This window comes from Phoxinus phoxinus (assembly GCF_949152265.1).
Source record: "Phoxinus phoxinus genome assembly, chromosome: 9".
NCBI lineage: Eukaryota > Metazoa > Chordata > Actinopteri > Cypriniformes > Leuciscidae > Phoxinus > Phoxinus phoxinus.
Genome location: NC_136884.1, coordinates 22,354,552 through 22,419,175, shown reverse-complemented (window position 1 = coordinate 22,419,175; position 64,624 = coordinate 22,354,552). Strand labels below are relative to the sequence as shown.

General features: G+C 38.1%; 1 protein-coding gene across 2 annotated transcripts; it reads right to left on the bottom strand.

Annotated features, from left to right (window-relative positions):
• Nucleotides 1-10,373: 10,373 nt before the first annotated feature.
• LOC307003618 (uncharacterized protein) lies at nt 10,374-34,699 on the bottom strand. 2 transcript variants are annotated; one of them, XM_079622294.1, is made up of 3 exons: nt 34,579-34,699; nt 28,780-28,927; nt 10,374-13,553 (listed from the first exon to the last, which is right to left on the bottom strand). In XM_079622294.1, exons 2-3 carry the CDS (start codon nt 28,862-28,864, stop codon nt 12,292-12,294), a joined length of 1,347 nt encoding a protein of 448 aa, XP_079478420.1. In that variant the 5' UTR covers nt 28,865-28,927; nt 34,579-34,699; the 3' UTR covers nt 10,374-12,291. The 2 variants fall into 2 exon arrangements, with proteins under 2 accessions (XP_079478420.1, XP_079478419.1); XM_079622293.1 differs by lacking the exon at nt 34,579-34,699 and adding an exon at nt 30,339-30,410.
• Between the last annotated feature and the right edge of the window lie 29,925 nt (nt 34,700-64,624).

Below are 64,624 nucleotides of genomic sequence, written 5' to 3'. Positions count from 1 at the left end.
ACATATTAAACTGCAAATTAACATTTATGCCCTAATATATATTATAAAAGACGATATGTTACAGACGAAATATGAAAGACAACATTTAGTTTTGGATAGATTATAGCGTTTTTACTGCCACATCAAAACCTAATTTACAAGGTGCAAACAAAATCTTAAAAGGTCAATATAAGCCTTCTCTTTAAATTATTTTTGTATTTTATTAGTGACAAATTTGGGGCGAGGATAGCCTACATATTCCAAAACTTTCTGAAAATACGAATGAGAATTAACTGCACAATTACAAGAAATGTTTACCTTGGATATTATACTATTTGCAAGCATATTTCCATTGGCATGTTTCCAACTCTGACCCAATTCTGTAGTAATATATAAATATATATATATATATATATATATATATATATATATATATGTATGTATATATATGTGTGTGTGTGTTGTCTTTGCATTCTTTCTTGTGGCTCAGTGACACCTGAATGAAAGGCTCATTAGTATGCAGCATTAGCAGGTCTTTGTCTTCTCAGGTGTGAATTAGGACATTATTCATGACCTTGTTGGATCATTTACGCCCACCTGCATATTGCCTTTCCAAACAAAAAGTGTCTTACAAAATTTAAATCAATCTATTGTTTAATGCGAACGATTAGCCCGGATGATTTTCAGATCATTTTGAAGTAAACACTCTAGCCGACAACTTCCATTAGTCAAAAGTATTGTGGGAATATGTGAAGTTGGTCGTTTGTGGTTTTATATCAGAAAATTTAAGTTTGAGTTTTTTGAATAACCACGCATGAATAATATTCTCTCAAAAATGCAAACATGTACATACATGTTGCTCACATATTATGATAGCCATGTTCGTGCTAAATATAGTGTAATTACACCTTTGCCATTACACCTTTGCCATTAATATGTTTATAAGCAACTGAAAAAAATACAAATATCAGGTCATGTCAAAACATCTCAAGGACCCCAAAAACACCTTAGACCCCAGAGGGTTAAGGACCAATCACAGAGGGCCAGCATGGGTCGGCGTCATTGCATACGATGCAGAAAGAGCACCCCATGGAAGTGCCAGGAGTGTGATGTGGGCCTATTCTTGCAACTTGAAAGGAACTGCTTTAGAGAGCACCACATTTGAATGACTTGAGTGAAGGATCAAAAATAACTTTTTTTTATGAATATTATTGATAGTGCAAAAGGGATGGGAAAAAAATATGGCAAAGCATTAATAAACTAACTGGCAAACAGAATAAACAAGATAAATTAACCGAACTTAAAATGAATAATGTTGTGGTTAAAGATCCACTCACCCTAGCGTCTGAGTTAAACTCATTTTTAATAAATTCTGTCCAAGAAATATCTCAATTATTCATCACACCTGAATGTGTCTCTTCTCCAGTAAACTGCTCACAGCTTATATTTATGATAGAAGAAATTACGGAACCAGATGTGGCATCCATCATTGATGAGTTAAATAATTCAAAAGCTAAGGATCAGTTTGGATTGGACACACATTTTTTAAAACTGCATAAAGAGTCTTTAGTATGCCTTATTACACATATGATTAATTTATCAATCAAACAATCTGTTTTTCCACCAGACTGGAAGATGGCCACAATTACACCAACTTTTAAATCAGGGAATAGATTAGATATAAATAATTATAGACCAATTAGTATCTTGCCAGTTATATCAAAAGTTATTGAAAAATGGATAGCAAACCAATTAATAAAGCATCTAAATATATGCGTCTCCCTTTTGCATCCAATGCAATTTGGTTTTCGTACTCATCATTCAACTGAAACCGCTGTTAATGTGTTTATGGAAAGGGTCAAACATTCATAAGACACTCATCCTGTTGTTGGTGCTGTTTTCCTAGATCTGAAAAGGGCATTTGATTCTGTCAATCATCTGATGCTCCTGTCTAGATTAACACATTTCAATTTTTCCGAACAAGCCATCAGCTGGATGAACTCGTACTTAGCCAAAAGAATACACTGAACACACATTTTATGATGGATATATTATCAGGAACCCCCAAGCTCCCAAAAAATGGGGTAGTGTAAGGCACGCTATATTGGTCCAATGGGGGTTTCCAATAGCACAGGGAAGGTTTCTTGCGCAATCCGTCTTTCCAGCATCTCAAAGTAATTTGGGTTAAATGCAATACATTTCTCATATGTATTTACTCGTTATTTCATCTGACTCCATAAATGAAAGGTTTTGATAATATCTATGCATCACTAAAAGTGAGCGAATGTTTGATAATTACTTTTAGACTATTAAATGAACAAGGTCAAAATCAGTTTGAATAATCAAATGTAACAATTTATTAAATCAGGTATCAGGTCAATTGTATAATCAATTCAAAGATAATCAATATAAAACATGAATAAAAAGAAGAGATGCGAACCCAACCTGAATAAATACATGAGGCTGGAAGTCTCGGTCACTCCCAGCCATCACGGGCCAGTCTAGATACAGAAAGCGCCCCGATCCCTCCACTGCATTCCATTAAATAGCCAAAACCTCTTTCATATGTTAACAATGGGAATTTACATTCGGAGTTGACACCTTTTGGGGGTAGGAGACCATTTGCCCAGAGACAACCTTCCTTTGTGTGCCAGTTTCTCTAAACTTCTCAAAACCTGATTTCTTTTTGTTTAACTAAGTTGGAAATGAGACATTTGTACCACTCACTCTGAGACATTTTAAATGATACTAAACATAATAATCATTCATATTAAACCACATATATATTCTTGTGTGAGTCTTTAGGCGTGAGAGGGAGTGAGACTGTATGGGGGAGGTCAGATGTTAATTTCCAGCAAGGTCCTTTGTTTCGTAGACCAGTCTATCTCTCCAACCAGTTTCTCCAGCCTTACAGTAGCATATTCTTTCCCCCCTAAAATAAAAAGTCATGCCATAGAGGGTTAAAATGTTTGGGGTCAAACAAACTAAAGTGCCAGTTATAAGCAGCAAAATTACAAAGAAAGGTTTTTCAAGCTGAAAAGCTCACTCAACATTGTGGATGACCTGGCTATAAAAGAGGAAACAAAGAAGGCAGACATTCTTTCGAAAGTCAGGCCATTACTTGACCGCGTGAGGCAAGGCTGCCTCAACCTCCCAAAGACAGAGAAGGTCTGCATTGATGAGCAAATCATCCCTTTCACAGGCAAGCCAAACCCTACTGGCCTAAAGGTCTTTGTCCTTGCTTCTCCAAATGGTCTGATGCTGGATTTTGAAGTGTACCATGGGAAGAATACATTCAATGGCCAAAGACTTGGAGTTGAACAAGCAGCAGTCCTACGCATGGTTGAGTCTGTTCCCACTGGAAGTCACATATTCTTCGACCGATACTTCACAACAATAAATCTCATGGATGCATTGCTGGCAAAGGGCCTTCCAGCAACAGGTACCATAATGAAGAACCGGTGTGTCATCAGCGTAGCAGTGGTAGGAAAAGCCATGTTTCTGAATCACAGATCCTAGTGATGTCATGTAGATTGAGAAGAGAAGTGGTCCAAGAACTGAGCCCTGAGGCCTCCACGACACCCTAAAGGACCTACCTGAGAGGTAAGACTTGAACCACAGGAGTGCAGTTCCCGAGATGCCCTTCATCTTTAAGATTGACAGGAGGATCTGGTGGTTAACTGTGTCAAAGGCAGCAGACAGATCCAGCAGGATGAGAACTGAGGACTTGGAAGCTGCCCTTGCCAATCTCAGAGCTTCAATTACTGAGAGCAGAGCAGTCTCAGTTGAGTGTCCGCTTTTGAAGCCAGACTGATTGTTGTCCAAGAGGTTGTTCTGCGTAAGAAAGGAGGAGATCTGGTTGAAAACAACTTGTTCAAGTGTTTTTGCGACGAATGGAAGAAGGGATACCGGTCTGTAATTCTCCAGATGTGCTGGATTTAGAGTGGGTTTCTTAAGCAGTGGGGTTACCCGAGCCTGCTTGAATGCTGTGGGAAATGTACCAGTGTGAAGAGATGTGTTTATGATGTGTGTGAGTGTGGGTATAACAGAGGAAGAAATAGCTTGAAGTAGGTTAGTGGGAATAGGATCTATAGCAATAGCAATATATTGTCTATTGTCTTATCTGAATGAGTAGTCAAGGTGATTTTCACATAGTTTTGGAGCAAATATTCTAGGCTACGTGATACAATTTTTAAAAGTCTTGTGAAGAAATAATCAGTTTGGGTTTCATGACCTCATTTCAGTGACTTTTTTTTGTCATTTTCACAAACCACGCATAAATGTTATTATCTCAAAACTACAAACTTTTACATACATGCTGCTGACATATTATTGTAGCAGAGTTTGTGCTGAATGCAGTGTAATAAGACTTTAGCCATGAAAATGTCACAAGTAACAGAAATAAGCACAAATGTCAGAGCATGTCAGAACACCTCCAGGACCCAGAAAACACCTCAGACTTAAACACAGGCTCTACTCTTCACCAAAACACAGACAGATACCCTTTTAAACTCAAGCATAATAGAACATTAACTTGATTCGTTTAGTAAATTTGACTGTTTTACAATACATCGCTGTATTTCAATTCACAATGCATTTGACTGTTTTACAGTAAACCACTGGCAGCAGGGTTGCCATAGTTTACAGACTTGATTCTTAATATGTGTCCTTACCTGGATGATCCACAACTGTTTTCTTGTTTTGTGAATTTTGTGCATGAGTAATTTGGACAAATTGAATGTTAAATGATCATACATACATTTATTTCCTTCTCATTTTTGTGAGAACAATGGAAAGCTTTCTAAAACCATTCATCGAAGAGTGCAGATCTTTAGAATCTGCATGTGTTGTGTGGTACAAACAACACTGTAACAAAAGCTTATGAATGTTCCAAAGTTGCTGCAATTCTATGCACAGTTGACTCTGTTGCAAGGGCTCCAGTGTAAAATATCAACCAGTTCAATGGGGCACATGGCTGTAATTTCTGTACTCATTCTGGAGAGAGAGAGAGTGGAAAAGGGTGATGGGTTTAGCAGTTTCTACCAACTCTCAGTACCCATTCCTAGTCTGAGAACACACGAGGGCATGATCCATGATGCAGAACTGGCCTCGGTAAATAATCCAGTCAATGGTGTTAAAGGACCAAGTCTTTTGACCACATTACAGTGTTTTGACATGGCAGAAAGTTTTGATTCAGACTACCTACATAGTGTCCTTCTTGGAGTATTTGAGTATCTTGGAGCAAAAGACTATTTAAATATTAACCCTGCATGTCCTGCTCGTCTCTGAATGGCGCAGACATGCGGTTTCATTTACCTCACACACACACACACTGAAGCACGCATGACGCTCGTGCTGTTTTCAGTCTCTGCTACCTCACGATATGAGGACTTGATGAAATTCATCTCCAGAGCCGCTTTGAGAGTCTTCATGAAAATTTTCCGTTTCGTTTGAGAAAAACTATCGTCATATCAGATACACACACAGACACAGAAACTTAAAAGGTATTCACGGCAACCCGTCAAAATAAAAGTTTATTTTAACTTGAAGAAATTGACAGAAATAATTATATTAGGCTACTGCATGATGTACAGTAATAATCTGTGCTTAGAAGGTTGCTTATTTTTCCCTTGATCTTTTTATAAGCAATATATGTTTAAACAGCATGTAGCCTTCAATGCTTTATTATTTACTTATTATTACCATCATACATAATAAAGTCATTGAATTGAGTTTAATATTTTTTTCAAATAGTTAAAGGGATACTTCACCTCTGGAAAGATGTGTGTATTTAAAATGGGTCATTTATGTAGAAGAAATGAGAAATTATTTTTGAATTTGGAGCCTTCTAGACTGAGAAGAGCCAGAAAATTTATTTTTGGCTTATGGGGATGAAAGACAACAACTCCCAGAATGCACTTGCTTCGCTGCCCTAGGAGGCCACGCCTATGCCCGGTATTTTGATGTCGCCCAAAATGTCCAGGATTCGGTTTTGCGTTCTACAGTCGCCATTCATTATGTTTTCTGTGGCGAGCAGGACGAGACTGACGGCCGCGGGAGAACGACGCGAGGCCGGTGGCGTGATTACTGATGAGCCTGGTATCTCTCACGAAGGGGGCGGGAATTTTCTTAGCAATGCTAAAACGCACATCAACCGATCACTTGTTTAGCGTTCATGTAAACACTACATTCAGATTCACCAATCGGAATGAATTCAGTTAGATTGAAACAAAAGCTGTGCATGTAAACAATGAATGGCGACTGCAGAAAGCAAAAGCCGAATCCCAGACATTTTGGACGATCTCGACGGCTGGACATGTCCGGGAAAAAAGAAGATTGTAACCCCTACTACTCAGCTTTCTCCACAGAATAAGAACCTGTTAGCTTAGCTTCCAAATAAAAGATGGCTGACACTATTTGTACATTCTGTGAGTGAGATCCCTCCCTCTATGGGCGGGTTGAAAACATGCGGAACAGCACCTTCTACTGGCTGTAGTTTTAAGCCTCTGGCCAAAAAAATCCTCATATGACATAATATGGCGATTTTTGCGTCAAATGAAGATTTTTTCTAGACTAAAAATACATAAATCTCATCTCAGGGTGATATGAGGCAGGGGGGAGCATGCACGGTAATTCGGAAATAATACTGGCTTTCTACTGTTACAAAGCTTAATGCTAAATCCTGAAGTATCCCTTTAAATAAAATAGAAAAATAGTTCCAACAGATTTTGCTGTGGTACCGAAATCGGTACAGAGAACCGTAGAATTGTAATGGTATCGGTACGTACCGCCTACTGGAATTTTAGTATCATGACATCCCCGCTCGTTCCCGTTATCTCAGGTAACCGAGACATTGTTCAATAAACCACTCTTTAATAAAAAAAAATTCCACTGCTGTCCCGAAAACATTCCAAACCGTTACTTCAAAACTAAAGTATCATTTTTGTTTCCCTAGTGCTATGGGGTTATTTTCACTGTACAGTAGCCTACCCAGTAGTAGTAGTACTTTATTTTTTCCCCATAGGCATGTTCTTTTGCCAGCGAGTTTCTTAACATGGGCATGTAGTAAACTTTTTCCTTCTTCTAAGCAAAGACCAGGAGACGTTGGAATCACATTCAAGCAGAAGTTATTATTTATTGAGCGTATCTGCAGGTCGTCCAAACAGTCTGAACTGTAACAGTATACATTGCAATTGATATACATTTAGGAGGAGGGACTTCTGGGGGTGGAGACAAATTCAAACGAAGCATACAAAAGGGAGGAGTTGATTCTATCAAGCGAAACCCGGTTTGGCAGGTTGTCTGGCTTGCTCCAGAGAAACAGCCAATCACAGGGTCCCCGCGGATCCTTAAAAAGTATTAAAAGGTCTTAAATTCGATATTTAAAATTTAAGGCCTTAAAAAGTCTTAAAGTCTTATTTTTACTTACGAAAAGTCTTATTTTTACCTATGAAAGGTCTTAAATTTTAGATGACACTTTGACGACGTATCTAATTAGCATACGTATTGTTTTTATTATTCTATCTTTGTGGATTTGCTTGTTCACGTGACAATTCGCGTCATTTACGGCAGCGTATTAGCCTGCGTCTGTCTCCTGCATGCGAGAGGAGAGAACGAGTAAATGTCAGTTAAATAGTAAGTTCATTCTTTGTGCTTAGGATTCTCTATGAACTATGATGATATTGTAATCATTGTTTTAACTAGAGCTTTGCCTCTCATGCTTGCTTTCACTGCGTGATGTGTCAGTGCAGTTATAGGTATGTCCCCAAATGAGTTTTTGTCTTATATTTATATCATATGTTGTTATATTAGAATATCACGAGCAAGAGTGCCGTTTTCCTGTGCACAATTGCAAATGTGCTGTTTATTTTATACAACAGTTAAATTAACAATAAAGTTAACATTGTGTGTTACTTTTTATATTGTCAATATTGTTTGTTTCCCCCTTTATTTCGCCGACGAGAATTTCATAATGAAACTATAGTCCAACAGACAGCGATTATTTTTTAAAAACTGAAATCCACGTTTTGAACGAATCATTTGATTCACTGAATGAATCGGCCGTTTGAACAAATCGGTTGAATAAAACTCCAACAACTCGCTTATTAAGACAGTGACTTACTGCCACCTACTGGCGGGTTTAGTTGCATATTTAAAGTACCCTTTAATTAAAATGTTAAAATTATAAATAATTTCATATTTAAATATTGAATAGCTTTATTTATGCAATTGCAAATTAAGTGTAAATATAGTAATGCCAGTTCGGATGCCGCTTCTGTCACCTCTGCACTGCAAGGATGGTTTTTAATTTAATTATTTAATTTGACAGTGGTACTGTCTTATTCTAATATAATTTAATTTGAATGTTAGAATTTGACATAAAAGGTGATGCATACCTCTAAATAATGTTTAGAAATAATTTCCATATTTAGGTGAAAATGCCCCTGGAAATCAATTTAAGGTGACAAATATTGCCCCTTAAAATTTTTTTTTATTTCAGTCACTACTGTGAACTGACCACTGCATAGATAGAATATGTTAAATATTAATATCTTTGTGAGTCTGCTGATCCAGTATTGCTAATCCAATCAGCATAATACTTCAACGTCTGAGCCAGGGGCTTCAAAAGCCATTTGCAGGACAAAGGGCAAATGGGCTTGGGCTCCGATGGGCTTGGGCAAACGGACATGTCTTTTTGTTCTGCAAAAAGACATTTGCAGAACAAAAGGTGAGAGTCTCATTGATCTGACTCATTTAACTTACAATGGTAAGAAAACAGGTCTTGCAGGAATCTCTTGCTGGAAACTCAATAATAATCATTGCAAGAATCTCTTGCTGGAAACAATCATTTATACATCAAATGCTAAAATATTCTTCATCGTGACATATGTAAGGTAAAGTATATCTGAAATAAATTCTTAAAATTTGTTATTATTCAGGCATTTCTAAAATACAAAAAAAATAACACAAATACACATGGGAATACAACACTAAACAAAAACAGCTAATATGTATAATAATAAAAACATTACATCTTCCTTTATACCTTCCTCTTATTTTTGGAAAGAAATTAAATAAATTATTAGCCTACTTTTATTCAGCAAGGATGCATTAAAAGGTCCCAAGACATAGGGTTATTTTATCATTTTATAATGTTTCCTGGGTTGTCCTTATGTAATTTTACTAATCTAGTACATGCCTCTTGATTTAAGAATTTTTAGATATTTGGACTGGAAACAAGACTAAAATACTAAGTAAGAAAAGCATTTTTTGCAGTGTACTAACATTATAAGATATTAAGTCTTGTTTTCTGAAAAAAAAAGAAAAAAAGCGCAATTATCTGCCAATGGGGTAAGAAAAATAATCTTAATAAAGATTATTCTTCTTACCCCATTGGCAGATAATTGCGCCTTTTTTTTAAAGCAAAAACGAAAATTTTATTTATTTATTTCCTTGTTTTACTGGAAACAAGACTAAGTACTAAGATACTAAGTAAGAAAAGCATTTTTTGCAGTGTATGTTTTTTAGATCAAAAATAGTCATAATTTAGAAATAAAAGGCATTTTTCCTAGCCTGATTTTAGCCTCTGATTTGAACGCTCTGTTTGAAGGGGCGTGTCTGTGTGAGACCTCAGTGTAACCAGCCACTGCTGTGATTGGCTGACATGCTTGCATATTAAATAGCTAGTATTACATTGTAAAACTCTCTCGAATAATTTTACTACAGCTATTATACGTTTTTACTATTACAGCTATCGAGATTAACGAATCGTCAGAAGTTTTTAAAGTATTTAGATCTATTCCCATCACATAAAATTTTGCCGTGGTGAGCATTGAGCAAGCAGATGACAGTCTGTTGTTGATCGCGAGAATGAAGATCTTATCATTGCAACGCAGTTTCTGCACTCTCACTAATGCTTTCACCAATGCAAACACGATGATGTAAATACAGTAAGAGCTTCATGTGCAGTGTAACGTGCGTGTCATTGATTTCATAACGAATTTGGCAAGTGTCAAGATAAACTCAAGCTGGGTGGAAAGATTGTTCTTTGATCGCTTTCTGTATATAATTTATTCACAATTTAAATAAGATTATTTTCATCCTACTAAAAGAAACGATGTCAAGTTGATATTTAATTTTAGTCACTGGCTTGACTTACTGATGCATAAACAGTATTGAACGATTTTGAGAGAAAGATTACCTGTCTGAACTTGAACAATTACACATCAGAAAGTGTTGTTTGGTAACGTTAGCTCGATCGATTTATTTTCAGACGTTTATCGAGGCCAGCTCTGTATTGACCCAAGTTGAGGAAACAGTCGTCGGCGAAATGTTTGCTGCAGACATGCAAAACTTTGATGAATCACTGCGTAAGAGACACTCAGAATCAAATTATAAAAAGAGAAATATTTATTATTGCAAGAATAGGAGCAGTCTAATACACAGTTGTTACCCTGTGCAGAAGAGTGACACACCCCCAGACAGACTGAACCAGCTTTTTATCCTAGCTCTTCCAAGGGCTTCTTCCCCCCAGTAGTTTTCCATAGACAAGGAAGCCATAACATTAGTTTAGATTCGTCACTAGTTGGCCCACTAAGCCCCCTTTCACCAAATGGCCTTCTGACATCTGAGTAAATTTATTTTATTAGGATAAACCCCTTGAGATGCATCATCTCGTTTTCAAGGGGGTCCTAATCTAGTCTAATCGTCTAGGTCAGAGGTCCTTGTTCGTCTGTTCTCTGGAGTGTCTCCCCCTTCTGCCTCCCCAGGTACATAAACAGAATCTTCTCTCACTACAAGTGAGAGACACACGTGACATTCTTTGAATCCTCTATATTTTATTAGAGATCAATGAATATCATAAAATTGCCACCACAATGCGCACGTGAGCACCATCAGCGTTTCTCACAGGTTCGCGTTTAAAGTCTGTTTAGAGAGAACTGTGTCGTCTTAGCGGCCCCTAATTTAATAAATTATCCTTTCGACGGAAGTAAATCAATCAAAACTAGCTTTAGCTGGAAAATAACATTATTCAAGAACCGATATAAAGCCAAAACAATCTGTTACCTTAAATGATACGTTTATCTCTGTAAAGCAGCTTTAAAACAATCTACATTGTTAAAAGCGCTATATAAATGAAGATGACTTGACACTGCTGCTGTTGTAGGCCTATCAGTGTTTAGATCAGTGCAGCAGTCAATAAACGGGACAAGGGAGGTCACGTACGGGACAAATCAATTAGGCCCAATATATAGGGATGTCCCGGCTAATACGGAACAGTTGGACACCCCACTCACCTGCCACTTTATTAAATACACCTTGCTATTACCCGGTTGGATCCCTTTTGCCTTCAGAACTGCCTAAATTCATTTCAAGGTGCTGAAAATATTCCTCAGAGATTTTGGACATTATGGCATCATGCAGCTGTTGCAGATTTGTCGGCTGCACATCCATCATGATAATCTCCCGTTCCACCCCAAAACACTATGGTCATAAAGGGATCGACACATTCAACAACAATACTCCGGTAGGCTGTGGCGATTAAAAGATGCTTTAGTACTAAGGTGCCCAAAATATGCCAAGAAAATATCCCCCATACCATTACCAGCACCCTGAACCATTGATACAAAATAGGTCCTTGCTTTCATGTTGATAAACGCCAAATTCTGACCCTATCATCTGAATGTCACAGTAGAAATTACTCGTTTGACCAGAAATCATTTGTCCAATCTTCAATTGTCCAATTTTGGTGAGTCCATTTGTTGCCCAAGTTTGTTGTTCTTAGTTGATAGGAGAGGCACACTGTGCGGTCTTTTGTTGCAATTAACCACTCGTTTCAACCAAGGTCTGCAGAATGCTTCAAACCTTGAAACAGAAGGGCAAAGTTACAATTGCCTTTCTATCAGCTCCAACCAGTCTTGCCTTTCTCCTGACATCAACTAGGCATTTTAGCCCACAGATCTGCCGCTAACTGGATATTTTGTCTTTTTCTGAGCACTCTCTGTAAATCCTAGAGATAGTTGTACATGAAAATCCCAGTAGATCAGAAGTTTCTGAAATACTCAGACCAGGCGGTCTAGGACCAACAACCATACCACGTTCAAAGTCACTTAAATCAACTTTCTTTCTCATTTTGATGCTTAGTTTGAACTTCATCTTGACCATATATACATGCCACGTGAATGATTGATTACATATGTGTTAACAAATAGTAACAGGTGAACCTGATAAAGTGGCCAGAGAGTATGTAAAGGTCATGTGAACAGTCTCACGATAAAAAATATTGAGAAGAAAATCTGATTTGGCCCACATTCATCTACGGCTTGAACGTAGCCTCAATTTCACACAGATACACATGTTCTGGTGCCATTTTAAATTGCTAAACCATTTGAAACTCTTTCCACACAAAGAACACAAATACGGTCTCAAATCTTTGTGACTTTTCAGGTGTATCTGTAAGTGTAATGGCAAAATAAATTTTTTATTACACTGATCACAATCCAATTTCTTTCCTCCAGAGGGAATTTGGAAATGACGTTTCATGTCTCTTTGATTTGTGAAACTTTTCTCACGCTGAAGACATGTGAAAGGCCTCTTTCCATTGTGAAATCTCATGTGAGTTTTAAGCTTTCCTTTATTTTTAAAACTCTTTCCACAGTGATTGCACATGAAAGGCTTCTCTCCAGAGTGAGTTATTACATGATTCTTAAGGCGATTCATGTCTGCGAAACTACTTCCGCACTGATGATTTTTAAAATAGTTCTCTCTTGAGTGAATCATCATGTGCTTATTAAGGTTTTGTCTTCCTACAAAACTTTTCCCACACTGAACACATGTGAACGGCTTCTCTCCAGTGTGACTTCTCATGTGGTCCTCAAGGGTCTCTTTACGTGCAAAACTCTTTTCACACCTACAACATTTGAATGGCTTTTCTCCAGTGTGAATTCGCATGTGATACCTAAGGCCTAGTTCCCGTGTGAAGCTCTTCCCGCAGAGTCTGCAAGTATAAGGCTTCTCTCCGGTGTGAATTCTCATGTGCTTTTTAAGGTTTCCATTTTGAGTGAAACTCTTTCCACACTGTTGGCAGGTGAATGAGATCTCTCTAGTGTGAATCCTCATGTGAACTTTAAGGTTTCCCTTTTCACTAAAACTCTTTCCACACTGTTGGCAGTTGAAAAGGTTGTCTCCAGTGTGAATTCTCAAGTGGTTTGTAAAGTTTCCTTTTTGACTGAAACTCTTTCCACATTTTTGGCAGGTGTAAGGCTTCTCTCCAGTGTGAATTCTCATGTGAACATTAAGGTTTCCTTTTTCATTGAAACTCTTTTTACAATGTTTGCAGGTGAAAGGTTTCTCTCCAGTGTGAATTCTCATGTGGACTCTAAGGTTTCCACGTTGATCAAAACTCTTTCCGCACTGTTGGCAGGTGAAATTATTTTTAATTCCTGTCTTTTTAGCTCTTTTCCGTAAGGTCTTTTCAATCCGTGTAGATATTTTTCCAGTCATGAAATCATGTTTCTCAAAATTATCTTTCTCTTCCGTTTCCTTGGAACTCTCCTCTTTCAGCGCCATCAGGTCTAAGATGAAAAAAGACAAATACAAGTTGACACCAGTTTAATGGCACAAAACAAAAGACATCAAAATATTTAGCATCAAAACCAACAACATGTAAGGCCTCATTATGCTTCTGCGTCAACTCCACGGTGTAGCTACGCCATCAATCCTACAGCGTTGTGGCCGTTTTATGGTTCTGCGTCGGGTTGCGTTGCATCGCGGTGCATTTCACAAATCTCTATCACATTTTGCAAATCTCTTTTCTAGTTTGTTGTGATTCCGTGCACCGGTTCCGCTTTTTCATTTCCGACAATGGCGAGCGAAAGAGAGTGAGTGTTGTTGCAGCTGGAGCTAATCGACGTTGAACAAATTATTTTATTGTAAATGTTTAATCGCAGAAGACAAAGACGACGTCGTTGAAACAAACAGTGCAGTGGTCACTTTAAAAAAGGCGGTATAGCGGGAGGGGGAAATTATGTTTAATCTGACCAACCACAGCCCTTGCGGTCTGCGTCGCCTCGACACGTATTTTTTGGAATCTGCGTTGAAACAGGCTTCAGGGCTATATAGCCCATCTTATCCAGGGTTTTCGTTGGTCTTCGGTGGTGAAGGACAAACACGGTCCTCACACACAGTACAAAGTACCCTACCCATGTAAACTGCAAGCCCAGTACTCACAATAAATCCAAAATAAATGCATAGTAACATTTTGTAAGATTACCTTATCCTATTTATAAAAAAAATATTCATTGTCAATACAAGATAATAAAAAGTGCTTAGAACTATTTTATATGTAAAAAGTCAGAGTCAATGATTTGCAAGTTAGGAATAAAGTGCAAATGACTTTGCACACTACATCCTTATGCATCGTTTTCTGCCAGAACTTTTACGTGCTTTCCCAAATAACTGAAGTGACGTCCAGGTTAGCAGTAGCATGAGCCGTCAGGCAAGTGTTATTTAAATAAACTCCTGATGTACTTACTAACTTTCCAATGCCTCGTTTTATGAGTATAGAACCTATTTTTACTACTGTAGGAAGTTTGGTACCATTCTGAGCATTATTATTGGGGTAATTTACGATACAAATTTGGATCTGTTAGCGCCTGCACTAAGCCATTCGGCTGATATCTCTAAATAAGCTCTAACTTTAATAATGTTCGACCAAGGGAAAAAAGGCTTCCGATGGGGTGTTTGACTCGATGTCATGGTGCAAAGGACCCTAGGTTGATTTTACTCCAAACCATCCCTTGAAGTAGAAAATACTCACCAATAATGTTGACTTACGAATTTTCTCATGGTTTATGTAAACAAAAATAAAAAAACATTAAGGCCTGGTTTCATAGACATGACTTGGGGCATTTTCACAAGTACAGATCATTTGTTTTATTCCAAAATAGGGACTTAATTAGGACTGGGCAATAAAACGATAACGATAATTATCGCAATATAATTTTTGCTCGATAAAACGATAAAGAGTTCGATAATGTTTATGCGCCAAAAGCGGAACGAAACTCATTTGAACCGCGCACCACACGGACCGCTCGGCTCAAAGTCCAAACGGCAGCGCAGCGCGAGCTCACTAGAGCAGACGCGTTTACTCTGAACGCTCTCTGTCACGAGATCCAGTGAGAAGCGCTTGAATTCAGCAAAGAACACAAACGTCTCAGTGATTTAAACCAGTTTAAAGGCAGATGAAACCGCGCTGACGAACAGGAGAAACACTGCGCGCAACGATACAGTCTGAAGCTTTTCCGGCGACACATTCCCATCATTTACCACGGATTTACTGTAACGTTAGCCTAGTAATATTAACTGCACCATGAAATGTGGGATGTACATATTGAATTGTATTATGTTATTAGTAAGGAATAATTGACGACAGGCCGTTGAATTATTAGAAAAATAATGCACACCCGAGGTGGTAATGCGGTCACGACGCGAAGCGGAGTCGAAAAACTCGACCGCAGAAGCCAAACACCCAGGTACAACTGTCTATAGGTCATGCGTTTGCGCGATGTACAAAATATAAGAGGGACAGTGCAAGGTGGAACGAATGCACTGATGCAGTTACACAATATATCTGCAAAGAAATGGTGTCTTTCAACACGGTTGAAAAATCGTTCAAAGAACTCATAACCACACTGGACAGCCAGTATGAATTGCCAGGACGTGGATATTTCTCCAAAACAGCTGTCCCACACGCCTACAACCGTGTCCGAAGTGAACTGCAAGAGGCGATTTCATCAGTCGAGCATTTTTCACTCACGACAGATATGTGGTCCAGCGCAAAAATGACACCTTACATGTCACTGACTTTCCATTTTATTGACTCAGAATGGGAACTGGTGTCAAAATGCCTGCAGACAAGTTTTCTACCTGAGGACCACACTGCCGCTAACTTGGCAGATGCATTGCAGGAGGCTTTGAATGACTGGGGATTAGAGTCAAGTCAAGTCAAGTCATCTTTATTTATATAGCGCTTTTTACAATACAGATTGTATCAAAGCAGCTTCACAGTGATAACATGAAAATAATACAAAAAAAAACAATTTCATCATCATCCACCTTTAAGGCAGATCTATAATATTGTTGAATATTAAATGTCCCCAACTAAGCAAGCCAGAAGGTAAGGCAACAGCGGCAAGGAACCAAAACTCCATCAGGTGACAGAATGGAGAAAAAAAACCTTGGGAGAACCCAGGCTCAGTCGGGGGCCAGTTCTCCTCTGGCCAATGAGTGAACAGTGTATGAAGTTCAGAATGAATCAGAGTATTTGTCCAGTTCCGGTTGGTTGAAGTCGGAGTGGAGAGGAGGAGAGACTGGTTGACACTTCAGGTCAGCGGCGTCGTCGTGTCCTGGCGCTGGTCCTTCATCAGATCTGGATACGGCCTGGTTCCGGTGGACAGCAGTAAACCTCGGGATAGACAGAGAGACTAATATTAGCGTAGACGCCATCCTTATTATGATGTACCAAGTACATCAGGATTTACGGGAAGTGTTCCCGGTCCCGGCTGTTCTAAACTATGCAGCCTAATTATATAAGTCTATAATGTGTTATGTGTATGCTAGGCCGAAGAGATGTGTTTTTAGTCTAGATTTGAACTGACAGAGTGTGTCTGCTTCCCGGACAATGGTAGGAAGACTGTTCCAAAGTTTTGGTGCTAAGTAGGAAAAGGATCTACCGCCAGCAGTCGATTTTGATATTCTAGGTATTATTAACTGGCCGGAATTTTGAGATCGCAGTAGACGTGAAGGACTATAATAAGTTAAGAGCTCGCTCAAGTACTGCGGAGCTAAACCATTTAGTGCTTTGTAAGTGATCAGCAATATTTTAAAATTTATACGATGTTTAATAGGCAGCCAATGCAGTGTTGACAGAACAGGGCTAATATGGTCATACTTCCTGGTTCTAGTAAGAACTCGAGCTGCTGCGTTTTGAACTAGCTGTAGTTTGTTTATTAAGCGTGCAGGGCAACCACCCAGTAGAGCATTACAATAATCTAGCCTTGAGGTCATAAACGCATGAACTAATTGTTCTGCATTATTCATTGAGAGCATATGACGTAATTTAGATATATTTTTAAGATGGAAGAAAGCGGTTTTACAGATACTAGACACATGACTTTCAAATGAAAGATTGGTATCAAAGAGCACACCCAGGTTCCTAACCGACGACGAAGACTTAACAGAGCAGCCATCAAGTGTTAGACAGTACTCTAGGTTATTACGTGTGGAAGTTTTTTGTCCAATAATTAGAATCTCTGTTTTTTCTGAATTTAGTAGTAGGAAATTACTAGTCATCCAATTTTTTATATCAGCTATGCATTCCGTTAATTTTGTGAATTGGTAGGTTTCGTTAGGTTTTGAAGAAATATACAGCTGAGTATCGTCGGCATAACAGTGAAAGCTAATTCCATGTTTCCTAATGATATCTCCTAATGGTAGCATATACAGAGTGAACAGCAGCGGTCCTAGTACTGAGCCTTGTGGTACGCCATACTGAACTTGTGATTGATAAGACATCTCTTCATTTACTGCTACAAACTGATAACGGTCAGATAAGTATGATTTAAATCATGCTAGTGCAATTCCACTAATGCCAACATAATGTTCGAGTCTATTTAAAAGGATGTTGTGGTCAATGGTGTCAAATGCAGCACTAAGATCCAGTAATACTAATAGAGAGATACAACCACGATCGGATGATAAGAGCAAATCATTTGTGACTCTAACGAGAGCTGTCTCGGTACTATGGTACGGTCTAAATCCGGACTGAAAATCCTCGCAGATATCATTTCTTTCAAGAAAGGAACACAGTTGTGAGGATACTGCTTTTTCTAATATCTTTGACAGAAATGGCAGATTAGAGATCGGCCTGTAATTGACTAGTTTTGTAGGATCAAGTTGCTGTTTTTTAACAAGCGGTTTAATCATAGCTAGCTTAAAGGTTTTTGGTACGTATCCTAGAGACAAAGATGAATTAATGATATTAAGAAGAGGATCTATGACATCTGGAAGCATCTCTTTCAGCAGCTTAGTCGGTATAGGGTCTAACATGCACGTTGTGGATTTAGATGATTTGACGAGTTTGCAAAATTCTTCCTCTCCTATAGCAATGAATGAATCAAATTTTCCCTCAGGGAGACTACAATGCACTTCCTGATGCGATACTGTATTAGACGGTTGCATAGTTATAATTTTGTCCCTGATATTATCGATCTTATAAGTGAAGAAGTTCATAAAGTCATTACTGCTGTGTTTCTTGGAAGCTTCTGGGCTTGAAGCTTTCTTTTTCGTTAGTTTAGCCACTGTTTCAAATAAATACCTAGGATTATGTTTATTTTCTTCTAATAGGGTTGAAAAATAAGCAGATCTAGCAGCTTTTAAAGCCTCTCTGTAAGCAATCGAGCTCTCCTTCCATGAAATCCGAAACACCTCTAGTTTTGTTTTCTTCCAGTTGCGCTCCATTTTTCTGGCTGCTCTCTTAAGGGCCTGAGTGTGCTCGTTGTGCCACGGCGTTGGACTATGTTCTTTAATCTTCTTTAAGCGCAGCGGAGCAACTGTGTCTAAAGTGCTGGAAAAGAGAGAGTTAAAAGTTTCTGTTGCAATATCAAGTTCTTCTAAGCTATCCGGGATGCTGAGATGATGAAACTGATTAGGAAGATTATTGATAAAGCAATCTTTAGTGGCAGAAGTAATCGGTCTAACATATTTATAACACGGAGTCGGCTTTGCAGCCTTGGCTAAATGTAATTTACACGAGACTAGATAATGATCTGAGATGTCATCGCTCTGCTGCAGTATTTCAACGGCATCAACATCTATTCCATGTGATAGTATTAGATCTAGAGTATGATTACGACAATGAGTCGGTCCTGACACGTGTTGTCTAACTCCAATTGAGTTTATAATGTCTTTAAATGCCAATCCCAATGCATCTTTTTCATTATCTATGTGTATATTAAAGTCCCCAACAATTAGTACTTTATCTGCAGCCAATACTAATTCTGATAGAAAGTCCGCAAATTCTTTGATAAAGTCTGTATGGTGCCCTGGTGGCCTGTATACAGTAGCCAGCAGAATTTTCAAACGTGATTTATCGTTTACACTATATATTTTTACATTAAGCACCAACACTTCAAAAGAATTATATTTACAACTAGATTTCTTAGTGGTTTTGAAAATATTACTATAAATTACAGCAACACCTCCTCCTTTGCGTTTCAGACGAGGTTCATGTTTATAACCGTAATCTTGTGGGGTTGACTCATTTAAAGCAATGTAATCGTTTGGTTTTAGCCAGGTTTCTGTTAAACACAGCACATCTAGGTTATAATCTGAAATCATATCATTAACTATTAGCGCTTTTGAAGTAAGAGATCGAATATTCAGCAACCCAAGCTTTATCATTTGCTCATTTGTATTATATCTATTTTTTATTTGTTGAAGATCAATTAAATTTTTAACCTTAGATGGGTTTGAACGTATTTTTGATTTCCAAGTTCGGGGAACAGACACAGTCTCTATATGATGATATCTAGGTGAAAGAGGCTCTATGTGATGGGATTTATCTGACCTTGGTGACGTGAGGCCGCTAGCAGACGGTCGGTTAAGCCAGTCTGTCTGCTTCCTGACCTGAGGCCCAGATTGTCATGTTTTATCTCTAAGACTATGAGCCAAATTACTAGAGAGAAGAGCAGCACCATCCCAGGAGGGATGAATACCATCTCTTTTCAACAGGTCAGGTTTGCCCCAAAAACTTTTCCAATTGTCTATGAATTCTATATTATTTCGTGGACACCACCCAGACAGCCAGCCATTGAGTGAACACAATCTACTAACTATCTCATCACTCCGGCGAACAGGAAGGGGGCCAGAGCAAATTACAGTGCTTGACATCGTACTTGCAAGTTCACACACCTCTTTAATATTAATTTTGGTGATCTCCGACTGGCGGAGTCGAACATCATTAGTGCCGACGTGAATAATAATCTTAGAGAATTTACGTTTAGCATTAGCCAGCACTTTCAAATTTGCTTTGATGTCAGGCGCTCTGGCTCCCGGCAAACATGTGACTATGGTGGCTGGTGTCTCTATTTTCACGTTCCGTGTAATAGAATCGCCAATAACTAGGGCACAATCAGAATAATTCTCAGTGGGTGTTTCACTGAGCGGGGCAAATCGATTTGTTATCGGAACGGAAAAGTGGTTTTTTGATCCGCGACTAGAGCGATCCCTCACTGTCACCCATCTGCCCTGCTGCATGGGCTCTACTTCAGCCGGAACCGACTCATGTAAAGAGTTCACTAGGCTAGGCGCATCCAAAATAGTATCTAAAGCTCTAGCACTCTTCTTACTATTCTCGATTAAAGTTTGGATGCGTGTCTCTAGTTCTGAAATCTTCTCCGTCAGCCTGACTGTCTCCTTGCATTTATCACATATAAATCCTATATTGCCGACAGAGAAGGCTATGGTAAACATGTGACATGAAGTGCAGGTGACAATAACAGGAGAAGACATTACTCACCGTGTTTGTTGACTGATTCTTACTCACCTGGGCTTTTATGAACTCAAAGGCGCGGGCGCGCGAGAGAAAAATAAATAACTTAAAATAAAAAACTAGAGGAAGACAAAGTGTCTTGTCTCACGACTGACAGTGGTGCCAACATAAAGGCAGCCGTTCGCAAGTTAGGCTGGCCCTGGTTAAGTTGCTTTGGGCACAACCTGAACCTAGCTGTGTCCAACACCATTGAGAAGACGGAGAAAGCCCGCACAGACCGTGCCCTAGCAGTTTGTCGCACAATAAACGGCATGTTCTCTCACAGCTGGAGAAGGAGAAGGGAGTTGCAAAAAGCCCAAGCTGATCTTGGTCTCCCAGAGCATTCGCTGGTGACGGTACGTTTATTAGCCTAGGCCTATTAAGTCTTCTATAATATAAAACGACTATAAGACAAAAGCATCAAGTGTTAATAAAACAAAATAGAATAAAAAAGATGATAATAGATAAAGTAAATTTATTATAATAAAACCATACAATTATAAAACACTAAAAGCTAGTTTACTTAAAAGATAATCAGCAGCTCTTCTCAGATCCATCGGAAGGCTGTTCCAGCGGATTAGAGCGTAGGCAAGCGGAATCCCCAAACGTTTTTTTTTTCTGCTCTGAGGAAACGCTTCAATAGAAATTTCGATTTTTTTTCTCGTTCTTTAGACACATTTTAAATTATTAAAGATCATTCATAATAAATACTAAAATTAAATGTTTAATGCCTTTTTTTCTTAGATGTATAATATTTTTAATACCACATCCTATGCATTTTTACAACTTATTGATAATATAATAATAAAAAAATTCTCCCACAAGGACTGTGCAACCCGTTGGGGCTCGAAGCAAAAGATGATTGAGAGGATGCTAGAGCAGAGGACGGCCATCAATCGAGTTCTTGCTGATGACCGTAAAGCCAATCTCAACATTACGTGGCAAGACGAGGATGTGTTGCACTCGGTCCCCCATTAACCCAGAGCAGGATCCTCTCGTCTGGTGGAAGAATAACCAAAATAGGCTCCCTCTGTTGGCAAAAGTAGCCAAAAAATATCTTTGTGTGTGCGCAACAAGCTGCGCGTCCGAGAGGATGTTCAGCACAATGGGCAACATAGTCACTCCCACAAGATCCCTTCTGAAACCAGATATGGTGAACATGTTGGGTTTCCTAGCGAAGAACATGTAGGCTATGCAAGCACTGTTACAAACAGCCAATTTATAGTTTCCATTTTCTTTGTTTTAATTGTAAAAAGCCTTGTTGACTTTAGTTTTTATTTGGTTCCAAAGTGTTTACAGCTTTTTTATTTCAACTTTTTGTAATTCATTTGTTAATTTATTTTACAAGCATGATGCCGTGCCTCCAAGCTTTTTATTATTATTATTATTATTGTATTCGTTAATTAACATTCTGTTTCTTATCTATTTGGTTCCAGTTTGCGCTGATTTCATATTTGTATAAACGTTGTGTAAGTTAGCCCATATTTGTTATTTTATATAGCCTATAGCATCGTGTATTCTTATTCGTTTTGTTAACCCCCTGGGGTCGGCAATCACGCCGGCGTGATCTGCTCGCTTTTTTTCTTAGTGCAAAAGAGATTCAAAATACTTTGTTGGTTTTGATCTTACATTTAAGTGTTTTACATCATTCGATCCAGTTAAGTTTCTATTTTTTTTGTGTATACTCACAATAAAAACAAAGTGTTGTGTCTTTCGCCAAATAAAGAAAAATAAACATGATGCGAGTTCTGCCTTCTCTCTGTCAGGGAAGTCCATTCTGAAACGCGTCCGAAAATGAACTGTAACTCAGCGAATACTTGTCACTCAGGAACGAGACATTTGTCTTTATGACGCTAGAATTCTCTTCTTTTAAATGAAGTAATTTATATTAAAAAACACATATTCTTAGTTTATGTAATCCGTTTGAAACCAAGGAGAGGCGCAGTTTTGAGCTGAGGCGGCCACGCCCCCCGGCGCTATTCACATGCTAATAGTTGAGGTGATCTATACGCATCGCACACGCCCTCCGATCAATCCCATGATGAAAACACACGCAGTTTCTCGTCAGATTCACGGATAGTTCATCGCGTTTTGAGGATGGCACGCTTCTCCGGTAAAGTCGACCTCCAGATGATTATGGACAGCGAGGAAGAATTCACCTTTTCCTCAGAGAAACGGTTGCATCTCAGACGGAGAACGGCTGCATTTTCAAGAGCGAATTGATCCCACAGAGGATACAAGTTCGAGTAAGTTGTTTAGTGTTTATATAATTCTTTTCTGATTATATAGAACTCATGTGAATTTTCAGACTATATTTTGCTTAGTTTTGGTTAGCTTTTGACATCTTACAGGAAAGATTGCCTTACAATATCCCTAACATTCGTATATGGTCGTGTTTCAATGTGATATTACTCTCTAAACATATTTGTATTATATTTCACTCCGTTTTGATTAGCTTATGACACTGATTATCATGCTAAAAATACTGACTTTTGCGAATATCTGCTTAGGTGTAAATATGATTTTGTGCAAATATATTTCAGCCTCCAGTAAAATGTGATACTGTCTAAATACTAGACATTATATTTTTATATAAATGTTCGGTTTTGGTTAGCCTATGACACACGCTAAAATATTGCCACAGATGATTGTGAATACAGGTGTAAATGTTTGAAATGCTCTAAATGCGTGCGCAGATAATGGCCATCAACAGCTCGCGATCTATGGCCCATAAATAGATATTTCTCCGTCCTATGGGCCATCAACAGATATATAGACTACATGCATTGTGCGTCCATACCCATTAATCGCCCATCTTTGGATAATGTATGCTAACACAGTTGTTTTTATTTTTTTAGGAATGTGTTTGCATCACACTCTGCCCGGGAAACTGGACCGCAAGTGACCTCTGTTTACTCACATTCGCCCATGAGTCTGTTTGTAACAGTATACACTACCTTTCTTTCTTTTTTTTAAAGGATGTGTTAAGTTATATTGTTAGGAAAGATTTCTATTTTGAATAAATGCTTTTCTTTTTAATCAGTGAATCCTGAAAAAAATATCACAGGTTATAAAAAAATATTAAGCAGCACAACGGTTTCCAACATTGATAATACCTGATTATCAAATCATGATATTAGAATGATTTCTGAAGGATCATGTGACACTGAAGACTGGAGTAAGGATGCTGAAAATTCAGCTTTGATCAAAGAAATAAATTATATTTTAAAGTATATTAAAATAGAAAATCATTATTTTAAATTGTAATAATATTTCACAATATTACTGTTGTTTCTGTATTTTTTATCAAGTAAATGCAGCCATCTTCCAAAAATATTAAAAATGGTAATGTGTCCAAACGTTTGACTGGTACTATGTTTATATATGTACGGTAGCACTGTGGTCTTGTGAGGCACAACATTTAGTTCCTCCACATAAAGGAATTACAATAAAAACAGATTAAAAAACAAAACCTTTGAATGTCCTCTCATTCTCAGATTCTCCTCTCTGCCTCACAGCACTTGATGGGGGCATTAGCCATGGATGGGGGAGTGTCTATTGTCTCCCCTCCTTCATATTCATGGCCATCAACACCCCTACGCATAAAGCAGTACTGGCACAAAAACTGACTTGCAAAGTTTAAATCATTATATTGTTGTTTTGTGAAAGAGTGATCAGAATGATTTTCACATCATTTTGTAGTAAACATTCTAGCCTACAAGAATGGTAACTCAAAAGTCTTGTGCCAAACTATTCAGTATGAGTTATATGAGCTCATTGCAGTGACACATTTTTTCCCAAAACTTACTAACCACGCATAATATTTTTTTTCTATAAAATGCAAACATGTAACTTCCATTTTGCTCACATATTATTGTAGCAGAGTTTGTGCTGCAATACAGCATAATTATGTGTTGGCCAAAGGTATGTTGTAAGTAGCTGAAATAAGCACAAATGTCAGGGCATGTCAAAACCTCTCAAGGGCCCCAAAAACCCCTCAGACCCCAGGGGGTTAATAAACGTTCTGTTTAATATAAGCGTTTGCCATTGTACTTTTTTGTTGTGTTTTTCATTAAGAATAATACCGAACCCACCATTCAAGCCATTCGCAAAGACCCACCCCTTTAGTTACTGTTGCTATGTCAGAAGCTGCTCTCACGCCACACACTGTGGCTGATAATCCGAAGGTTATTTGAGGAGACAGACATTTGTAGTGGTGTCCGAAACCTGGACGTTATTGAGTGCACTTATTCAATCCCACATTGCACTGCATTAACGAGTGTGCAGCTTGTACGCTCAACAGCTGCCCGAATTCGCTCACTCGTTTTCATTCATTCCTTCAAGTGAACAGTAATAGTGGACTAACAGACAATAGGCCTAATTTAGTGAATGAGGTTTAGTGGGCGATTTCGGATTCAACCACCCAAGCAGTGAAAAATACAGACACTGACAACGCGCTGACAGACAGAACCAAGCAGGCAATATTTAATTTGACCAAATTTGAAAGTTGAGACTTTGTTTCAAAGAAAATTAAACAATAAATAGGCCTACCGTTTTGTGGCTCTTTAATGTGTCGTGACAGACTGCCTCAGTTAAAGCTGCTCGTGAACCAATCATCTCTTCCTTAGTTCATTTATAGCATCAAATTAACAAAATTTAGGCTATATAATAAATCAGACAAATAAATCAGAAGGAATGTTGTTTTAACCGCGGAAAGACGTCACTTACACCGTTTTTCAAGTTCAAATCCACTAACGTTAATCTACTAACTCCCCTGACTGCTTTGTCAGACAAAAATGGTGGATCGCATGTCAATCAAACTCCCTGCGAAGTGAAAGTGCACACGCACTGCTGCGGTCATGTGGAAAAAATATCTAGCAGAACGCGCCGGCGCATTCGTCGGCCTCAGGGTTAAAGAAAACGTATCCTATATAGTTTCATATTAATGTTTAAATATTAGCCTATAATATCTATATTTTTTATTTCATCTATGTTTGTTATGAAAACTAAGCATGAGTAATATATGCTACATCATAAGATGCGCAATATGTCAGGAGAGTGGGTCAGACATGATTTTGACTACTTCATTAAGTTTTGTTTAGAAAGACCTTCTTTAACGTGAATTTCGTTTTGTAAAAATTGTATCTTAATTCTAATAAATGTTTTATGAACCAATTGCCTGTATTAAATAAATAAAAAGTAAACCATCAATGTCGGGTGTGGAATGTACGGAGCCCGGGAAGTCACCTGTGGGAGAAAACAAAACAATCCGTGGCGACGGTTTTGCAATCCGTCCGCTCAGTTTATAAACCGCACTCACGAATTCTCAAACTGTTCCCTCTGTTTAACAAATCATGACCACGGATTAATAAACCGTACCCACGAGTTCCTAATCCGCGCTCTCAGATTTGTAAACCGTGCCTTCAGTTTTTACAATCTGTACCCACAAATTCACAAACCGTGCGCACGCTTTCGCAATCTGCTCCCACGGGTTTGTAAACTGTACGCACGGATTTGTGGCTCCTCCCCCAGTCTGTGCCGGCAGATTCAACCAGGCCCTCTGTTACGGTGCGGGATACGTAGCCTACTCATTGCATTGTGTTTATAATATTTATTTTAAAAAATGGATAATTTCCTGAATTTTCTAATAAACAACAGAGAGTTGGGTGACGCGACTGTGTCAGCATTTCGAGAGTATAAAGTAACAAGCAATTTTGGGGGGAATAACCTCAGTAGCTATAATATAATAATCAAAAAACACTTCACATAAAAAAGAAATATAATACACACACATTTCCAAAACTGTAAAAGGTTAGGTTATTTAAAAATTAAAAAAATAAACATATCGGTCGACCTCTAGATAGAACAGTAATTAGAACAATAACTTGAGCATGTATGAGTGCATATTTGTCATTTAAACTTGACTTAAACTAAACTGGTGCTTAAGGCGAGACACGGCAGGCAAAAACATCGTTTGTTTTTCACTGGTCAATTTTGAGATTTTGGGCTATTTGTCTTCAATAACATGTTTTCTTTCAGACTTGTGGTGAAAAAAAGTCCAAAATACACATTTAGGTCTTTATTTTACTACACTTTGTCTATTTGCATCTGTAGATTTCTCTGAAATTCAACAAAAGTTGCCGTTCTAAATCAACGCGCTGCTCCGCGATCTCTGTGTTCTTCCTTTAATCACGCACATGTCTGGAAAGCTCTCTCTCTTCTGTACAATGCTGTCGGATCCAAATATGGTCATTTCCTTTTAATCAGTAACCAATCGTGAAAGTACAATGGGCATTTAACCCTAAAAGCGAAATCTCATTGGCTGATGTCAATTTCTGACAACCTGATTCGTTCAGATGCATCGCGTGACGCGCTCTGACACTCAGATGTGTGTTTTTGACTGTTTTTCTGCTCAGTTGAAGGCCATAAATGCTGTGTTTATAAGTTTTGATGTGATTTAGGTCATTTGTATTGTTGTTGCTAATGATTTGATAAGATATTGTGTCAGTAAATAGTTGTTTCCACTAAAAAAGTATGATTTTTTACATTACAAATCTTTAAATGCCTTTTTCTCAAAATGACTTTTCTCTCATACTCCAAGTCCGAAATCTCCTCTTCAGTAGCATCTATACACACCAAACTTTCCAGTCTTGTACCTAGTTATATTATGAAGACAATTACAGAGGGATTTGTAAATATATTATTCCTAGCCTGATTTATATAACATTTTATTCCAAAAAACATGGCGAAAATACATTTAAGGCTATTGACAGTATTTTCTGTTTTACAGGATAACAAAAGTAGATATCCATAAATCCCTCTGTAATTTTTTTCCCATCTAATATGTGAACACAATGAAAAAATAATTTTGAACCTGGCTTTATCCAATTCTGAGATTTCGTTTTTTAAAATATAGGCAAATTAGCACATATTTAATTAGATAATGCCTAATTTGCATATTTAAACAATAAATTACAGAAAACTTGTAATACATTTTTTTCTCATCTTAATGTAGGTAATCAACTGGGAAATTTTCATGGTGATATCTGCTAGTTACAAATATTTCCCTATTCACCTGTAGTGTCTCGCCTTAAGATATTGTTGGTAATTCAGCGTTTCTGTAAAAAAAAAAAAATCTAGTAATAGATAATAGTAATTATTATTAACAGATAATATTACTACTACTAATTGTACTACCAATAACAATATACAGCACACTAAGGATTGATAAGCTGCTGGGTTCATGAATATTAAATCACTTTGTCAGCATTCGCTCAAACTGATTCGCTGAAATCAAAACTGGGATGATCGTCAGCCAATGAGATTGCCGTTTGTGCATTAGTTCCCCCCCACTACTGAAAGAAACCTGAATATCTTCTGCTTGTACTTAAAAGCTGAATAATCTCAAATTAACTTATTTTGACAGGAAAATCCAACAAAGAATATAATTTACATGTAGCGCACTGATTCTGTGTGGTATGCTCTCTCTTTGCGTATGTGCGAGAGAAACCGCGCTCTCAGCACAGCAAGTCATGCGCCTTCACACTAGACTGTACGTCAAATACCATAATGCGCATCCATTGAGTTGAATTAAAATAGTCCAGATCGCTTGACGGAGTGAAACTCTTTGTTTATTGCTTGTAATGTTTCTTTGTTCCTCTTTATTATTTACATGCATGTCATTTTTGCTTGCATGTTTTGAAGCTATACTATTAGCTGAAAATTCTTACACAATTTGAATACAACTTTTAATTAAATTATTTTAAAAAGTAGGCCTATTAATAATTAGACAATTAAATTGTCACAAATTAAATACAAATTGTTTTGTTTTTTACAAATAAACTTAAGATTTAAAGTCAGTAACCTAATGAATAATAAAAAATATGTAGATCAAGAATCGTTTTGGAATCAGATCATGACTCACTGAATCGAATCGTGAGGTTACTAAAGATTCACGTAATGTCACAGTCAGAAAAGAAGAAATCCTGTATAGAAAAAAAGATGCATCAATAATCATTTTATAAATCGCACCTTTCTGAATCGTTATCGAATCCTGAGGTGCCAAGAGAGTCCCACCCCTACTGCCCAAGAGCGACCCACTACACGTCAAATAAGACTGCTTTAAATAGGACATTCTTTGAAAAATATCATTAATTTCTGTAGACATCGACATTTTAAATGACTGAGTTGGGTTTGAGAATGAAACCAACCTATTTGTTCCTCAGTATCTTCTTGTTTCAAACTGAATACTTCTTCAATCTTCATTTCTTCACTCTCCTCTTTAATGAACGCCATCTTGTGTCACGTGGATCTCAGTTGCTTCACCGGGAGGTTTTCTGTGTGTTTGGACACTCTGTCCTGTTTAAGATAATAGAATAATGAGAATGATTAACAAAGATAAATAAATCCAAACTAAATCTCAGCTCTAGTTCAATGCGCTGGTAAGGGAGTGTCAGAGTGAGAGTTAAAGTTACGGTAGGCAATTCTTTCAATAAACACATTTGTTATCCTGGTTGAAACTCTTTTCACATCCTAATAGCAATCAATAAACTCTGGATTTAATTAAAGCACAGTGGAGTCTTTTCTGATGAGGGCAAATTTTGCATCTCATTTGCAACACCAGATGATGACAAACCATCACTGACTGTGGAAACTTTACACTGGACTTCAAGCAACGTGGATTCTGTGCCTCTCCTCTTCCTCCAGACTCTGGGACCGCGATTTCCAAATGAGATGCAAAATTTGCTCTCATCAGAAAAGAGGACTTTGATCCACTGTGCTTTATTAAATCCAGAGTCAACGCAGCCGTCTACCAGGACATTTTCAGAGCACTTCATGCGTCCTTCATTTGGCCCATACTGCCAAAATAACCAAAACCTGGTTCAACGACCATGGTATTACTGTGCAACTATGTGTGATTTCATGTAATATTCAAATTTTCTGGGATTTTGATTTCACGGGGTTCATAAGCTGTAAACCATAATCATCAAAATTATAACAAATAAAGGCTTGAAATATCTCACTTTGCATGTAATGAGTCATATATTAGTTTCACCTGTTAAGTTGAATTCTTGAAATAAATAAACTTTTTGATGATGTTCTAATTTTATGACCAGCACCTGTTTTAAATCATGAAATATTCACCAGAATAAAGTCACAATTTTTCTTCTTTTTATCGTTTCTTTTTCTTTTTTTCTTTTTCTTTGTAAACTGTGGTTGATGGGTTTAGATAATGGGGGCAAAACTCAGTAACTAAAGGGCCAAAGCGTCAATCAATTTATAATAGTACTAACGTTATCTATAATTAATAAAAAATAATTGCCGGTGTCTCTATTTAATTCGTATTTGCTGATGTTCTTCTGTTTTCCTCAACGATGGTCAATCATTAAAGCACGGTTTTGCTTTTCGGTATTTCAAAGTGAACGAGCAGTTTGTGACCCGGATGTGCGAAATAAAAAGCTAAAATTTTTGAAGACAGAAAAGGCCATTTCCACGACGAAACACTTTATACACATTAAATTATTATTTACATATTAAATTATATTGCATTGAGGACGTTTCCACATTTATTAACCAAGAAAACGAGACGCATCTTTTCCATTACTTTTGTGGATAAACTTTACTCACAAAAATAAGAATAATAAATGTTAGATACAGCATTATAATGCCACGTTGAATAATAATCCATTAATTCTACAGCGCTTGCAAACCCTATAAACTTAAATGAACTGTTTTATTATCACCTTAAACACTTAAAAAGCTTACAAACCTTTCTCCAGTCGAATCAGCTCAGACACCAAAGTGCGCCGCAGGCTTATGACGTGTTATTCTCCTTCTGTGCATTTACTGGCGAGTTGCAACCCGACTAAAAAGGAGCACAGCGCCACCTAATGCGCTGGAGGATGACACAGAGGAAGATTTTCTGTTTCAAACCATCGTTTCTTGACCTGTGAATTTTACAACGAATTTAAAAAAGACATCTTAGAATTTTGGACAATTAAGTATTGTTGCCAACTATGTTACAGGGATTGATGAAACTGATTCCTAGTTTATAGAGAGTTGGAGGCCTATAACTTTAGTCAATAATGGTTCTAAATTATTCTCACATATCTTTGCAAATCGACTAAAGTTAGTCATTTTTAAATGAAATCATAGATGATTGTCAATCTGGCTTCATATGTGAATGATAATTGCAATAGTTCTGTTAAACTACATTTTGGGACAACTCCTAGATTCAATGTAGGTGTCAAAAAAGGAGATCCATTATCTCCTCTGTTATTTCTATTGGCAATGCAAGTAATGTACTTTCATATTAAAATCAATCGGTTTCAAGGTATTCAGTAGGTCAATAATGTAATTAAATGTTACCAATTAGAAGATGCATTTTTTGTGTAATATTTCATTTAAAAAAAAAATGTCATAATTTTTTAGTAGGCTAGCCTACAGTTTTTAGTAGTTTTTAGTAAAAACATATTTTTTTATTATTTTTATTATTTGCATTAATGTTTTATGTTTTATTATTTCTTTAATTAAAGAAAGACCCGGTAACTTGTATTATGTGGCATATTCCAATAGACTAGATAATGCCCTTCCACTTTTTGTCTTAGCCAGATTAGTTACATCCAGTGCTGTGCCACAAGCCGTTTTGCAATTGGCAACAACTGTGAGAAGAATGAGGTGGAGAAATGGCAAATTACACTCGCTGTTTACTAGAGCTTCCCACGATTACCGTGATACTCTTATCGCGAGTCAGCCGTCACACACAACAGTAAAAAGGAGAAGAGCTTTAAATTATATATTTTGAGGATATATTTTGAGTTACATCTGCAACTTTAAGCGTGAGTATTCTCATCTCATGCTAAATACAACTAGCGAATCGGTTTCTGAATATTTTTCTCCTTTTCTGACTAGTTCATGCCGGTCTTTGTATTATTTATCTATTTTGTTAAACGTATATTATTTTACGTATATAGTTTTTCCTCTTATGCCTAAAGTGCTTGTTTGTGCAATGTACATGGGTGTTTCTGCAACTACGGGCACTTTTAAGTCCCAGAAGTGAAATTTTAGATTTATGTTCAAATTTGTCATTTGATGCTTCATAAATATAAACATAGTATCAATACACACCTTGACATACAAAATAATGAATAAATAATATTATTTAATGTAAAATTATGAAGCATTTATAGGTCCAAACACCATTTTTGCTCATGTCCCACACCCATGGTTTCAATGTTGAGATACTTAAAATTAGCTCTTTCTGTTGCAATATAACATTATTTCAAATGAATTAGTTTTATATACATACGACTTTACACCATCTTAAAGTTATTTTTTGGTTTACTGATTGTTTATATGATTTTTTTTCCCATCTAAATAAACCTGTCCCACACTTTTGAGTCTTTACCGCAACACTGAAAAAGACTCTTAATATGACATTTGTTCAAAACCAAACAAATTTAGTTTCTATGGAAGCATGAATTATCATGTGAGCACATGTCTGACAGATTGGTCCACCTCCATTTGGTCACTCACAAGATCCAGAAAAAATAAGATAAAGATCATAATTTCTTCTTAAAGGTTGTATCAGCAATTTCAGGCCCAAAAATAAATGATCACATTCATCTAATCTTTCCTAACGATCCGCTAGCTGCCAGCCCCATAAGCAGGACGTCAAAAAAACAACAACATGTGTCTCTGTAGGCAGCCTAGGCTCTGAGATCTGCACACAAAAACAATTGGTTTCACCAACCACTCAAAACCAAAATAAATAGTGTTCCAACCAATCACCGACAGGGGCTGCACTGTAAAAATGACAACTCAAAATTGTTCACCTTACTAAGATTTTTGCATTCACTGACAATAAAATTGCAAGTTGGAACTTGAACTATCTGTTGTAAGCCACTTGATCTCACTTTCAGATGTTTCTGAGTAAAAGTTCATCTTACTTTATAAATTGAGTTGATTTTATTTTGAAGTTGTAGTTGACACCCAGTTAGAGTGAAGTCAAGTTATCTGCGCATGGTCATTTGAAATTTGTTTTTTGGTATGATCCAATCATCAGACTCTCTCTCACACGCACACTTCAGAGTCAGATCAAAGTGCTACTGCAAGGTTTGTTGATACTTCAAAACAAAATTTTTATGCAGCATATAAAACATGCAGTGGCAGTTATTTTATCAGTTCACTGCAAGCAGCACAATGAGTAAGAGGTTTAGTGCAGCAGAAACCCTTGATATGCTACTGGAATCCAGTGGGGAGGAAGGAGGCCTGCCAGACTGTGGTTTGGAGTCATCAGGTGATCAAGGATCTGAAACGGATAGTCAGACAGAGTTTGACCAGGATTATTGCCACATTTACACATAGCCGGGTATTTAGAGAAACGAATATTTCTCCCCCTCCGTTTTCAATAATAACATCGTGCACACAACCCGCATAAATACGCCGTCGAGCGCCTTTATAACTATGCTAAACCTATGGGCGGCAGTGTAGCGAGAAGGATAAAGCCATGCAAGCCAATCAGAATCCTCAGAATCGACAAGAGAGAACCTAAAACCCCGTTTCTCCCAGTTGACACGACAACATATAACCGGCGTTTTCAGAAATCTCCACTTTGGCCGGAGTTTTTAGAAATGATCGTTTTCTGGGATAAAAACGGCGTTTTCGTGTAAATGACAGGCCAAAACGCAGAGAAATATCTGCGTTTTCCCATCGTGTAAACGGGGCCTATGAGGACAACGATGGAGAAGACTCTGAGGAAGAGGATCCTGGTGAAGTAACTTATACATCTAAAAATGGGGAAATCGTCTGGACAGCTACTGCACCTACCCAGACACCAGGGAGAGCACCTGCAGAGCACGTGATGAAGATGACCCCTGGGCCAACCAGATATGCCTGTTCGCGTGTGGAGAACATCAGGTCAGCTTTTGAGCTTTTTTTCCCTAAGGAAACTCAAAAGACACTGATTGACATGACAAATTTAGAGGGGAAAAGAGTGTATGGGGAGTCATGGAAAGAGGTGGACTGGGTGGACTTACAGGCCTACATTGGTCTGCTATTGCTGGCCAGTGTTTGTCGTTCTCACGAGGCCACAAGGAGCTTGTGGAATGCAGACAACAGGCAGAGCCATTTTTCGAGCTACAATGTCTCTGGGTGCATTTGAAGTCATAACAAAAGTCATCCGGTTTGACAACCGAGACACAAGACCTGACCGTTGGAGAGACGACAAACTGGCTGCGATACGAAATATCTGGGACAAATGGGTAGAAAATCTGCCTAAAATGTACAACCCAGGCCAAGAAGTTACAGTAGATGAATGCCTGGTACCTTTCAGAGGATGCTGTAGTTTCAAGCAGTACATGCCAAGCAAACCAGCCAGATATGGTATCAAAATCTGGGCAGCCTGTGATGCTAACACCAGTTATGCATATAATATGCAAATCTATACTGACAAGCCAGTGGCAAGCTAATGGGCAGCGAGAAAAAAAACTGGCAAAGCACATTGTCCTCGATATGTCCGCGGGTCTCCAAGGGCACTCCATCACCCTTGGCCCTGAAGAGGAAACTGGGCATGCTGGGAACGGTCAGGAAGAACGAGCCTGAGCTTCCATCTGCACTGGTGAAGACAAGGGGCAGAGAGAAATTCTCTTCAGTGTTTGCGTTTACCAGTACACACACACTTGTGTCTTACTGTCCCAAAAAAACCCCAAAAATGTGCTCTTGATGAGCACAGTTCACAAGGAAGCCACAGTCAGCACCAGTGAAGCGAGGAAGCCAGATGTAATCCTGGATTACAATAAGACGAAAGGTGGAGTGGACAGCCTTGACCAGGTCTATACAGTTTTTTTTTTTTTTGCATTGTTTACTAATTTTCCTATGACAAATTGGTTTATAATTTGTAACAAATGTATGAATTGCTAAGTGAATAAATGTAAATGTACTTTTTCAGTATAGTGTTTTTTTTCTTTTTCTTTTTTCTGTGTGTATTATTCAAGATGGTCGCTGCTTACACTTGTAAGCGGTAATCCAACCGTTGGCCCATGGTTGTGTTCTCCAATATGCTGGATGTGTCGGCCCTGAACGCCTTCGTCCTGTGGTCGGAAATCAATCCTGCCTGGAATGCAGGAAAGACCTTCAGAAGGCGGATCTTTCTGGAAGAGCTTGGAAAGGTTCTGGTGTCCCCACAGATTGAGAGACGAAAGAGCGTTCCCCGTGGAGCAGCCCTCTCTGAGGATGCTAAATCAGATCAGACAACCCTCCTCAGAAAACATCCCTGGCACATCCACAGCAACTCCCCCAACAAAGAGAAAAAGGTGCCATGTCTGTACTTCCAACAGAAAAAACGCACTGTATGTGGAAAATGCAGAGAATATATCTGCAAAGAACATTCGGTTAAAATTATCTGCTGCCACAAGTGCATGTAAATAATGTAAATAACTATTATTATTTGTTCTTACCTGTTTGTTTGTTCTTACCTGTTTATTCTTAGCTAACACTTATTTAGTTATTGTTATGTATATTCTTACCAGTTTGGTACTAATTAGTTATTGAAATTTTATGTTTTTTGTTTAAAATAAATTATAAATTATCTACTACTTTGTATTTTCCTTATAGAATGGTTATATTTATCTAAGCATATTTTGGCATCTTTGTATAGTCTCACCTAACACAGATATATATTTTTTTAAATCACAATTTTAACTTGTGATAGTCAAAAACTTAAGAGGTCAAATTAATTTTATACAGTTGTTCATAGAGTTCAGCTTATTTACGCCCCCCTTAGCTCTCTGGCTCAAACACATTGGTTCCTGTTCCTAAGCATTTATTTATTGAACGGTTTCTTCTTCTGAATATAAAATTATATATTTAATTTGGATTCCCCTTAATTATATTAACCTATGAAAATGTTGTCCCTCTGCATGACTGCAAGCTTCTATGTTTTATTCACATTTACCATGACTTTTGTTTAGTCAGTTTATTTATTTCACATTTATCACAAGATACACATGTAGGTATTCCATCAAAGAGGCAGCAAGTCCTGCCCCCCGCTGAAGAAATGGAGTGGATCATCCTGGACACTTTACTGGATACCACCAGCGTGGACAGTTTATACGATGACATTACAGACCTAGATTATGTCCCAACCCCTACGATGACACAGACTGAAGTGGAATTCGGAGACCCAGGGGAACAAGTTCAAGAGCCAGAGCCCCAGCCAGAGCAACAGCCAGGGCCACAGCCTGATGTGGAATCACATCGACCACCAATGAGAGAGCCATGTGGTGCCAAATGTCGAAGAAGGTGTACAGACTAGAGTGCGGATCGGGCCGAATTTTTCAGTCCGAGCCCGGCCCGCGTCCGACAGAGCAGTAACCGAACCCGACCCGAGCCCGACAGGCATAAAGATATTTATGTTCGAGCCCGACCCGAGACCGGCAGTTAAAATCCCATTTTTTTCTCATACTAATGACGCATGTACGTTTGTTTGTGTGGAAAGCCGCTTTTATTAAGCAACTGTAGGAAGGCAATCGGAAATGTCAACAGGACAAGCGCATCAGCGCGCGGAGCAACAAGCGCTCTTAACACCTGGCGCGCGCACATTATGCACGTGTTTCGTTGTCACGGCTACATAAACAAATGTCCGCACACAGGAAGACGGATGTTATGGTAATATTTTACATGTATTTTAATCACAAAAACGAACGTTTGCATCAAGTGAAAGCATCAGGCACATCAGCTACCTACATAATAAGCTGTTTTAAATTTTAAATGTTCAATGCCTTATCGCGCTGATGTGACCGAGCCCGACCCGAACCCGAACATCATTTCTAAATATCTGTCCGAACCCGGCCCGGCCCGTCGGGTACCGGCGGGTCCCGTCGGGCTCGGGTCGGGTATCCATCCTCTAGTACAGACCATATTTCAGAGGAAAGACGGAGGGAGATATGGAGTCAATACTGGGAGATGACCTACACAGAAAGACGATCATGGATGTTTTACTCAGTTACCCCAATCACAACCAAAAGAACAACAACCGGCCCAGAAAGTCGCAGTGGCCACTCATTCATCTACCGTCTGCAAAACCAGAAAGGAGAGCCAAGACAGGTCTGCAAAATGTTTTTCCTGTCATCATTGGGCTACCACCCTAAAAATGACAGTCTAGTCATTTCCATGATGGGGAAGTCGAACACCAGGGGCCTCATTTATAAAACTGTGCATAGGATCCTTACTAAAAGTGTACGTGCGCCCGAAAGCCAAAAATGGCGTACGCAAAAAAATATTCAGACTTATAAAACCGTGCGTACGCCAGAACCTGCGCAGAATTCACTTTATAAATCCCACTCAGCGGAAGATTGTGCGCACATGCGTCTCCTCCCCGAAATAACCATATATGGAGCTTACAACGCCTAGTTTTACTATGCATATCCTCATCTGCATATCATTTGCATATGATTATTCAGCCACGTGATAACATGTTTAACGGTACAAGACATTAGGAAAATATGAAATACGGATGTGCCGTCACATTACATTAATACAAATAATTTACCGGTAGTAGCCTATCCTTGCCTTGTTTTTGAATAAATAAATCAAATAGTGTACAATGCATTTCAGAGAAAGTCTCTCAATCTTTTCCACTGGCCAAATAGTATTTTTAATATTTCCTAAAAAAGTTATAGGCTTGGTGAGTGAAATTATATTTGTAGCTATTATCTTTCTGTATATGTATAATTTTATTTAGATTTTCTGTCTAAAAGTGATCAAAAAGACATTTAACTCCAGCTCACCATCGGTGTCGCCAAACTGCTCTGTCTCCAAAATGTACGTACGCATGGGTCAGAGTTTGCGTGGAGGTGCGCATATTTTCACGTCAAGTTTTTCTTTATAAATCCCACCTTTTGCGCAGGAACTGGCGTACGCATGTTTTCAGCCCCGTTTTGTGCGTACGCAAGCTTTATAAATGAGGCCCCTGGCCACTGGTTTCATCCAAGGACCAGAGAGGAAGGCAGGCTGCAGTCAACAAGATGGACGTGTAGACCCTTGATGACCACATTGAGTCCTTTCATCCTTGTGTGAGCCATTACAGACGGGAGCATGCCCCAAATCAATGGTACCTGCCAAGTGACATCACAATAAAGATGATGCATTCAGACTACCTGGTAGAGTTGGGGTACTCGAACTCGGACTCGAGTCCGGTCTCGAGTCCAATTTTGAATGGACTCGGACTTGTCACGCACTCGAATGAATTTGTACTCGGACTTGACACGGACTCGGGACATTTTAGACTCGGAAAAATGTCCGAGTCCAGTCGAGTCCGGGCACTGGATGACACAAAACTAAATTTTGTGAATTTTTTTTATTCAAAAACGAAACGAAACAACGTTGTTTCAGCGTTGAGCATTGTAGCCAATCACAGTTAAGTGCATAAACACAGTGGCAAATCAGAGGCGTTTTAGAGTCCGCATGCGAATAATTCGCTCAAAATGTATGTTTAGAATCAGCACGAGCTTTATCCTTTCGCAAATCCCCTCATAAACAACAAAGTCTCTCTAGACGCAATATAAATAAGATATTCACTGTGCAGTGCGGACAACTTCAGTCAGTGTTTATGACGAGAGTTTTAGGGAGAGTGCCGAACGCGGTAAGTGATGGCTTAAAGGGAGCGCTGTTGACAATCTAAATAGTTTTGTTTTTCATACTTCTAGAGCATTGGTTCCCAACCTGGGGTCCGCGCCCCCCTCAGGGGGGCGCCAGAGTTCACAGGGGGGGCGCGGGAGCGGATGCTTTGAGGTGAATAAAGATGCATAAAATGTTCTACTAATAATTTTATATAAAAATATTTTTTCAAAGTTTAAAAAAAATCATATGCTAACAATGCCGATTTCAATTACAATTTCGTTATTTCAAATGTAGGCGCGTTGCGCGTGGCAAGCGTGCTCCTAATGTAAGAGACGCCGGCGCGACCACAACACACTGTCTAGCAGACTTTTGCGTTTTTACCCTTTAGATGGGGACGCGATGGTGGAGCGTTTTTAAGATTTCCACTCTGGAGGGTGGTTTCACTTTTTTGCGTTTTTAAGCCCCAAAAAAACGGCGTCGCCGTTTAAACGAAAGGCACATCCGATAAAATATTTTTACATTTTCACCCGCGAGCGTTCTTGTGTAAACGGGGCCTGAATGGTTCCATTTAGTTTTTCCACAAGCCCGTTTTATTTGTGGATGGTATGGGGCACAGAGGCTTCTCTCAACATTGAGGAAGGCACAGAGCTCTTCATTGATCTGTTTACAAAACATACATTAACATTAATCTACAAAAAAACAAATGTGTGAAAGTCAAGTCATCTTCATTTATATAGTGCTTTTAACAAAGTAGATTGTTTTAAAGCGGCTTTACATAGCCTGGGAAAACCCAGACCCTCTCAGTTGTAACTGAGTAAGGGTCTGGCAAAGCTCCATAGACAATTCATTTCCACAGGGGCGTCACCAACGGACGTCGGAAAGATCTAAAACCAATCAGAGCGATGAATGACATGACGTATGCAGAGCGACGGAGAAACATCTCGAGACTCTCAGCAATTCTCTGTTTGTGTTAACGAAAATGACCATTTTAAATCGCTTGAAACAGACGCGATAGCTGATTCGAACGAGTGATGTTGTGATGTTCCACGGCGGCATCCATGTCTGTAATGTACAAAATCTGCGTCACCGTCTCTGCTCTGTCGTCATCGTGTAAAACGTTTCTGATTGGTGCCGCGATTTCGGCGGATTGGAAATGGGTTTCAATGGGCTCTTTGCCAGACCCACTTGCAGAGCAAATCTAAATTTGCCGGAAGTGGTCTGGGTTTTCCCAGGCTAGGCTTTACAGTAATAAACGGATAATTTAAGGTAACAGAGATTGTTTCGGCTTTATTGCGGTTCTTGAATAAATATATTTTCCAGCTAAACTTAGTTTTGATTGTTTTTTTGACAGTTTTGACTACCCAGTAGAGCATTACAATAATCTAGCCTTGAGGTCATGAATCCATACTAATTGTTCAGCATTTATCAATGAGAGCATATGGAGTAATTTAGATATATATTTTACATGGAAAAATGCGGTTATACAGATACTAGACACGTGACTTTCAAATCTAAGATTAGTATCAAAAAGCACACCCAGGTTCCTAACCGACGACGAAGACTTAACAGAGCAGCCATCAAGTGTTAGACAGTATTCTAGGTTATTACGTGAGGAGTTTTTTTGTCCAATAATTAGGGCCCAAGCCCTGAAAGGGCGCAGAGCACTATTGTTCTTCTAAGGATTTTTTGTTCTTCTTCTTCTTCTTCTTCTTTATAATATTTTTTTTTCAAGGTTTTTGCCACTTTTGGGGCCCTTAACGTGCACAAAAACGATTATCGTAAAATAATCTGATCAGATATTCCTGCCGTGTGTGGTGTGTTAAGACTGCTCTCGTCTGCTCGGAAGGACGTCGGGACCGCTCCGATCTCAAATCGGGATATCCAACATGTTGGATTTTTTTTGGCCCGATTTCTCCTCGTGTGTGGTGTCCCCCGGGGACAAACGAGCAAGCAACCTGTGGACTGTGGCGTGTAGCCAATCAGAAAGCGAGGTGATGAGGAAGCACCGGGAAACATAATCAAAACAGCCGGCGGCATGGCAAGTCCGGTGGACGTCGGAGATGGAGGATAGCGTTTTTCTTCAGGTTAAAAACAAACTACAAACTATCGCCACTGCATCCTCTTCGTCCGCCATGATTGTTTACCCTGAAGTCACGTTTGATCTCAAGGGACTTTGCGAGATTTCCCGTCTGACCTGGGAATGCTCGGGTGTCAAATCGGTTTGTGTGTGATGTGTTGATTTTGCTGTGTGGTTGTGCACCACACACTGTACGACCAAAACTGTTAGACCCGTGATTTTTTATCGCCGTGTGTGGGGTCGCTCAGTTTGGAAAATCGGCCGACAAGTTTAAAATCGTCCAGTGTGAACCAGGCTTTAGGTTTTGAAGAAATATACAGCTGAGTATCGTCGGCATAACAGTGAAAGCTAATGGTAGCATGTACAGAGTGAACAGCAGCGGTCCTAGTACTGAGCCTTGTGGTACGCCATACTGAACTTGTGATCGGTAAGACATCTCTTCATTTACTGCTATAAACTGATAACGATCAGATAAGTATGATTTAAATCATGCTAGTGTAGTTCCACTAATGCCAACATAATGTTCGAGTCTATTTAACCCTTTGATGCACAAGCTATGCAAACCCCTTCTAATGCACAACATGGGTCTAAAAAGACCCGTATTAATTTCCTATGTTATTTCATGCATGGCTGGACTTTCTTTCTTTTTTTAATTTATTTAAGCATTTAAAATTCCAAGATCTATAAATTCCATGATTTATAAATATTCAAAATGTCTTGTTTTCAATTACCAAAAATTATTTTAAATTTTCCTAGGTTTTGTGTTACTACATGAAGTTTACACATATGGGTCAAAAATGACCCATCTATGCAAGCATGAAAAAACAAAAGAATAAAGAAAACATTTTGTTAATAATTTTAGCAGTTATGTAGACCAACACATTTAACACTTGAAATATGTTTATTTGCCACTTTGTCTCACATAGCATTCACATATCACTGAAAACACTGAAATTGAACTGTGGTGCAGTGTAACTGTATTGAATTGTGGTGAATGTGATCAAATAAAAGAAAATAAAACTGACAAAATAAAATCACACTGGTACAGCGGCATCTCAAATTGCCATCTCAGTGCTTACAAGCCTCACAAATGCACAGATGCTCGCTCCAGTAAGAACCCTTTTTACTCGTCATCAAAGGATTCTTCTTCATCTAGGAGAGCTGGATTTACACCCACAACTCCAGATTGACCCTGTGGCACATAGTCTAGGTCATCAGCATCAGATATTTCAGAGTCTGCATCAGGACTAAGAATTGCCTCATCTTCCTCATCCCGTTCTTCATGCAGCATCTCTACAACGATTTCAGTTAATCTAGAATGACTAGGACCAGCCATACTCACACTCTGGATAAAAAATTCAAAAGCACAAGACTATTTTCAAATGCACATCAAATAGTTTATCAAGTATATAGTTATTATCTATATCACCCTCTTCCCAGACATTTCTAAGATACATTTGACATATTTAACATCAAAACAAATAAAACTTGTCGATTCGGCGGATCCATCTCGGCTCGTCTTGATTGAACTGCGGTTCAATGTCAACCAATAAGATTCCATGTACGATGTCGCGTTTTCATTGGTCAGTCGTTGAAGCCTATTTCTGATTGGTTGTTGCCGTTTTGACAGCGTTTATGCCAAGAGCAAAGAGAAAGAAATGTAAGAGAAGAGTACTTAGGCATGCGCGAACGCACGGGTCACAGTCTGAGCACATACACGCTTACTTTAAGCAAAGAGGAGAGATTCGCGATGGCACTGAACAGGTTTTAAGTGCAGGCATATTCTCTGAGCGAGCCCAGAGAAAATTCTTACAAGAGCAGCGTATATCTGAGAGCGCGCGAGCAGAGAGATTCGCGCTCGGTACATTATATTCCGCGCGCGAGCAGAGAGATTCGCGCTCGCGCATTATATTCCGTGCGCGAGCAGAGAGATTCGCGCTCGCACATTATATTAATGTACTTTCGCGCTACAATAATGCGCTCTCGACATTTGACAGGAAAATAACGCCATAAACAGCTAGCTAGCTAATACTATTGGACATGTTTCTCTTTCTCACAAGTAATTTCTCACTAGGATTTTAAGGTCAAGGTAACCATAGCCTAATATTCAAATATTATGTCCAGTTATCTTTTACAAAATATCAAATATTTTCTGTGGTTAAAATAAAATAACAAAATAAATATAGAAAAGCAGCCGTGTTGAGTTGTGAAATGTGTGGAAGGTGAATAGTATTCTGCAGTAAATATGTTCCTACTTGCAAAAATGTGCAAATATCAAAGGTTTCAAACTGTGTTTGTTTATAAAGCAAGAAAGTAAAACATAAACACAATGATTTGTGGAAATCAAAAACAAGATATTTAATGAATACCTGGAATAACAAATGATAAAATTCATATATTTTAAAGATTCAGCAAAGAAACACTCAGCCCTGATTGAAATAACATAGAAAATGAATAAGGGTTATTTTAGACCCATGTTGTGCATTAGAAGGGTTGCGATACAAAAATTATGTTTATTCAAAAAGTAAGATAAGGATTTGTGATGATCAAAAACAAGTTAATTGAAGAATACCTGGAATACTGAATGATTCAATTAATTTCTTGCAAAGATATAGAAAATAAAAACTCAGTCGGGTCACTTTAGACCCATGTTGTGCATCAAAGGGTTAAAAGAATGTTGCGGTCAGTGTCAAATGCAGCACTAAGATCGAGTAACACTAATAGAGAGATACAACCACGATCAAATGATAAGAGCAAATAATTTGTGACTCAAACGAGAGCTGTCTCAGTACTATGGTACACATTAAGTGCACATAGCCTACATTTTAGTCCAGACCAGTAAGCAATTTTAAGATAAAAATTATATTAAATATAATATATCGTATTATATATCCAACGTGACCATAGGCCTGTTCTTCTGTGTACACTTCCTCATTCTGAGCTACGAGACCAACAAAACTAAACACATCTCTTCATCTTAAGCTAACAAATGGACAATTTCAAGTGTCTGTGGTTTGGGTGTATTTTGATATGAATAAAGAATGTTTACAGTATGCAGCTAGGTAAGGATAGCCCATAGCTTCATATAAAATGCTAAATATAACATTTCAAAATCTTTTTTTGACTTAAAACCATTTTAAACCGCGACCGGAATATGATAAATACTCGATGGTGTTTTAAAGTGAGCTTTAAGTGAAAGTGTAATATTAATAAATTATATTGTGTCATGTAGCTTGGTGTAGTTACCTGTTGTGCTATGTTATGCACCTGCTCCAGGAGCTATTCTATTCATAAAATATATATATATTTTAATTAGTTTTTATTGTACCAAGAAAAGTTATTATTTTTGTTTGTTTTCTATTTAGGCTTAAGGTGGAATGTAATGATAGAAGAATAATGAAGATTAAGTCTCATTGGCAAAGGTGTTAATGTTTGTTGATTGATTACAAAACAGCATGAATGGGCCATTTCTCCTCGCCAGACATTAGTCAAAGACTGTAAATGGGTGTTTACAGGGTAATCAAATATTTGATAAGCATCATCTTATCTAAAACTTCTCCAAAGCCTCCCCTGACATGGTCTTACAATAGGCTTCATAAAACGCATAATTGTAGAGATATCCTCCTCAGATTTTAAATTAAGCATGACCACAATGGTGGCTACACTTTAGTTATGGTTATGAGTTGCAATCCTCCTTCACATAATATTTGAATACATTTACAATGTATTATTACATTATTAATATTTGTTGTTTTGTTTTCATTTTTATATATCTCAATATTAATTAAATAATAGTGTCACATGTCTGTCCTGTCTTGTGATGCACATGGGTGTTTTGTTGTTTTGGGGCCATGTGCTCTTGTCATTGTACATGTTACGTGTGTTAGTCGCGTGGTGTTCTGTGCCTGTCCTGTCCGTGTTGGATTATGTTCTGAGACCCTGGATTTCCTTTGTTGGTTTGTTTATTTTATGTTTATCTTTATTAAACATTTTCATTTCACTCCGCACTTGAGTCCACTCTTCCATTTTCCACTACCCACCGTGACAAATAGTAATTGAGATATTAATTGTTATTAATAAAAAGTCTGATTAATGTTGAGCCTTGAACTTTAAACTCTCAAGGGTTGGCTTTCTAAATATATGTTGGTTATGCATCTATTCAGAATGACTTATGAGCAGAAACCTTTTTTTTGGGGGTATGTCATGAATGTATCCCTTGCCAAAATTGGGGGTGACTTGAAAGGGGTTAATCATAGCCAGCTTAAAGGTTTTTGGTACGTGTTCTAGAGACAAAGACGAATGAATGATATTAAGAAGAGGATTCATTGTTAACTTCATGTGCGAGGGAATGTATTATCGCGAGAGTCTGTGAGAATGTGATGATCACGTGGGTTGGTGAGACTGGAGAGGACTTCACGTTTTGTTGCTGGAGAAGGGATGTAATAAAAAAAACTTTCTGTGGAACTACGTTGTATCTTTGGCTGTTTTCATTCATGACATCTGGAAGCATCTCTTTCAGTAGCTTAGTTGGTATAGGGTCTAACATACATGTTGTCGATTTAGCTGAATTCACGAGTTTGCAAAATTCGTCCTCTTCTATACCAATAAATGAATAAAAAATTTCCTCAGGGAGACTACAATGCACTCCCTAATGCGATACACTGTAGTAGACGTTGCATAGTTATAATTTTGTCCCTGATATTATCGATCTTATAAGTAAAGAAGTTCCCTTTCAAGGGAATGAGACGCGGCGTCGAGACGCGGTGGGACTGCCTTGCGTGATTGCGTCGTGAAGCACGTGTAAAATCAGTCCAGTGGAAAAAGGGAGACGTCATAGGCGGGTGACGTCATCGACCAGGAAGCTATAAAGCACCCTTGAGATCATACCACATTAGCTTTGTTGCCTTCAGCAAGCGGTATCTGTAAACTGTCCATATCTATTTAGTGTTGTCTGTCTCAGTATCTAGATATACATTATGGAGAAACAAGAATTCAAACGTTGTGTTGTTCCCTACCCTCGTTTTATCTCGGGTGGGGACGCGCATCAGCTTTGCGTTGCTTGTTTCGGAGTAGAGCATACCCAGTCAGTTATCGAGGGGGCTGACTGAGCATTGCGAGAGGTTGTCTGTTAACCCTCTGAGGTCTGAGGTGTTTTCTGGGTCCTGGAGGTGTTCTGACATGCTCTGACATTTGTGCTTATTTCTGTTACTTGTGACATTTTCATGGCTAAAGTCTTATTACACTGCATTCAGCGCAAACTCTGCTACAATAATATGTCAGCAGCATGTATGTCAAAGTTTGTAGTTTTGAGATAATAACATTTATTTAGTGCTTTGCTAAGTTAAATATATTTACTGGCCAGCCAATATTATGAGAGTGAGAATATAAGGAAAACTCTATATCTCAGCCTCTTTGTCGGGGAATGCCGTTTTTTCCCCCTATCTTCTCACTGAGGTGTTGAGATCGTGGAATAAACCGGTTTCTATTTTGTATGTTTTTTCCCAAACTTCTACTAATATAATGTTATGGGTATTAAATATCATGGTATGACATTGCCTCGGGTTAAAGAGACGCTTACTGCTATCTCTCTCCCAAGTCGGCGTCAGTATTACCCCGACGTTATCCACCAGCCCTCATAAATAATAGATGAATATTATTAGGCAGCATTGGTGGGTAAAGTTTATAAGGACATGGATGATTGTGAGGATGTCAGCACTGACGCTATTCGAGAAATTGCATCTCGCAACAGATAAACTATACCGGGGAGGGACGGTTTCGAGAAATCGTTTCTCCTCGGCGTCCTCTGGGGGGTGACTCTCTGAGGAGGGTCGCAGCGCTGCCAGTTCGGTTGTTTCCTGCTGGTGGCCACGGAGTGATATACGTTTTTCTAATGTAAAGAAAAATTAAGATAAAATATGTCTGTTGCTCTGAACGCTCCGCTTTCAAAAAAAACTAAGAAAAAAAACTATTCAGCAGCGTTCCAGAGGTGTCTTCCTCACCGATCTAATGTTCCTAAACTGCTGGGTGCGAGCAGTCTCAACCTACTAAAGCTCATTGCATGTAACGCAGCGGCAGCCTTTTTACAGCAGCTCCTGCTCGACGGGCCTTCTTTTCTCTCTTAACCTATATATGTCACGGATGAGGTAGGGTTGAAGGGAGGACTCAGGGATGCAGAGAAATATGAGCTTTATTAAAGTAAAGTAAAACAAAACAGAAACAACCCCGTGGGGGAAAACACTATAGACTAGACTTGGTTGGACAAACATACGACAGGACTCATCAGACAGGCAGGGTAACAACAGCATGCGACTATGTGCGATAACGATCTGGCCAAGGACAGCAAACACAAGGGGAATAAATGGGACAGCAAACAAGGCAGGTAACGAAGGAGGACAGGTGGGGAAACTGAACCAATAATAAGATAACAAGATGGGCGGGGTCAGACATTAGATTAGAGCACATGGCAGCATAACGAGACAAGCCATGTGCTCACATCAAACATGAAAATAACACACAAGCACATGACATGAACATGCAACTAAAGAGACACTAGCTGAGTAAGTTGCAGCACAAGACAGAAAACACAAAACACATAAAGGGAGCAGAGAACAAGAGGAACAGGAGAGCACACTCAGACAAGGGACAGGTGAACACACTCAGCTAAACAAGAATCCAAACAAGGGAGCAGAGAACATGAGGAACAGGTGACACAGACAAACGAGGACACAACTAGACAAGGGGGTGTGGTACAGGGAAACAAGGAGGCAGGGACAGAGGAGCACATGGCCAACACAAACAAAGACAAAACCACATGTTTAAGTAGGGTTGCCACCCGTCCCTTAAAATACGGAATCGTCCCGTATTTACAAGTAAGATGATGCGTCCCGTATCAAATCAATAAGGGACGCGATTTGTCCCGTATTTTACATTAGGCCCACATATAGTTGAATAAAAACATAAGGATTTTGCAATATGGATAATACTAATAGCAAATATAAAGAAATCAATTTCTTAGTAGAGAAGCTCATTGCGTGATTGCATTTTAGCGTCTTTGTTTCTATAGCGACTGAGTCTCGTGAACATGCGCTGTAAACCTGCACGTTTTTTAACCCCTCGTGCGCTGTTCGGGTCTTTTCGACCCCAAATGACGCTTGCTGAAATAAATAAAACATTATATTTGTCCAAATGATGTGAGACTTTGCACGGTTGACAACACTTTCTACATCTACAAAAAAAATGTAATACATTTGAATAATATCTGTTTTTTATGTTAGTGTGGGGGGAAAAAGTCACACTTGTGTTGTTTCAACAAAATGTCATTTTGAAACATAATAGTTTTTTTTTAGGATTTATAGTTTTAGGAGGATTTATTATATTTGTTTTACTTTAGGCTATATAAATAAATATTTTTTAAACAAAACCAGTAAAAAAAAAAAAGTTAAATTCACTTTATAAAAGACCCACATTTCTAACGTTCATGGATATAGATAATTTGACATGGTTTAGTGTAAGATTTTTGCCCATCTTTTGGAAAATGCTGTTTTAAAAGTAAAGAAATTATCACTTTAGTAGATGGCTGCAGAGCTACACCATTTGCTATTTGACTAAAATACATTTGTTCAATAGCTTTTAGTTGGATTCATATCTACATATTATGAAATCACAATTATAACAATAAAAATGACTTTGTCAAAGTTGAAAATGGGGGGGGGGGGGGGATGGGTGTCCCTTATTTTGCCACACTGAAGGTGGCAACCCTATGTTTAAGCACAACACAAACATAGAAGCATGAAACAAAGACAAAGCTGCCAGGGCAGAACCCTGACAATATATTTATTGTTATATATATTTTGCTTTTTTTTTTTCATTTTAGTAGCCTATTGTATAATTTATTTATTTTCATTTTGATATTGTAGTATTTTGTTAATGTCACTTATTGTAATATGGATCCACTGGAGGCAAGTTTTAAGAGAACCCAAGTGCAGCTTTAATTAAACAAAACATAACAATAAACAAAAAACATGGCGTGGCATGAAAATATGACATGAACAAAGACTTACTAACAGTGGTTTACAGGAAACAATACTTGACCAAGACACAGGCAAACATGAGGGCTTAAATACATACAAGACTAACGACCAGACAAGGGACACCTGTGAACAATGATCAAACAATCAGACAATAAACTCATGACAAGACACATGGCAGGATCACATGACTACAAGGGATCACATGACAGACAAGGAAGCAGACATGACGTGAACAAAACCGTGACACTTATTATGTTACTTTATTCCATGCTATCCACTTTCTGCTGTAAATGTTGAAATTTCTCACTTGTGAGTAGGGATGGGACAGTATGATAATATCACGATTATAGTGACCAAAATTATCGTGATTATCAATATTATCACGGTTTTGTTCAAACAAAATGTGATGAATCAATGTGTTCAAAAATAACTGATGTTCACTTTGATAACATTTCAACAAGTTTTATATTTGAAAATCAACAAACAACAAATAAAACAAGCAGCTCTATGCACTTTTTTAAGCAAGATTCTATTCTGTGGCATTTCCTTTCTTATAATGACCGTCGTCATAGAAACGCATTATAACACAGCGGGCGCGCTCTCGTTTCATTCAAATACAACTTGCCGTCTTGCATCTCCGTTTTTGATTGTATTGAAAATGAAATCAGAGTTGATTTATTGTTTACGGAGTTTGATCATATTGTTGTGATCATCTTGTCTGGACGATTGTTTTATAAACAAGTAAGATTTAGAACATTAACGTTAATTTCAATTCAATATGTCCCCGTAATTATGTGGTTAAAAAATCGGTGTATTAAGTGTACAATTAATCTATATGTGACCGAAGGTTACCGACAAAAGGCGGGAGTCAGTCTAACCTAAAGAATGATTCTTAATATAATTGTTGGTTGTCGACTACGCCACCTAGGGACTTGCACCCTAAGAATGAATTACAAGCCACCAGCTTCTATCTGGTCAGAGCACACAGGTTCGTTATCAGCAAGTAATTGGGCTGAGTCATGGGTTCTACAAAAGGATATTTTATTATAATACTCAGTCACACTCTAAAACCACCCCTCAACGGAGTATTAGACAAAATACTAATTAACATACCCACAATAATTTACAAAGAAATAGATTGAAAAGTTGAGATGTCAATAACGGCAACAGTAAATTACAAAAGAAAACACATTCATCAACGTAACCATACAGGGCTGGGGGACATCTACGTTGGGCACCCCCGGCTGGAAGTGGCCTATAAGGAAAGCAAAAAATAAAAGCTCACTTCATACTCACACCTCACCACACCACACTAGTGAAAATAAAGCACTCAAGTGAACAGGAGACCCCACTACTACAGCCCCGGGACACCCTCGTAAGTGGCCCTCAGCTCCTGTATGGAGATACAAGAAAATAATGAATACAAATAAGTTACAATAGACAATTTTACACCACTAGCGGTGTAGGCTAATACAAAACAACATTAAATGGGGTCAGAATGGAACAGTTAGCTGGACTTACACAGCCCAAAAATCCAGCGTCCCCAATAATGTCATGAAAATCACATATCAAAAGAATAAGTCACAATAATGAACATACGAACACAGGAGAATAACTCCTTTTAGTCTTTAACAAAAACCCCAAAAATAAATCAATCAAAGTCACAGACACATACAATAACGACCAGACAAAGTATCTTAAAGACAAAACAAAAGGAAATTACACATCAATTCACCATTGCACCTTTCAGACAGACAACACAAACCAGATTAACTGGAAACAAAGGAAAAGAAAATCAAAAATCCGAGCGAGACAACAGCGCTGGCCGGGCCGCTCGCACTACTGCCACATAATGCAGCACGTCATGCCCAACCTATCCAACACGAAGGAATCAAGGGTCAGAATATACTAAAATAAATACTAATGGAATAATGGTGCCTTCACGTGCTATGGTAATTATGGTAAATACCAAAAGCCGACGTGGAAAATGCACATGAACACCCCCTCATGTGGTATTTTCCACTGGGCAACTCGTAGAATATTTTGATGCACGAGTTGCCGAGATGAGATAACCTTTGACCTTTTCAACATGGCGGAGAGCGACGCAAGCGTTGTGAATGGTAAGCATTGTACACAACTAAACGTTTTTTGCTACTGTTAGCGGATTGTTTTTGTAGCCTATACAATGTTGTGTCATTAACAATTGTAATATAATGCGTTAACACTCAGTGTCAGTTTTAAAAATAAAGTTATGTTTGGTGTTACCTACCCAGAGCAGATGCTAGCAAGCAAGCAATACCAGTTCACAAGTGGAAAATATCATAAAAGCACTTGAACACAACACACTGGTAAATACCAGTTCACAAGTGGAAAATATCATCTTTTCCACAGCACGTGAAGGCAGCATAAATGTTCAATACATACCGACGATGACGATTCTGTTTACTTCTGTGAACTATAACTGGTGCACGGACGCCACAAGGATGATAGTTCTGATCACTTAGGTGAACTGCAGCTGGTACACAGACGCCACTAAAAGACCCGCGCCACAAAACGCTGCAATGATATACATTATAAACGCACGCACACAAACATTAAGCCCACGTGAACGCCACTCACCTGAATAAACAGCCAGCCAACTCCCTCCTATCTGCTCCTGTATCAAGTGGTCCCACTGATTTGCTTGCTACCTCCCAGTCTAGACCAACGCCAGCAGAGAATATTTAATAATAGTCATATCCTAAAAAAATAGATCACCCGTGAACGCTTACGCATACCTTTTTCCTGCAGCACGTAGAGCCGGAATGACAACACAATAGGGCGGATGTTACAACCGATCGCATCACAACACGGCCGGGTCGGCCGCCGGCCATTTAAATACGCATTTCCTGATTAGACATAACCAATGAGTGACATCTACGTCACCCACTCACTACATATACATTAGTATCCCTTAAATGGCACTCTTAATAATAGTCTTGTTTGAACTTGTTCTTTCGTCTTTGGCTCAAAGCCACTTGCTGCAAACTTTTCTTTGTGAGTGAGCTAAAATACTTAAACTCAAAACAACATTTTGTACCCAATTATTTCACAGACGTAGTTTTGGTATTGAGGTCAAAGTTAACTTGCCTTGCGTTCGCTATACAACAGTGGGTGCTGGTCACACAAGACAACTCGGCAGATTTGAATTGTTTCTGTTGCAGCGACTTTTTGTTCTGCAGACAGGGTGACCATCCTCGATTAAGTTTCCCTCAGGACTTTTGTAAAAGCCTAAATATGACCATACCTCAGATTTGGTCCTCTTAAAAGGCTGAAAAATCTCCCGAGCACGGTCGCTGCCATCCGCCATTCCTTCTTGAATAAAAAAACAACAACATTGCGCGCTACGCCTGCGTCAGACTGTTGCTGGCTAGACATGATTTACAGTGAGTTTTTTAAATCGCGATAATCAAACACGGTTTTAATGATAATTAAATTTTAGACGATAATACTAACCGTCCGTACATTTTATCGTGGTTTATCGTGAAACCGGTAATCGTCCCATCCCTTACTTCAATTCCCATAATCAATTGCCAGGTGTGAATTTTTATGTTTTTCTACCCATTTGCGTCTACATTAAATGTGTTGGTAGAGACGTCACATAGAGTAGACTATGATCATACAAGCATTTAGCAGCAGAAAAAAAGAATGACTGAATTTAAGTTTTAGAGGTGAGCCATTCCTTTAAGATTTAAACATTAATAAAATATTTTGCGTTCTCAACACATGTTGTGAACTGTGACTTTAAGATACAGTGCATGCATCTCACCTTCACAAAGGTATTCATAAAATTAACCTATCTTCTGTAGGTAGTCCTGGGCAAAGGTGTAGAGTGTGCAGCGAGGTGTTAATATTTCGCACTTAATTTCTTTTTTTTTGTTCTCCTTTCCGAGTAGCAGAACAGGTTTGTAGCCAATGGCATGGAGTTTCTCAAGCTGCAATGACAAAATTATGTGTTTGCTGTTTAAAGTAATAGAAAAACAACATAAAAAATAACTAAGAAAATTAATTTAAAAATATATAACATTATTAATGACAGCATCCAGGTTACTGCCATTCAGGATTTTTAACCTAATGGTGAGTTTAGCTTTATGTGCAAACAGGAGAGGCTCATACAATAGAAGCAAAAAACAACTCTATATAGAAAAACAGTAAAAAAATGAACCTGACACCATGAGGGTACCCTTTATATAACTTTATATAAATATTTATTTTTGTAACATTAGTAGCTCAGGTTTTGCACCTACATTGATAAGATTATGTAACCAGTGTGCAACTGGACAATGACAATCTAAAGATTTATTAAAAATAAAGGCAGAACCTTAGTGATTACGTGACCAAATGGGTGAATGCTGCACATATTTACAGTTGACGCATTCACATTTTAAAGTGCTTTGAGTAGTACAGTATGAATGCAGTTCATGTGTTATTTCTCATCCACTCGATAAGAAAGTTTGATTATTAAATTGCACCTGTAATTCCTTCATAATGCATGCCTGTATATGTTATGAACTCAAGAATTCCTGAGTTTCAATTATATTTGCTGTGTGTTCAAATTTTGCTCTGGTAGATCATTTAGGTATGTGATGTATTTACGGTGAAGATGTGATAACTTTATGGTTGTATTACCACCACTAAAATAAAAACTACAAATCACAACGCACAACTACGTGTGCCTTCAAAGTTGATAGTTAAATTATACTTTTAAATTGATTCTGATGACACAGGGAGGACAAAGTATCATTGGGAAAAAAAGAGGTTAAAAGAGGTTAATAAAACAGGTTAAAATGTATCTATATTGGCAAAAAATAATGCCTTTGATCTTGCGCTGGCATGCTCAATAACAAATGGTACCACTGAATGTACTTCCTAGATGATCGTTTACGGTCATGTATGTAATTGTACGTACCATGATAGTGGCTTCATCCTTGATGGATGCAGTGTTGTGGTTTTTCTTACGACCAACCACCCATTCCTCTCGCTTCTCATCCAACCTCTGAAGCTTCTTCTTGAGGCGCTGCTTCAGAGGCTGTTCCTTTTTACAATGTGAGCAGATTCTTTGAGCGCAAAATATTATCCCCTGACAAAAGGGGCAGATCTTTTTTGTAGACCCCCCTGGCATTGTAGCAAGCAGTCAAATACAGACAGACAGACAGACAGTCAGATACAAACAGACAGACAGTCAGATACAAACAGACAGACAGTCAGATACAAACAGACAGGCTGACAAAGATGGGTAAGACAGACAAGTAGACAAAGACAGACAGGGGGGAAAGAAAGAGCAATAGATAAAGACCGTGAGATAGATAAAGATTGAAGAGATGGACAGAAATATACAGTGAGAACAGAGAGGATGTAAGATATAGAAAATGAAGAGATAGAGGTTGGCTCTTAAAAGTGCCTTTGGGTTTTGAAAATCAGGTTCGGATAGGTTCGACAGGTGATATGTTTGACAGGATCTGCAGGGAGAACAACAGAAAATGTTAATTATGTAGTGTTATGTTGATATAAGATTTAAAAAGTGTACCCTAATAGTGAGTGATTCCCATTATCTTATAAATGCTTAGGATAAATAAATACATATCACGTTGTTCCTATTTCCTGTGCTACTGTTAAAAGTCACGTAACTTTTTTTTAAATTCATTTTTATTAATATATATATATATATATATATATATATATATATATATATATATATATATATATATATATATATATAGAACCTATATCTAGGACTAGAACATGTTTTTTTTATAAACTCGTAATTTTATTAATTTTGGACGTGTAAATAATGCTTATGAATTTATCTTGCTTATTAGACTGTTGTAAGCGACTTACCGTGGGGGTGGAATCGCGCTGAGCAATGGTTTCTGCGATGGTCGCACACACAGTGACGTGTTGCACAATATTGCGCCAAAATATCAATCATAATTAAAAAGTACAGTCTTAATATTTTATATCCGTGCTCAAAATTTTAAAGGGGTCAGCAAATGTCCAAGTGAAGGAAACACGAGTATGTAGCCATTACATTTAAACACATATCACTTCCCAGAATGCATCCATCTCTTTGCCAAAGGATATGTCCATATAAAGTAATATAAACATTTCTGCAGTAGGCTATATAATTAATTTATTACAAATTCATAATCAGTATTGAGATGAAAGTTCTATAAAAGTAGGCTATTCTTTTTTTCGGCGAAAAAAAAGAAGCAAAGTAGGCTCACTATAAGCCATTGCAAATTGAAATACCATCGACAATTATAAAATATCCCACAATAAATTAAGGCATGTTTTAAGCCTACAGCAAATATGCAGTCCTGCAATTATGTCGTTTTAATGTAGTCCAAAATTATATTAAAAAGAGAGGAAAAATCGTGATATTACCGAATTAGAAAAGGGTTTCAGCTAGCTACCCTCAACGTCGGCTTATGGACGTGAGGGGGAAATTACCACAATATGTGATCGAAAATGATCAAATATCCCACCTAAATTAATGAATGTTTTAAGCATATAGAAAATATACCGTCCTGTAATTATGTAATTTTAATGTATTAAATTATATAAAAAAGAGAGGAAAAAGAGTTAGTGTTAAATAATCAAAGTTCAAAATTCAAAGATGAGGGATTTGCACTCAAATCTATCGGACGACCCTCTCCGTTGTCAAGTGGCGAATAGGGGGTACCCTCAACGTCGGCTTTGGATGTGAGGGGGGAAATGACCAAACGGCATAGCCTATGTTGCAAAGAAAAACGTGGTGCAGGCACGGAAAATACGTCCCATTGAAATACATTAGATTGAAAGTCGTGTTGTGTGGCACGAAAAAAAGATGGAAATTCGTGCCTAAGGACACGAATCAATTCGTGTTGAGTAGATACCGATTATAAAGCAATACAACAAGGATTAAAATCTCCCGATTAAATGTTGAGTGAGTAATGTAGCCCTTAAAGTTTACAAAATGAATAACAATTGTAAAAAAAAATAGTGTGCTCTCGGAAGAAAGACATGGTGCAGGCACGAAAAATACGTGTCCCATTGAAATACATTGAAAGTCGTGCTGAGTGACACGAAAAAAAAAGAAGGATATTTGTGCCCTTGGACACGAATAAATAGATTAATGTTGAGTAGCCTACCGAATATAAAGCAATAAAAACAAGGATTAAAATCTCTTGATTAGAGTAATGTAGCTCTTAAAGTTTGCAAAATGAATAACAATTGAGAAAAAACAATACTGTGCTCTCGAAAGAAAAACGTGGTGCAGGCACGAAAAATACGTCCCATTGAAATACATTAGATTGAAAGTCGTGCTGAGTGACACGAAAAAATGGGGCAATTCGTGTCCATAAACACGAATCAATAGATTCAATTTCGTGACTATTTCACGAACTGCCGTGAGACTGGGTTGTGTGTAAAGCACTAAGGTTCTTTGAACTGATGTACATTTCTGACAGAAATTACTTTATCTCACTGTTTGCTGTAGTGATAATTCAGCACATTTCTTAAGATTTTAACCATAAATAATACCTTCCAGGTAGAGCAGATAATCAATCTCGCCAGTAGCTCAGTACTCTGGCCTCCTCCTGACGGTTGGTGCTACCAGGTTGACTGAACTGCACGTGGAAGATATTCTCCACAGCATCAGCTGTCAGCTTGGTCTCAGTGTAGCACATAAATGAAAAAAACAATGAAGGATGCTGTTCCAAGGCATTTACAAAATCAAGAGTTGCTAGTCCCTCTTTGAACCTACAAAAAGTTCCAAGTCACAAGGGGGTTATGTAAACAACTGAAAGATATAAAGATTATAATAATATTTAATAAAGTTTTTTATGTGCCCAAAGGTTAAGTAGAATATTATAGCCTACCTCTGGATGGAAACGTGGTTTCGGTAGATGAAATACCACTGCATGTAATCATCTACTACTTTTTTCTTGTCCTCGAGAGTCCTCATGTATCTATAGCAGCCTGCTGTCTGCAGCATGCTGGAGGGTTTTTCTGTGAGTCCCTGGAGTTCACTCAGTGATGTAGCATTGTTAATCTAGAGGAAAATAAAAAGCAGTGACATTTATTTATTTTCATTGGACTAGATAACAGGCCACATTATAGTACATTCATACAAATTAGTAAGGCTTGGACTATTCATAATTTTTCTGTTTAAAAAGTGGTTTGTAATGACATAAAAATAAAGCAAGATGAGATAATCTAAACCAAATAGCATAGATACAAACATTTATTTGACCTTGGTTGGTAATGGCAACCAAAACATCTGATTCTGAATAAATTGACATTTTGAGGGATTCAATTAAAAACCGAATTAATTCATATTGATGATAATTGTTACGCAACTGCTGAGAGACATGACGTTGAGATCCAATTGCAGCTTTATTTGGGTTAATCCAGACATAGTCCAAGAAACAGGCGATGGTCGAAACACAGGTAAGCAGTCCAAACAAACAAACACACAAGGCTGGGGATAAAGCAAACGGGTAATCCAGAGGCAGACAGGGGACAAGGCAAACGGGTAATCCAGAGGCAGGCAGAGTGTCCAAGAAACCGAAATACAGGGAACCAAAGAAACCGAAATACAGGGAACCAAAGAAACCGAAATACAGGGAACCAAAGAAACCGAAATACAGGGAACCAAAGAAACGTACCCTCTATTACAGTACTGTAATAGAGCATACACTTTTATCTGGAGGGTGGTTTCACTTTTTTTGCGTTTTTAAGCCCCAAAAACGCCGTCGCCGTGTAAACGAAAGGCACATCCGATAAAATATTTTTACGTTTTCACCCGCGAGCGTTCTCATGTAAACAGGGCCTCAAAGTCATTCGCGCAAAGGGACATTGTGCAAAACAGCAGCAATTCCCGTATTTTGAAATGTAAGTGGGGTTAATGACAATTAACAGTAAGGATGAAATACCGTCCGGTACTATATAATTTTTTTTTAGGACAGAAAAATAGAATCAGAATTTAAAAATAGAGACAAGAACAATATAGCCTTTATTTCATATTGTACGCCTAGACGTCGGTGGGCGACATAAGCCTATTGCCCGTTGGGAGCAGCTTGATAAAAGAATATAATAATAATAATAACAAAAATAACCAACAAAAATAAATTAGGTGCAATGAAGCTGATTATTTTGTTACTACTTTATTGAGGAATGAGACGAATAAAGAGCGCACTGGAGAAGACTGGAGAAACCGGGCATTTCTCAGTGAGTAAATTCATGGCCGAGTGGTAGAACTTACATGATAGATCATTGTATTTAGGTTGTATCTCGAACAAACCTGGACTATCGGACATTTTATATTTGCCTATTAATGCATGTCATAGCCTATTATTAATGCAGACAAACAACCAAACAATTTTTTTTATATGTTTATAGGATAGCCTATATACAATTTTTATTTTATTTGGGTTCCCTATAGCCTATATAAAGAGTTTTTAAAAACATAGTTTTAAGCAAGGTGCGATTTGCCAGGGGGGACGGGGATTTCCTTCTGGTCTAAACATCCCTGCTTCTGCTGAATTATTTTAATCCCCCCTCCCTCCACAGTAATTAATGCTATAAATTACTTCACCAATAGACCATATAAAATATATAAAATAAAGATATGCAACAGGCACGTTTAAACGACAAACAATAAAATCAGAACCAGTTTCAGTGGCGTTAATGCATGCACGGCTTTTCAAAATGTCACAAAACGTTTTGAGATTATTTTGAATGAAATATTGAAGTTTATAATTAAGTATTTTGGCACACCACGCCGAGTGGCGCTATCCATTGTTCTAAAGTCGGGTTTTATTCTGGCATGTTGAATTAGTGTTCGACAAACGCGGCGGCGCGTTCATTTGGATTTATTTTTCTCATAACAGCTAAAATAACTTAGGCCCTAATAGGCTACTCCGTCATTTTTTTTGTCATAAAGATAAGAGTAGAGAGTAGCCTACATCGTTCAAAACTGTAAACTTTTATTCATATTAGGCTAATGACAAAAGTTTATCTGTCGTCTCTGTCTCCGGGAACTGCGGGTCACAAAAATTAACCGAAAGCCACTTGCCTCCGCTCAGTCACGATAAGAAATCGGCTATGTCTAAAGCCTTTAAATGTTCAAATATTTTATAAATATTATCTGATTAGGTAATCCGTATGAAACCGAGAGGTGCAGAGGATCTACTCAGACATGTTTAGCTATCATGTGAGCGCTTCCCAATGATGAACGGACAAGGGTGTAAATCTCGCCATAATTAAATGTAGTCTAGGCTAAATCGCCTTGAATTAAATTGTAAAAACAGTTCAGATAATTTATTTGTCGGAATGTTGCGATATTGTTTCATTTAAGTTCATAATTATTCTATAAATGTTATTTTAGTGTAGCAGCAGCACCACAAAGCACTGTGGTTCGAGATTTATATATATAAAAAAATTATAATAATAATAATAATTCACAAATCGCATGCACCCTGGTTGTAAGGATCCAAAGATCCCCGTGGAATTTAACATTGAGTTGAACATTTTGTTCATGACAACAAATGAACATGCGTTTGAAGATTGTATTTAGTTTTGCTTGGAAAAAGCTGGCCCAAACCGAGGTATCATTTTATTTATTCAATTATTGAAATAATTAAATGTTTAGTAATAAACTTTTATGACAGAAATATTACTACATGTAGCCTAAATAATTAAATTCCTTCATTATCAACACTTTAATAGCCTAATGCTAATGTCTAGAATTAAGTGTGAATTGCGACTTTATTTTTACATATTTTCTTTGTTTTAAGTCGGTCTCAAACTCAGCCTGTGGGGGTTCTGGAGGTGTTAAATGTCCCGTCTTTCATATGGAGAGTGAGCCTGATGAGCAGGCAAAGGCAAAATACTTTTAAGGATAAATCTTTCGATGTGTCCAAATGTAGGCCCTATATCTTATTAAATGGGTTAGGGTTAGGGTTCAGGAGGTGTTAAATGTCCCGTCTTTCATATGGAGAGTGAGCCTGATGAGCAGGCAAAGGCAAAATACTTTTAAGGATAAATCTCTCGATGTGTCCAAATGTAGGCCCTATATCTTATTAAATTATAAATATTGTAGATTTATGTATTGTATTTAAAGGTTTTTCACACACAATTTCAGTTGAAGTGTTCAATCCATTTGTTTCAACTGGTTTTGTAGAGTTTTAAAATGTTTGAGCAGTGTGTTTGTCAACAATCTGGCATTATCTAAACATGAACTATTGACGAAATGCGTTCTTTCCAACTAAACGAATGCGAGTGAGCAGCAGATACAGAGCTCTTTTATTCGTGATATGATATTTTATTAACAAAGTTCGGGAGGAGCAGGTTCAGATAATTAACCCAATTAGCACAAGTGGAGATCAATCAGTAATCAACTCAATGACAAGGTATAAATACACAGCAGACCTACCTCTGTTCATTGACAGTTTATCAGCATCCCTCCTCCACCCCATCTCCTCACTTCTAGTTCCATCTACTCTTACCACAACTGGGGGGAAGCTGGACTCTGCTTCGTGTCGTGACCGCATTACCACCTCGGGTGTGGATTATTTTTCTAATAATTCAACAGCCTGTTGTCAATTATTCCTTACATATAATATAATTTAAATGCATATATCATTTATTAAATATCACAAAATAAACATTGAGTATTTAAATTATCGCAAAACATTTTAAATCTACACTGTGAAAGTGCATTGTGTGTGTAGTCATATTTGCTAATTCTCCTTAGTTATTGCCCTGTTTTGATCCATTTACCTGGGAAATTTATCTATTTTTTATTTTGTTTTAAGGAGATCTAAATGGTGCTATCAACCTTGAATGACATGGCAATAAAATTATATCACATTATTTTGGCAGTAAAATTTTGTTAGTTTTTTTTCTTGGAGTGGGCGGGTTTTGGTGAGCTTTTAGGCTAGAAATCACCGTCCCAATCTGGCAACACTGCCTATTGACCGCTGGAGTGTACATGTCAACGGCACCGCCATATTGCGGAGGGCAACTTTCCCATACCTCTCATAATGGGATTTGAGAAAAATGCCTACTTTGTGTGCTGCTTGGGGCTGTACAAATCGCCACACAAATGAAAACAGGTCTCGAGGATTTACCTTTCACAAGCAAGACTGAACATTTGTTTCTGGTTGTATTTGGTCATGATATAATAAGTAATAGTAACGTTCAGAGAAGAAAGGCCGCAACATTTTTAAATACTAGCTACTGTTATTGTGTCAAAAAATGTAGTAGTAAATGTAGTTTTAATAGTTTTTCAGTCGACAATGTAGTTGTTTAAAGCATAAAGATAGAGCCTATTTAAAAATTGTATCTGACGTTTTCAAAGTTGTGAGATCCAGGCGCTCAGCACTCATGTACCCTGGAACAGCCTTACCTCGGCTAGTGCTTCTGACGTTTGCCGCTGGCTCTGATGTCTCTAGTCTAGTGGTTAAACATGAGATAAAATGAATCTTGTGTATATCTAACGGGCAATCTTTGGTCTCATTAATCTATAATTTGTTCTCTGGCAAATAGTTTTGGCTGAGGGCAAAGTGAAGTTTCATAACTTTATATATTTAGACTATTTGACTTTAACGTTGTAGCCTGCTGTATGTTTGACTGAATCGTTTACTTAGTTTATTTTAAATAGACTCGAACATTATGTTGGCATTAGTGGAATTACACTAACATGGTTTAAATCATACTTGTCTGACCGTTATCAGTTTGTAACAGTAAATGAAGAGATGTCTTATCGATCACAAGTTGTGATCAGTTGTGACAGTATGGCGTACCACAAGGCTCAGTACTAGGGCTGCTGCTGTTCACTCTGTACATGCTACCATTAGCTTTTACTGTTATGCTGACGATACTCAGCTGTATATTTCTTCAAAGCCTAACGAAACCTACCAATTCACAAAATTAACGGAATGCATAGCTGATATAAAAAATTGGATGACTAGTAATTTCCTACTACTAAATTCAGAAAAAAACAGAGATTCTAATTATTGGGCAAAAAACTTCCACACGTAATAACCTAGAATACTGTAACAGTTGATGGCTGCTCTGTTAAGTCTTCGTCGTCGGTTAGGAACCTGGGTGTGCACTTTGATACCAATCTTTCATTTGAAAGTCACGTGTCTAGTATCTGTAAAACCGCATTTTTCCATCTTAAAAATATATCTAAATTACGCCATATGCTCTCATTGACAAATGCTAAATATTAAACATCGTATACATTTTAAAATATTGCTGATTACTTACAAAGCACTAAATGGTTTAGCTCCGTAGTACTTGAGCAAGCTCTTAACGCATTATAGTCCTTCGCGTCTATTGCGATCTCAAAATTCCGCCAGTTGATAATACCTAGAATATCAAAATCGGCTGCTGGCGGTAGATCCTTATCCTATTTAGCACCAAAACTTTGGAACAGTCTTCCTAACATTGTCCGGGAAGCAGACACACTCTGTCAGTTCAAAGCTAGATTAAAGACACATCTCTTTGACCTAGCATTCACATAATGCATTATAGACTTCTATAATTCAATGTTAGGCTGCATAGATTAGGTCAGCCGGAACTGGGAACACTTCCCTTAAATCCTGATGTACTCGTTACATCATAAGAAGAATGACATATACGCAAATTTTAGTGTCTTTGTTTATCCTGAGGTTTTCCCGCAGCCTGCTGGATCCAGGCCGTATCCAGATCTGACGAAGGACCTGATCGTTGGAAAACTGTGCCGCTCATTTGTGCCGGTTCGTGCCGTTACGATGAACATTGTATCTTTTCCCCCTCCTTAGAAATAACACTTTGGATTCGGGACAGTGACGTCACTCTCCACCCAATGCCGTCCAAATCGAGCACAAACGAGCGGCACACTTTTCCAACGATTTAGACCATATGGGGTGGACAGTTATGTAACTGTACTTAAAAAGTTTTTTTTTTTTTTATCTTTAAGAGGGGATCGTAATTGCAATGTTTCTTTCAACGGCACAAATCAAGCACAAACAAACGACACCGGTTTGGTGCGATTTAGATGAGGTGGGTTGGAGAGTGACGTCACTGCCCCGAATTTATATTTGTTATTTCTAAAGGAAGGGCTATAGATACAATGTAAATGTTAACGGTACAAACCGAGCACAAACGAACGACACAGTTTTTGTGCGATTTAGGGGTGGAGACGAAATGGGGTGGAGAGTGACGTCACAGCTCCTGAAATAAATTTGTTATATCTTCGAAAGGAAAATAGATACAATGTTTGTTTTAACGGCACAAACCAGCACAAACCAAGCACAAACGAATGACATCGGTTTGGAGCGATTTGAATGACATGGGGTGGAAAGGGACGTAACACAACCAAAAAAATAATGATCAATATCTCAAACACAAAACCAGCACAAACGTTCGATTTTGCGGCACAAACCAATGGCATAGTTTTGGAGTATTTCGTTTTATGGGGTGCCATCTTCACGGAGGTTGAAAACCTTGGGATCATGACGCTGCATGTCGCTGGCGATGTGAACAGGGCTTCAACTGGGCAGGTGCAGCAGAAGGCTGATTAGCAGCGGCAGGCTGCGTAAACAACACCAGAAGGGCATACGATGTAGTGAAACAGCATAACAGTATGTGATGCAACAAATAGATCCTATAACAAAGGTTTTCTTCTGATTAAAAGAATGACGCTTCAAATGATGTCTTAACGCTTAATATCTTCTTTGCAAAAGAAGTCTTGCGTCACACCATCCTGACCTTATTTCAACACCACTTGAACATTGTGACACCCTTTGGGTATGTTTGTTTGACATCTTTCAACATCTTTACATCATGACACCGTGAAAAACTGAAACAAATAAAATTACATTTAGATGTATAATGTGAGAGTGTATTTCTGTCCATATCACAGTTTCCAAGTCTGTTGCTTATTAAATCAGTAGCAACACACAAAGCACATTAACTTGCAAATTAACGGACAACATCCAAAAAATAACAAACATACCATGTGCGCCTTCTAATAAAAAATAATTCAAACAAAATGATGGCACCCCTTACAAAAATTAACTATTATTTTAGTACAGATGAAACATCTGGCTCATATAGTTAAACCATGGTAACACAAATTAACCATGGTTTTGCTACACTAACTATAGTCTAACCATGGTCTAATCAAAACTATGGTTATCAATCCGCCAAAAAACATGGTTACTACAATTTTACTATAGTAAAACCATGGTTAATTTTCTTAGGGATAACTATATATCTACAACTATAAGATGTTTTTTTTTTTTTTTAAACAGAACTTCAAACTGACTAAATGGTGTTTAATATGTAAGATTAGAGGCAAACCGTGATCACATGACCAGTTTAAAGTTAGGGATGCACCGAATCCAGATTTTTGGGGTTCGGCCGAATACCGAATCCACTGGTTAAGATTCTGCCGAATCCGAAACCAATACCGAATCCTACTCCCATCCTCAGTCCATTAACACAGTAAACACATCAATGAAGTAAACAACGTCCACAGTGGATTTTTCATTTTATTTTATTTTATTTTAACTGTAAAAAAAGAATAAGCAACATTATGCATTAACAGCTGTGATGTTGTATATTGTTTAGGGCCACCACGAGACAAATCGTCATTACAAATTGAACATGTAGCTTGACTCGAATTGCCTTCTTTTGACTGAAAGTACAGCCAAACAACACCTTTTCTGCTCACGAGTTCCATTTTCACTTTCTCACAGCCTACAACATTCGAATGGTCACCTACTGTAACGAGTGGAAATAAGGTGTGGCCCCTTTAAGAGCTGCGCGCGCCCTGTTGAACTGTCTGCAGTGAGTGCAGTCTGTATGCACCTCGATACCCTATGGGGTTATTTCTGTTTGATGCTCATTTTTATCTTATTTTATTAAGTAACGCTGTGGATGGTGAAACGTGTGACAGACAGTTACATGAGTTCGATTGGGGAATAAAGTGCGAGTTGTAAGATGCCAATCGCCTCCGTGAGTATGTCTGGCCTCTGCTATAACTTTAGCTGTGAGCTAAGTTACCGGTATCCCTATTTTTCTTCCTGACACGTTGCACTATGTAGACACTTTCCCGTAATCAACGGCAGCGTGACGTCGACTATCGTAGCGCGCGTATTGCAAGCAAGGATTCGGTTCGGTGGAAAACAATTCTAAGGTTCGGCAAAAACCGAACCCCTTTAAAACCCCCAGTATTAGGCCGAATCCTGTATTCGGTGCATCCCTATTATAAAGACAATTACTTTTACTAAAGTAAAAATACGTAACCATCGC

Excerpts from the sequence above, each read along its gene's own strand:
- LOC307003618 (XM_079622294.1), bottom strand. The coding sequence starts at position 28,864 with ATGGCGTTCATTAAAGAGGAGAGTGAAGAAATGAAGATTGAAGAAGTA. Across the intron at positions 13,554-28,779 it reads AGATACTGAGGAACAAATAG|ACCTGATGGCGCTGAAAGAG; the intron begins GTTGGTTTCATT and ends TTTTCATCTTAG.